General features: G+C 45.2%; 1 protein-coding gene across 1 annotated transcript; it reads right to left on the bottom strand.

Moving 5' to 3' along the window:
* Positions 1–18,943: 18,943 nt before the first annotated feature.
* On the bottom strand, positions 18,944–49,688 carry LOC147114079 (QRFP-like peptide receptor). Its single transcript, XM_085996185.1, has 6 exons — positions 49,257–49,688; positions 38,408–38,581; positions 29,752–29,985; positions 28,034–28,243; positions 24,390–24,597; positions 18,944–19,047 (listed from the first exon to the last, which is right to left on the bottom strand). The coding sequence occupies exons 1-6, from the start codon at positions 49,563–49,565 to the stop codon at positions 18,944–18,946; spliced, it is 1,239 nt and encodes a 412-aa protein (XP_085852311.1). The 5' UTR covers positions 49,566–49,688.
* Positions 49,689–72,089: the final 22,401 nt, after the last annotated feature.

Raw genomic sequence — 72,089 nt, 5'->3', positions numbered from 1 at the left:
AACACTAATACCCAGTGTAGAATGAAACTAATAACCAGTGTAGAGAGACATTAATACCCAGTGTAGAGAGACAATAATCCCCAGTGTAGAGACACTAATACCCAGTGTAGAAACACATTAATACCCACTGTCGAGAGACATTAATGCCGAATGTAGAGAGACACTAATACCCAGTGTAGAAACACTAATACCCAATGTAGAGTGACACTAGTACCCAGTGTAGAGACCCTAATACCCAGTGTAGGGAGATACTATTAGCCAGTGTAGAGATACAATAATACCCCGTGCAGAGAGATACTAATACCCAGTGTGGAGAGACACTAATACCTGTAATTATCAGTAACATGTCATTCTAGAATGGTACACTAGGTGGAGCTTTAGAGCTGTACGTATATAAGAGTAGGCTACCCACAAGGCAGTAGTCAAGATGGATGCCTGCATGGATGCTGTACATAGTCCACATAGCTGAATAAATGACTAAGCACAAGCTAGCTGTTCATAATGAAAACGTCTAGTTATTAATGAACATAACATTGTAGCAGGATTGGTAAAATCTGCTGAATATTGTGAAACGCGACATGGAGAATTTGAAGCCACCGGAGGATTTGAAACTCATGGGGAATGTCGACTGCAATTGGCGGAATTTCAAACAACAATTCAAACTACATTGCTGCCATTGGATTTGGTACGATGCCAGACGCAAGGAAAACAGCGTTATTGCTCACGGTTGCAGGCCCACAGGCGATAGAGGTATTTAATACTTTTGTATTTGATCAAGAGCAGGACAGAAAAAAATTAGACGATGTGCTAAAGAAATTTGATACACATTGTTCTCCCAAAAAGAATGAAACCTATGAGAGATACGTGTTCTGTTCACGGACACAGCAGCAAAATGAGACTTTTGATAGCTTTGTGACCGATCTGAAACTGAAAGCACAGACATGAACAAGAATGGATGAACCTCAAAACAGTGCTGACAACCACACCTGTACTCACCTTCTTTGACCCAACAAAGAGAATCAAAGTGTCAACGGATGCATCAAAAGATGGCCTAGGCGCGGTCTTGCTACAAGCAGAGGGTGAAGATTAGAAGCCTGTTGCCTATGCCTCCAGGTCTATGACTGATTCTGAGTGTCGATACGCCCAGATTGAAAAGGAATGTCTAGGCTTGGTAGTTGGACTAGAAAAGTTCCATGGCTACATATATGGACTTCCCACCTGCACAGTTGAGACAGGCCAGTGCCCACTGGTTGCCATCATAAAAAAAAATCTGAATGAGATGTCTCCAAGGATACAACGACTCATGATGAAGCTGCAAAGATATGACTTTGAACTGATCTACACACCAGGCAAACGCATAGTGTTAGCAGATGCACTATCCCGAGCACCCACAATGAGTCATGTGAGCTCTACTGAAGAAGACGTGGATGTTCATGTGAGTATGGTCACTGCTGCGCTGCCCGTGTCAGACACAAAATCAAAGCAAATAGCAGAAGAAAGAGTAAAAGATCCAGTATTACAAACAGTAATAGAGAACATTCATCATGGTTGGCCAATAGGTACATGTCCAAAGTACTATCACATAAGGTCAGAATTGAGTGTCGCAAGTGGACTATTACTAAAACAGAACAGAATAGTCATTCCACAGGCTCTACGTCAAGACATGCTCAAAAGGATTCATGAGGGACACCTTGGAATTGAAAAATGCAAAAGGAGAGCAAGAGACACTGTTTATTGGCCTGGCATAAATAAGGACATTGAGAACCTACTGGAAATACTCAGCAGGCCAGGCAGCATCCATGGAGAGAGAAACAGAGTTAACATTTCAGGTCTGGGACCCTTCATCAGAACTGGAAAAAGCTGGAGATGTAACAGATATTAAGCAGGTGCAGAGACGGGGGGGGGGGGGCGGGGTTAGGAGGAGAGGAAGAAATAGAAAGAACATCCTGTACTTTTGTAAGAGGCAGGAAAGATAAAATGTTGCAAATGGGAATGGCAAAAATCATACTGCATGAAAAATGGGGGCAGGGATAATTATCTGAAATTGTTGAACTCAATGTTGAGTCCGGCAGGCTGCAAAGTGCCCAATCGAAAGATGAGGTGCTGTTCCTCAAGCTTACGTTGAGCTTCATTGGAACAATGCAATAGCCCGAGGACAGAGAGATCAGAGTGGGAGTGAAGCGGTGAATTAAAGTGGCAGGCGACCGGAAGCTCAGGGTCACCCTTACGGGCTGAACGGAGGTGTTCCGCAAAGCGGTCGCCCAATCTGCGTTTGGTATCCCCAATGTAGAGGAGACCGCATCGTGAGCAGCGATTACAGTATATTGAATTGCAAGAAGTACAAGTAAATTGCTGTTTCACCTGGAAGGGGTGTTTGGGGCCCTGGACAGTGGGAAGGGAGGAGGTAAAAGGGCATGTGTTGCATCTCCTGCGCTTGCACGGGAAGTTGCCAGGTGAAGGAGAAGGACTGTTGGGGGTGATTGAGGAGTGGACCAGGGTGTCGCGGAGGGAGCGGTCCCTTCGGAATGCTGAAAGGTGAGGTGAGGGGAAGATGTGTTTGGTGGTGGGATCACATTGGAGGTGGCGGAAATGGCGGAGGATGATCCGTTGAATGTGGAGGCTGGTGGGGTGAAAGGTGAGGACAAAGGGAGCATCCGCAGTATTTTGCTATTATATTAGTGTTTGGTTCACTGCCACCTCTCTTCTAGGAATGCCTACCTTGAAGAAGTTCTGCTCTTCTCTCCGACGGGAGTTCCGTTTATCTATTCAACCTTGTTCATCTTCATTGCTTTCAGTTTCCCTTCTCGTTTTTGACCAGGTAGCTGCCAAGACTCGGTTTCATAGCCACATCTCTTTCCTCAGTAACTGTCTCCGGTTCAGAGTTATTCCATGTGGATTCCAATTAAACTTCCACCCTTCATGTTTCGGATCCACCCAAGATTACAAATATCTCCTCGATATTCATCGTTCTTTGAACTACTGCTCTCGCCGCATCTTGAGATCCACGCTCAACGCCATGCGCCGCCACATGAACAACCTCGACCTCTCTCTTCAGCAGCACCGACGCACTCTATTTCAATGCTGTCTGGGTCCACAGTTCCATTTCATCCTTCGACTCATCCGAGGCTTCAACAAAAAACTTTTTTTCTTCCTTTCTGATGTCAAGGATCGCAAGCTCCATCAACTCGTGGACACCAACGCCCCCCCCAGAACCTTGTTCCCCGTTACTTTCCTCTGATCCGATCCCTTCTTCAAATCTCACCCCCTGCCGCGTTTTCACTATCCCCTCTGACCTTCCCCCCTCTGACCCCGAACGATCAGTCCTCAGCAAAGGCCTGAGCTTCATCCCCTTATGCCCCCATCTGAATGAATTTCGAGCTCGGCACGATGCTGAGCTCTTCTTCCGTCGCCTTCGTCTCCGTGCCCACTTCTCTGGCCAGGAGTCTTCCCCCCACACGGCTGATCCTTTCTCCCACTTTCTAAATTCTCGTTCTACTTGGACCCCTCCCTCTGGCCTCTTACCCTCTCTAGATCTTATCATTGCTAACTGCCGACGTGACATCGGCCGCCTCCATTTCTCTGCTCCCCTCACTCACTCCAACCTACCTCCCTCTGAACTTGCAGCACTCCATTCTCTCTGATCCAACCCTAACATTATCATTAAACCTGCTGATAAGGGTGGTGCTGTTGTTGTTTGGCGAACCGACCTCTACCATGCGGAAGCTGAACGCCAACTCTCCAACACTTCCTCCTACCTCCGCCTGGACCATGACCCCACTAGCAAACATCAAGCCATTGTTTCCAAGTGTGTCACTGACCTCATCTCCTCTGGAGATCTTCCCTCCATGGCCACCAACCTCATAGTCCCCCAACCCCGCACAGCCCGCTTCTACCTCCTTCCCAAGATCCACAAACAGGACTGCCCTGGTAGACCCATCGTTTCAGCCTGTTCTTGCCCCACGGAACTTATCTCTTCCTATCTCGACTCTATTTTTTCTCCCCTTGTCCAATCTCTTCCTACCTACATTCGTGACTCTTCCGACGCCCTCCGTCACTTTAACAGTTTCCAGTTTCCTGGCCCCAACTGTCTCCTTTTCACTATGGACGTCCAATCCCTCTACACCTCTATCCCCCACCAGGATGGCCTTCAGGCGCTCCGTTTCTTCCTTGAACAGAGGCCCAACCAGTCCCCATCCACCACCACCCTCCTCCGCCTGTCTGAACTTGTTCTCACTTTGAACAACTTCTCCTTTGACTCCACTCACTTCCTCCAAATTAAAGGTGTTGCTATGGGAACCCACATGGGCCCTAGCTATGCCTGCCTGTTCATGGGATATGTGGAACATTCTTTGTTCCAGTCCTACTCAGGTCCTTTCCCTCACCTCTTTTTCCGGTACATCGATGACTGTATTGGTGCTGTTTCCTGCTCTCGCCCTGAACTAGATAAGTTCATTCACTTTACTTCCAATTTCCACCCTTCCCTCACCTTCACATGGTCCATCTCCGACTCTTCCCTTCCCTTCCTTGACTTCTCCGTCTCCATTTCTGGCGATCGGCTTTCAACAAACATCCACTACAAACCCACCGACTCCCACAGCTACCTGGACTACACTTCCTCCCACCCCGCTTCCTGTAAGGACTCTATTCCATTCTCCCAGTTTCTCCATCTCCGCCGCGTCTGTTCTGACGATGCCACCTTCCATACTAGTGCTTCCGACATATCTTCCTTTTTCCTCAATCGAGGACTCCCCTCTACCGTGGTTGACACGGCCCTTGACCGTGTCCGTTCTATTTCCCGCACTTCTGCTCTCACCCCTGCCCCTCCCTCCCAGAACCACAATAGGGTTCCCCTTGTCCTCACCTTTCACCCCACCAGCCTCCACATTCAACGGATCATCCTCCGCCATTTCCGCCACCTCCAACGTGATCCCACCACCAAACACATCTTCCCCTCACCTCACCTTTCAGCATTCCGAAGGGACCGCTCCCTCCGCGACACCCTGGTCCACTCCTCAATCACCCCCAACAGCCCTTCTCCTTCACCTGGCACCTTCCCGTGCAAGCGCAGGAGATGCAACACATGCCCTTTTACCTCCTCCCTTCCCACTGTCCAGGGCCCCAAACACCCCTTCCAGGTGAAACAGCGATTTACTTGTACTTCTTGCAATTTAATATACTGTATTCGCTGCTCACGATGTGGTCTCCTCTACGTTGGGGAGACCTAACGCAGATTGGGCGACCGCTTTGCGGAACACCGCCGTTCAGTCCGTAAGGGTGACCCTGAGCTTCCGGTCGCCTGCCACTTTAATTCACCGATTCACTCCCACTCTGATCTCTCTGTCCTCGGGCTATTGCATTGTTCCAATGAAGCTCAACGTAAGCTTGAGGAACAGCACCTCATCTTTCGATTGGGCACTTTGCAGCCTGCCGGACTCAACATTGAGTTCAACAATTTCAGATAATTATCCCTGCCCCCATTTTTCATGCAGTATGATTTTTGCCATTCCCATTTGCAACATTTTATCTTTCCTGCCTCTTACAAAAGTACAGGATATTCTTTCTATTTCTTCCTCTCCTCCTAACCCCCCCACCCCTGTCTCTGCACCTGCTTAATATCTGTTACATCTCCAGCTTTATCCAGTTCTGATGAAGGGTCCCAGACCTGAAACGTTAACTCTGTTTCTCTCTCCACGGATGCTGCCTGGCCTGCTGAGTATTTCCAGCATTTTCTGTTGTTATTTCAGATTTCCAGCATCCGCAGTATTTTGCTATGACATTGAGAACCTGATAGGCAAATGTGAGACATGTCAGAAACACCAAAACAAACAAGCAAAGGAACCAATGACAGTAGCTGACATACCAACAGCACCATGGCAAAAGGTTGGTATGGACCTCTTTCATTTGAAAGTTAAAGACTATCTAATAGTGATTGACTACTATTCTAATTATCCTGAGATGGCGCTGCTCTCAAGCACATCAGCAAGCAGTGTTATAATGCATGCTAAATCCATCTTCGCCAGACATGGAATTCCCAGGATTGCCGTTAGCGACAATGGTCCGTGCTTCAAGTGTAAGGAGTGGCAACAGTTTGCAGCACAGTATGACTTTCAGCACATCAGATCCAGTCCTTTGTATGCTCAGTCAAATGGTAAGGCAGAAAAAGGCATTCAAGTTCTCAAACAGCTACTGAAGAAAGCAACAGAGAGCAAGTCTGATCCTTATCTCGCCCTGCTGAGCTACTGAGCCTCACCTTTAGTCTCTGGTTCTTCACCTGCTGAACTCCTAATGGGTCGCAAGTTGCATACCACGCTACCCTGCTCTGCAAGAGAAAAGCAGAGTAAGGAACTGAGACAGAGACTTCAACTGTTAAAGCTGAAACAGAAATCACACTATGACAAGTCATCCAAAACTCTGAAACCATTGACAAGGGATGATGTTGTCAGGATTGAGGATCCAGATGCATGGAACAGGAAAGCTACAGTTCTTGAGGAAGTAGGACCAAGGTCATACACTGTCAGAACTGAGGAAGGACAGATTCTCAGGAGGAACCGCCGTTCCCTCCTAAAAACACAAGAAACTATCCAAGAGCAAATCGATGACAATGCCGCAACTGAATCTTGTCACTCACCACCAGAACAATCTAACACAAACACACATACAGGCTCTCATGAAAACACATCAGACTTACCCGTGCTGAGAAGATCCACACGTGAAGTAAAGAAGCCTGATAGACTTAATCTTTGAGTATAAAGTAAAGCATTGAAAATGTGTTGACTGTTGTGAAAATGTTTATGATTATAGAGCACTAACAAAAGTGTTATTGACATCATCTTTATCGTTTTTCTTGAAAGTTGATTGATATTGGGCCAGAAATACGTGAACGGGGCTTGCCGCGCGTGCAAGCCCCGTATATGCACTTACCCGACGCTCCTGCCGATCACCTCCAGGGACACCTGGAATTGGTGTTTCAAAAAGAAGAATCCCAGGCAGCGTATGACGTCACGCCGCCCAGGAGTGCAGCCAGCGCGAAGCCTGGAGCGTGCAGTGCAAGTGAGACACGCCCCTTAAGGTCTCATTGTAGTAGGACACGCCCCCAATCTCTCCAAGCAGCTGCAGAGGACTTTGTAGTTACACAGCTGCAGGGAAAGTAAGTTATCTGCTATTTTATGAATGTTTTGTGAACTTTTATAAAATTTTAAAAACGTTTACATTATTTTGAAGAATCTGAAGTAGTTTTAAACAGAATTAAAGCAATTTAAAGACTTTTAAAAGCCCTAAAAGAATTTTTTTAATTCCATGTATTTATTTAGCAATGTCATCGTCATACGTGTCTTCACACTGTTCCCTTTGGGGAACTGTATGAAGTGGTGGAAGGATTTATGGCCATGATTAACGCTCATTCCGTGACCGTAACCATCTTTGAACCAGCCATTAGGGCGGTTAGTCCTATGGCGGGAGGGTTTTACAGGCTCCCATAAGCTATACAAGGAGGGGGGGCCACCCACACCCACGGACGCAAATATCCCACTGGATGTCAACCCAGAATTTAGAGCCGGAGCTCCGACTCCACTTGCCGGGACTGTCTGGAGCGGGGTTCGAAACCCTACCCTGATCTGGCCCAGCGGCGGGGATCCTACCGCTATGCCAAAGGCCCAATCCGATTAGCAACGTGAAATGGCTGGAATGAGCACAGTTCACGGCATTAAAAGAACTCACAATTGAACTGATGATGACCTCAGCAATCTCCTCAAGGAGGTGGAGGCGCAGCGCCTGCTCATCATTGGTAATGAGAAGTCAAAGGCGCCGCAAAAAGGGCAGATGATAGCTTGGTCTTTCAAGTGGCAGCATAGGGCTCCAGTCACAGGGAGGGAAAAGGCACAGGAAACGTATGGGTGTCACCTTTTGTGCGGAGTGGGCCTTTTCCGTAGCAGTAAGCATCCCCGCCGCTGGGCCAGAAGGAGTAGGGTTTCGAACCCCACTCCAGACAGTCCCGGCAAGTGGAGTCGGAGCTCCAACTATAAATTCTGGGTGGACATCCAGCGGGATACTTGCGTCCGTGGGTGTGGGTGGCCCCCCCCCCGTCAGATGGGTTGTGGGAGCCCGTAAAACCCTCACGCCATAGGACTAACCACCCTAATGGCTGGTTCAAAGATGGTTACGGTCACGGAATGAGCGTTAATCATGGCCATAAATCCTTCCACCACTTCATACAGTTCCCGAAAGGGAATAGTGTGAGGATATGTACGACGATGACCTCTTGCGCAATGCACCTCCTTGGACCCTCAGTCGCAGATGCGAGGGGGCAAATCGTGCAATTGTTAAATTTTTCATTTTTTTTTACATGTAAAATGTTGGCCCAGTAATTCCCTTCCAAATGCGCGAGTACGGTCGGGGTACTTACGCGTCTGGCTGCAGGAAATGCCAGTTTTCAGCATGCACAGCGCATGTGGGGAAAACCGGCATTTCCTGTCCTCTGAACGAAGGGGTTCAGAGGCAAAACGCGTGCGCAGTAAAATTCGCCGCTTTCATTCATGATTTCAGTGAGGTCAAGTCCTTACAACTTACACATGAAAAAAGCATGGGTACAGTTGCTCCAGAGGCTGCGGAGGAAGATATTTCTTATCGTGGAGCTTCTGAAAGTATGTATGTCTGTATATATTCCTTTGCGTGTTATGTATATATTCCTTTACTTATGTGTATGAATGTATTATTTAATTATGACTTTCAGGGAAAGTAACTTATTGGAAAATCATAATTAAAAACATACATTCATACACATTAGTAAAGGAATATAAAACATACATACATATACGTAAAAGAATATATGCGGACATACATACATAATTACTTATTACTGATGAAAAGTTTGTTTCTTAAAAGTGCTGGAAATGTTACATTACTCATTTTAGAACACTCATTTTCACATTCCATTCACACAGCCACAATTGCTCCTTCTACCTACCGTTCTGAAAACCCGTTTAAAAAAAAAAATTTAAACTTTAAAACTTACTTAAAATTTCTTGAAATAACTTCCCTCCCTTTCCCAAACAAAAATATTGCCTTTCAGAAGCTCCACGATAAAATATATCTTCCTCCGCAGCCTTGGAACAACTTTACACCTGCTTTTTTCAAGTGTAACTTGTAAGGACTTACCCTCACTGAATCCATGAATGAAATCTACGAAGTTCACTGCGCAAGCGCTGCCTGTGCAGTCGCACGCGCTGTGCCTATGAACCCCTTCGTTCCGAGGTCTGGAAATGCCGGCGTTCCCCGCATGCGCTGTTCATGCTGAACGCCGGCATTTCCAACGGCCAGATGCGTGAGTACCCCGACCGTACTCACGCCTTTGGTCACGAATTTCTGGCCCATTGATTTTGTTTAACCTCAAAGAAAGGGGGATGTAATGATCAGTAACATGTCATTTTGAATGGTACACTAGGTGGAGCTGTAGAGCTGTATGTATATAAGAGCAGGTTACCCACAAGGCAGTAGTCAAGATGGATGCCTGCATGGATGCTGCATATAGTCCACATGGCTGAATAAATGACTAAGCACAAGCTAGCTGTTCATACTGAAAACGTCTAGTTATTAATGAACATAACAATACCTAGTGCAGAGGCACTAATACCCAGTGTAGGGAGACACTAATACCCAGTGTAGAGAGACACTAATACCCAGTGTAGAGAGACACTATTACCCAGTGTAGAGAGAAAAAAATGCCCAGTGCATAGAGACACTAATACCAATGTAGAGAGACACTAATGCCCAGTGTAGAGAGACCCTAATGCCCAGTGTAGAGAGACAATAATACCCAGTGTAGGGAGACACTAATACCCAGTGAAGGGAGACACTAATACCCAGTGTAGAGAGACACTAATACCCAGTGTAGAGAGAAACTAATACCCAGTGTAGAGAGAAAAAAATGCCCAGTGCATAGAGACACTAATACCAATGTAGAGAGACACTAATGCCCAGTGTAGAGAGACGCTAATGCCCAGTGTAGAGAGACACTAATATCCAGTGCAGGGAGACACTAATACCCAGTGAAGGGAGACACTAATATCCAGTGTAGAGAGACACTAATGCCCAGTGCAGAGAGACCCTAATGCCCAGTGTAGAGAGACAATAATACCCAGTGTAGGGAGACACTAATACCCAGTGAAGGGAGACACTAATGCCCAGTGTAGTGAGACTCTAATACTCAGTGCAGAGAGACTCTAATACGCAGAGTAGAGAAACACTAATACGCAGTGTAGAGAGGAACTAATACACAGTTTTGAGACACTAATGCCCAGTGTAGAGACAGTAGTACGCAGTGTAGTGAGACCCTAATACCCAGTGCAGAGAGACACAAATACCCAGCGTAGAGAGACACTAATACCCAGTGTATAGAGACACTAATACCCAGTGTAGAGAGACATTAACAGCTAGTGTAGAGACACTAATACCCAGTGTAGAGAGACACAAAAACCCAGTGTGGAGACAAAAATATCCAGTGTAGAGAGATACTAATACCCAGTGTAGAGACACTAATAGCTAATGAATAGCCACTTATACCCAGTGTAGAGAGACACTAATACCCAGTGTAGAGAGACATTAATACCGAGTGTAGAGAGACACTAAGACCCAGTGTAGAGAGACACTAATACCCAGTGTAGTGAGACATAAATACGTAGTGTAGAGGGACACAAATACCCAGTGTAGAGAGACAATAATACCCAATGTAGAGAGACACTAATACCCAGTGTAAAGACACTAATACCCAGTGTAGAGAGACACTATTACCCAGTGTAGAGAGACACAAATACCCAGTGTAGAGAGACAATAATACCCAATGTAGAGAGACACTAATACCCAGTGTAGAGAGACACTAATACCCAGTGTAGTGAGACATAAATACGCAGTGTAGAGAGACACAAATACCCAGTGTAGAGAGACAATAATACCAATGTAGAGAGACACTAATACCCAGTGTAGAGAGACACTAATACCCAGTGTAGTGAGACATAAATACGCAGTGTAGAGAGACACAAATACCCAGTGTAGAGAGACAATAATACCCAATGTAGAGAGACACTAATACCCAGTGTAAAGACACTAATACCCAGTGTAGAGAGACACTATTACCCAGTGTAGATAGACACGAAGACCCAGTGTAGAGAGACACTAATACCCAGTGCAGAGAGGCAGTAATAGCCAATGTGGAGTGACCCTAATACCCAGTGTAGAGCCACTAATACCCAGTGTCTAGAGACACTAATACCCAGTGTAGAGAGTCACAAATACCCAGTGTTGAGACTATAATACCCAGTGTATAGACAGTAATACCCAATGCAGAGAAACAATAATACCCAGTGTAGGGAGTCACTAATACCCAGTGTTGAGACACTAATACCCAGTGTAGAGAGAGTAATACCCAGTGTAGGGAGACACTAATACCCAGTGTAGAGAGACACTAATATCCAGTGTAGAGAGACATTAACACCCAGTGTAGAGAGACAGTAATACCCAATGCATAGAGGCACTAATACCCAGTGTTGAGACACTAATACCCAGTGTAGAGAGAGTAATACCCAGTTTAGGGAGACAGTAATACCCAGTGTAGAGACATTAATACCCAGTTTAGTGAGACAATAATACCCAGTGTAGAGAGACACTAATACCCAGTGTAGAGAGACCCAATACCCAGTGTAGAGAGACAATAATACCCAGTGTAGGGAGACAATAATACCCAGTGAAGAGAGACACTAATGCTCAGTGTAGAGAGACACTAATACCCAGTGCAGAGACACTAATACCCAGTGTAGAGAGACACTGATACCAGTGTAGAGAGACACTAATACCCAGTGTAGAGAGACACTAATACCCAGTGTAGAGCGACACTAATACCCAGTGTATGGAGACACTAAAACCCAGTGTAGGGAGACATTAATAACCGGTGAAGAGAGACACTAATACCCAGTGTGAAGACACTGATGCCCAGTGTAGAGACACTAATACCCAGTGTAGAGACTCTAATACCCAGTGTAGTGAGACAATAATACCCAGTGTAGAGAGACACTAACACCTAGTGTAGAGACACTAATACCTAGTGTAGAGAGACACTAAAACCCAGTGTAGAGAGACGCTAATACCGAGTGTAGAGAAACACTAAGACCCAGTGTAGAGAGACACTATATACCCAGTGTAGAGAGACACTAATACACAATATATTGAGACACTAATACCCAGTGTAGAGAGACACTAATACCCAGTGTAGAGAGACACAAATACCCAGTGTAGAGAGACACAAATACCCAGTGTAGAGAGACAATAATACCCAATGTAGAGAGACACTAGTACCCAGTGTAGAGAGACACTATTACCCAGTGTAGAGAGACACAAAGACCCAGTGTAGAGAGACACTAATACCCAGTGTAGAGAGACACTAATACCCAGTGTAGATAGAGTCTAATACCCAGTGTAGAGAGACACTAATACCCAGTGTAGAGAGGCAGTAATAGCCAGTGAAGAGTGACCCTAATACCCAGTGAAGAGCCACTAATACCCAGTGTATAGAGACACTAATACCCAGTGTAGAGAGTCACAAATACCCAGTGTTGAGACAATAATACCCAGTGTAGAGAGAGTAATACCCAGTGTTGAGAGATACTAATTCCCAGTGTAGAGAGACACTAATACCCAGCGTAGAGACACAAATACCCAGTGTAGGGAGACACTAATACCCAGAGTAGAGAGACACTAATGCCCAGTGTAGTGAGACACTAATACCCAGAGTAGAGAGACACTAATACCCAGTGTAGTGAGACACTAATACTCAGTGTAGAGAGACACTAATACCCAGTGTAGTGAGACACTAATACTCAGTGTAGAGAGACACTAATACCCAGTGTAGAGAGACACTAATACCCAGTGTAGAGAGACACTAATACCCAGTGTAGAGAGGCACTAATACCCAGTGTTGAGACACTAATACCCAGTGTAGAGAGAGTAATACCCAGTGTAGGGAGACAGTAAGACCCAGTGTAGAGAGACATTAATACCCAGTTTAGTGAGACAATAATACCCAGTGTAGAGAGACACTAATACCCAGTGTAGAGAGACCCTAATACCCAGTGAAGAGAGGCACTAATGCCCAGTGTTGAGAGACACTAATACCCAGTGCAGAGACACTAATACCCAGTGTAGAGAGACACTAATAAGAACATAAGAACATAAGAAATAGGAGCAGGAGTAGGCCAATCGGCCCCTCGAGCCTGCTCTGCCATTCAATAAGATCATGGCTGATCTGATCCTAACCGCCAATCTACTATCACAGAACCATCTCCTGAATCTAACAGAATTAGACACACGAAATAGGAGCAGGTTCAGGCTACACGGCCCCTGGGCCCGCTCCGCTACCCACAGGGCCATGACCGATCCGAACCTAGACTCATATCCAAATTCCTGCCCGCTCCCCATAACCCTTAATTCCCTTTACTTCTAGGAAACTGTCTATTTCTGTTTTAAATTTATGTAATGATGTAGCTTCTACAGCTTTTTGGGGCAGAATTTCCATGGACCTACCACCCTCTGAGTGAAGTAGTTCCTCCTCATCTCAGTTTTGAAAGAGCAGCCCCTTATTCTAAGGCTATGCCCCCTAGTTCTAGTTTCACCCATCATTGGGAACATCTTCCCCGCATCCACCCAATCCAACCCCTTCACAATCTTATATGTTTCAATAAGATCGCCTCTCATTCTTCTGAAGTCCAATGAGTAGAGTCCCAATCTACTCAACCTCTCCTCATATGTCCATCCCCTCATCCCTGGGATTAACCGAGTGAACCTTCTTTGTACTGACTCGAGAGCAAGTATGTCCTTTCTTAAGTATGGACACCAAAACTGTATGCAGTATTCCAGGTGCGGTCTCACCAATACCTTGTACAACTGACGCAATACCTCCCTATTTTTATATTCTATCCCCCTAGCAATGAAAGCCAACATTCCATTGGCCTTCTTAATCACTTGCTGCACCTGCATACTAACCTTTTGAGTTTCGTGCACCAGGACCCCCAGATCCCTTTGTACTTCAGTACTTTCCAGTTTCTTGCCATTAAGATAATAACTTGCTCTACGATTTTTCCTGCCAAAGTGCATAACCTCACACTTTCCAGTATTGTATTCCATCTGCCAAATCTCTGCCCACTTACTTAGCCTGTCGATGTCCCCTTGCAGGTTTGTTATGTCCTCCTCACTCACTACTTTCCCTCCCATCTTAGTATCATCTGCAAACTTTGATATGTTACACTCGGTCCCCACCTCCAAATCGTTAATATAGATTGTAAAGAGTTGGGGACCCAGCACTGACCCCTGCGGAACACCACTAGTTACTAATTGCCAGTCTGAGAATGAACCATTTATCCCAACTCTCTGCCTTCTGTTAGATAGCCAATCCTCTATCCATGCCAGAATATTACCCCCAATCCCGTGATTTTTTATCTTAAGCAATAATATTTTGTGTGGCACCTTGTCAAATGCCTTTTGGAAGTCTAAATACACTGGCCTAGAAATTCAGTGCCCTTAGCGCCGATTTTGCGGCGCTAGAGGGCCTAGCGCTGCGATTGGCGCCGGCGCCTAAATTGCCTGGGGCCCTTCCGCCACGGTAGACCAGTAGCGCTGCGCCGGCACCGATGACGTCATCGGTGTGCGCAGCGTCCCGGTTGCCATGCCGACGGGCCCCAGCGCCGAAATTCAGTTGCGGCCGCCTCGCCCGTGGCAGCCGCAACTAAGACTCTGGCAACAGAGTCCAACATGTTTTTGCGCCGGCGCATTAAAGGCCCCGCGGTGGCCGGCCGCTTTCCCGCCGGCCGCCTGGCCGCAGCTCCCTCCCCGGACTTCCCCCCCCCACCCCCCCCCCCGGAACAGAAGCAAGCCCGGCACTTGTCCGAGGTGCCGGGCTCATTTTTAAAAAGATTTTCGCGGGCCGCGGCCGGGTGCAGGCAGCTCCTCCTTAAGGGAAGGAGGAGGCCTGCACTTCCCGAACCTGCCGCACCGCAGCGGGCGCCGCAGCGCCGGAATAGCGCTGAAATTCAGCGCGTTGCGCCAGTTTTCAGGCGCAAACAGCTCTCAGCAGCGCCGGCAGCCGTTTGGGCACAGAACTATTGAATTTTGGGCCCGACCAGCGCGACTTAGCTCCGGCACTAACTTCCGGCGCTAAAGCCCTGGCTGTGCCAGAACTCAATTTCTAGGCCACTACGTCCACTGGTTCCCCTTTATCCACCCTATACGTTATTTCCTCAAAGAACTCCAGCAAATTTGTCAAACATGACTTCCCCTTCATAAAACCATGCTGACTTTGTCCTATTAAATTATGATTATCCAAATGTCCTGTTTCTCCTTAATAATGGACTCCAAAATTTTACCTACCACAGATGTTAGGCTAACCGGTCTATAGTTTCCAGCCTTCTGTCTACTGCCCTTTTTAAATAAGGGTGTTACATTAGCAGTTTTCCAGTCTGCCGGGACCTTTGCCGAGTCCAGGGAGTTTTGGAAAATTATTACCAATGCATCCACAATCCCTACCGCCACTTCCCTCAAGACCCTAGGATGTAAGCCATCAGGTCCAGGTGATTTATCTGCCTTGAGTCCCATTATTTTACCGAGTACCACTTCCTTAGTGATTTTGATCGTGTTTAGCTCCTCACCCCCTTTAGCCCCCTGTTTGTCCAGTGTTGGGATATTCTTAGTGTCTTCTACTGTAAAGACTGATGTAAAATATTCATTCAGTGTTTTTGCCATCTCCATATTTCCCACCATTAATTTCCCGGTCTCATCCTCTAAGGGACCAACATTTACTTTAGCCACCCTTTTTCTTTTTATATAACTATAAAAACTCTTACTATCTGTTTTTATATTTTTTGCTAATTTACTTTCATAATCTATCTTCCCTTTCTTAATCAATCTTTTTGTTATTTTTTGCTGTCTTTTAAAGTTTTCCCAATCCTCTATCCTCCCACTAGATTTGGCTACCTTATATGCCCTTGTTTTTAGTCGAATACTATCCTTAATTTCTTTACTTAGCCACGGATGGCTGTCTTTTCTTTTACACCCTTTTCTTCTCAGTGGAATATATTTTTTTTGGAAGTTGTTAAATAACTCCTTAAATGTACACCACTGATCATGTATCGTCTTACCCTTTAATCCCCAGTGTAGAGCGACACTAATACCCAGTGTAGGGAGACACTAATACCCAGTGTAGAGAGACACTAAAACCCAGTGTAGAGAGACACTAATACCCAGTGTAAAGACTCTAATACCCAGTGTAGAGAGACACTAATCCCCAGTGTAGAGAGACACTAATACCCAGTGTAGGGAGACAGTACTACCCAGTGTAGAGACATTAATACTCAGTTTAAAGACACTAATACCCAGTGTAGAGAAACACTAAAACCCAGTGTAGAGAGACACTAATACCCAGTGTAGAGAGACACTAATACCCAGTGTAGAGAGACACTAATACCCAGTGTAGAGTCACTAATACCCAGTGTAGAGAGACCCTAATACCCAGTGTAGAGACACTAATACCCAGTGTAGAGAGACACTAATACCCAGTGTAGAGAGACACTAATACCCAGTGTAGAGACACTAATACCCAGTGTAGAGACACTAATACCCAGTGTAGAGACACTAATACCCAGTGTAGAGAGACACTAATACCCAGTGTAGAGAGACACTAATACCCAGTGTAGAGACACTAATACCCAGTGTAGAGAGGCACTAAAACACAGTGTCAGATGGGCACTTATACTCAGTGCAGAATTATTTTGAGATTGACGTCGCTCCAAACTGGCATGCCTGGTAATGGGAAATTGACATCAAGTTTTTGCATGACAAACTTGATAATCTGAGCCAGGAAATGATGATTAACCAATCCAGCCTGCCTCAATCGTGGGACTTGTAAGGTAGATAACAACAACTTGCATTTATATAATACCTTTAACATAGTAAAATATTCGAAGGCACTTCACAGGATCGTTAACAGACAAAATTTGATAGCGAGCCACATAAGGAGCTGTTAGATCAGGGGACAAAAGGCTTGGTCAAAGAGGTAGGTTTTTACAGAGCTTCTTGGAGGAGAGATAGAGGCAGAGAGTTTTAGTAAGGGAATTCCAGGTTTGGGGTCTGGACAGCTGAAGGCACATTCACCAATGGTGAGGCAAACGATATTGTGGATGTTCAAGAGGCCAGAATTGGAGGAACGCACATTTCTTGGAGGTTTGTAGAGCAGGAGGAGATTACAGAAATGGAGAGGAGCGAGGTAATGGAGGGATTTGAACACAATGATGAGAATTTTAAATTTGAAACATTCCTGGACCAGGAGTCAATGTAGGTTAGTGAGCTTAGGGGAGATGGGAGAATGGGATGGTGCAAGTTAGGAAATGGGCAGCAGAGTTTTGGATGAGTCCATTCCACTTAGCTCCACATTTCTTTCCAAACTTAGTCAACGTACTGGACAAACATCAAGAAGCTTATCAATAGTCTGTGCTGATAGGCTGTTTAGTTTTAATTGGTTAAACTCTAGTAGTACCTCTATTCACATTTTAACATATCTGAGCCTCGGTTCTTGCCAACTGACACATAATAGTATCTCTCAACATAAATAGGTTTAGCTCACCTTTACAGTGAGGCTGGCATCAACAAATAACCAATTAAAAAAGAAGAAAAGACACAACTTTGAAGAAAAAAAGTGAAAAGATTAAATGGGGAGGGAAAATAAAATAAATGCAGAAATAGTGTTCTTCAAATAATTACAAGGCAGAGTCATACAGTATCAGAAATAACAACAGAAAACACTGGAAAAGCTCAGCAGGCCAGGCAGCATCCGTGGAGAGAGAAACAGATGGATGGAGGTCAAAAGGTCTTCGGCCTGAAACGTTAACTCTATTTCTCTCTCCACGGATGCTGCCTGGCCTGCTGAGTTTTTCCAGCGTTTTCTGTTGTTATTTCAGATTTCCAGCATCTGCAGTATTTTGCTATTATACAGTATCAGGCCTTGTGCCCAGTACATTGCAAGCACACAGATCCTGGGACCGTACAACAGAAAATAAAATCTCTGTTAAAGCAAGAAAAGGGAAGAAAAGAGAGAAACCAACGGGCTTAAGTTTATTTTCTAGTACAACTAATTTACATTTTATGGCAAAATTACTTGATCAATTAGTGCAATTTCTGTAAATATGGGCCAGCTGTCACAAGAAGAACACCAACAATTAAATGATGCTATAAATAACCCAAATTATTTACAGCTGCAAGGAGATATCTTGGCACCACAAATACTAATTTTATTCTAAAACATCTCATTTCTATTCAGCAGGATGCCTGTGCTTGTAAGATACAATTTTTGGCTCTTCTTAATGTTTTTTTGACTAATTAGACTGACATGAATTCAAATTATGAGTATAAATGCTTGAACGCTGTGAAATCTCTTCTGTTTTGAATACAGCTGTGTAAATTAGTGATAGGCTATTACTTCATGATGCAATATTTTGATAACAAGTTGATCTGTCCTGTACTTGGTGAGTAATAGTACAAAAGCAAAACAATGGTTGGTTAGCTGTCACAGTGTTCTTTATCTCAGGGATTTAGGCTAGAATCTGCAGTAGACTGAGTGGACTTCCAACCCAGTTACCTGAGATAAATTCAAAAAGATTTTGATTCAAGAGGTGAAAGGATAGTGATTTAAATGACTGTATCATGTTAAAGTAAGGGATAATCAAAATCATCAGTTTCACCTCCTTCCACACAAAAGCATAGAGACATAAACCTTGGAATAATAGCAGGCCTGCTATGAATCACAGAGGTCAGATTGTTTTTCTAGTGTAGAGGGAATGCGGATCGCTGCACTTGAAGCGTAGTGGACTATTCCGACAGCCCAAAATGTGATATTTTTGCTTGTTCCTACTGTGCCTCATCTGCCATTATCATCATCGCAAGTGATAAATTCTCTGCGTTCAAGTGCAATCAGTTCATAGTGCGTAAATACCAAACACATAGATTCTTTACCACTGAGAGCTAAATTAAGTAGGAAAGCAATGGTCGCGTGTTATGTTGAAAAATCTATCTTGCAATTTGTCCTGTATATGCCAGTGCTGCGCTTCAGCTGAGGGCACTTGAGAAGTAATAATTCAGCAGGTTTTCCATCTTGCTGCTTTGATTTCTTTATAGAATAGTGAGGTTTTATTTTTCAAAATCACGGTAAGGTAAACAGAAAACAGTTTACATGATAATGCCCCTCTCTGGCGCCTTAGTCCCAAATTAGTTCAAAAAGGAATTTAAGTTACTTACTTGTAACTGCTGATCATTTGCCATGTTAAACAAAACACAAATGCCAGCTTAATATTTGCACAGAGTATTATTTGAGATGGAGTGGGTTAACCATTCATTTTGGGTTTTTTTTCTACGTTACTTTTTGGCACATTTTCATTGAAACAGTGAGCAGAAACAGACTTGAAGGAGTTTCTAGGCTAGACAGTACGTGCATGCATGTATGTTTGAAATGACCACTTGACAATACACAAGGTCACTGATCACTCCGCTGCTCATTTTAACTGAGCACCTTTACAAGGTCAAGGTCAGCTGCAGCTCCCAGCCAGTTCCGCTGATGCTGTCTGTACTCACTATTTAAATTAAAATATTTCAAAAGTAAAAGGAAACTTCTGGTGGAACATAACTCCAGGTGTAATTCTTCTTCCTGGGTTTCTCACCTTTGACAGTAGTGTCATAGAAATTGCAGCAGGTTGGATTATTTATGTAGCTAAGAAACAGTGGCCTAGAAATTGGGTTGTGGGTTCGCCAGGGCTGTAGCGCCAGAAATTTTGCGCCAGCGTTAATGCGGCAGCGCCCGACGAAAATTCGGTTGCGCCGGGCCCAGACGGCAGCGGGCGCTAAAGGAGGGTTTTAGCGCCTCAAAACGGGCGTTCAATTGGGTTTTCCGGTGCTAATCCCCCGCTGCGGCACCCGATGCGGTGCGGCAGGCTGGGGAACTGCAGGCCTCCTCCTTCTGTTAAGGAGGAGCTGCCTGCAGCCGACAACTGACCGGCGGATTCCTCCGACATCTGAGCCCGGCACCTCGGGGAAGTGCCGGGCTCGCAGCACACACACATCAGGGCCGCGGGGGGGGTGATGCAGGAGTCCGGGAAGGGAGGTGCGGGCAGGCGGCCGCCGGGAACGCGGCCGGCCGCCGCTCCACCTTATGCGCCGGCGCAAAGGCTTGTAAGAACCCTTTCCACAATCGTTGGTTGCGCCTGCCACGGGTGAGGCGGGCGCAACTGAATTTGGGCTTGGGGCCGGGTTACCACGGCAACCGGGACGCTGCGCACACCGATGACGTCATCGGTGCTGGCGCAGCGCTACCGGCTAACGCCGATGGTAAGGCCCAAGTCAATTTCAGAAACGGCTATAATTCCAGCGCAATGCCCTCCAGCGCCACTAATTGGGCGCTAACCCCACTCAATTTCTAGGCCAGTCAGTTTAATATTCCTTAAAATAGAAAAATATTTGTTTCCAAAGTTATTTATTAAAGGTTAGCTTAGTTCTTAGAGTTATAACCTTTTATTATTTTGTCCACTTGAGTTAAGTATAAGATTACTGTAAATATGTATCTATATTATATGACTGTTTTTGTGTGTTAATCTTTTGTAAAATAAATATGTTTAACATTTTAAACTTAAAACAAAGCCAGATGCGATGCTCCATTGCTTTTGAAGATTGGAATTACATCTTTTAAGGTAGAAGACAAGACCACTGCTGAAAAGCAATTACTAAATAGGATTTTCTGTTTGTTTCCCAGGCACGTTACCAAAAGTTCGCCGAGATCTCAAAGCAAGAATAGACACTATCAAAGTCATGGGAGTTGGGATTCCCATGAGAGTGATCTAAGATATGAGACCAAAATAATCTAGGGTAAGAAGTTTAGAAAAGGCCAAAAAAATGTAAGAACTAGTCAAATGTGCTTTGGAAAGGGTGCAGAGAAAGCAACAAGAATGATCCCCAGTGTAAAGGGGATGATCAATCAAACATGGTGGTATGGCAGTTGTGTTTGTGAAACTGGTGGCTCTAAGATCTGGATTTGTATGAAAATCGTCCTTCTAATATTATATTGCCTCTTCAAAATCCATCATAGTTTAGTGAAAGTGATCATGCTAAGATTCCCTTTTATCAATCCTATTAGAATCATATCATCATAGAATGATACAGTGCAGAAGGAGGCCATTCAGCCCACCGTGCCTATGCTGGCTCTTTCAAAGAGCTATCTAATTATTCCTTCTCCCCTGCTCTTTCCCCATAACCCTTCAAATGTTTCCCCTTCAAGTATTTATCCAATTCCCTTTTGAAAGTTGCTATTGAATCTGCTTCCACTACCCTTTCAGGCAGCGCATTCCACAGCAACTCACTCTAAATAAATTTGACGGTGACAAGACAAGTTGAGAAGGCTATTAAAAAGGCATATGGAATCCTTGGCTTTAGAAATAGAGACATTGATGGGAATTTTAACCCCAAAAAAAGGTGGGTTGGGATTGGGTGGGAGGTTAAAGAGTTAAAAATCTGAATCTCGACCCCCAACCCGCCTCCAACTCACCCACTTGCAGTTTTAATGGAGGCGGGACAGGGAGTGGGCACCAACACTCTCTCAGGAGGCGGGTTGGCACTTTAAATATTATAATAAGGCTGCATGACTCATGGTGATCCACCATTTTAAATTTAACTGTGGGTGGATTTCCCTGGCCTTGGGGAACCTGCCAGCTAAAGGGAGTTGAGGCCTGCTGGATCCAGGAGGTATTCAATGTTACGCTTACCATTAATAAAGCACTGGTTAGGCCCCAGCTGGAGTATTTTGGCCAATTCTGGGCACCACACTTTAGGAAAGATGTCAAGCAATGTTCCCCGTAATTTTTTTTTGGGCTGCGCGGCCCATTCAAAAGTCCACGCGTGTGCGTTTTTTTTTCAATTTAAAAGGGGAACATTGATGTCAAGGCCTTGGAGAGTATGCAGGGGAGATTTACTACAATGGTACCAGGGACAAAAGACTTCAGTTATGTGGAGCAACTAGAGAAACTGGGGTTGTTCTGCTTACAGCAGAGAAGATTAAGGGGAGATTTGAAAGAGGTGTTCAAAATCTTGATGGGTTTTAATAGAATAGATAAGGAGAAACTGTTTCCAGTGGCAGAAGGATAGGTAACCAGAGGACACAGACTTAAGGTAATCCGCAAAAGAGCCAGAGGCTAAAACATTTTTATGCAGCAAGTTGTTATGCCTGAAAGGGTGGTGGAAGCAGATTCAATAATATAATCAAAAAGGAATTGGATGAATACTTTAGGGGAAAATTCTCTGGGCTATGGGGAAAGAGCAGGGGAGTGGGACTAATTGGAGAGCTCTTTCAAAGACCCGGAATAGGCATGATGGGTCGAATGGTCTCCTTCTGTGCTGTATCATTCTATGATTCTCCTCATCTTGCTTCTGATTCTTTTACCGATTAACTTAAATCTGTGTCCTCTGGTTACCGACCCTCTTGCCAGTGGTAACAGTTTCTCCCTATTTACGTGAAGCGACTACATAAACTGGGATTCCAATTCTGGGCTCCGCACTTTAGGAAGGAAGTGAAGGCCTTAGAGAGGGTGCAGAAAAGATTTACAAAAATGGTTCCAGGGATGAAGGACTTCAGTTATGCGAATAGACTGGAGAAGCTGGTGTTGTTCTCGCTAGAGCAGAGAACAACCATTCACCACTACTCTCTGCTTTTCGTCCCTTTTCCAATATTGCATCCACGCTGTCACTGCCACTTTAATCCCATGGCTTCAATTTTGTTAACTAATCTCTCTATTACTTCATCAAAGAACTCAATCAGTTTTGTTGTTACAATGTTTATAATAACATTTCTGTCAATTTATGTTAAAAATGTGCATGTAGGTGACAGCATGATAGCATAACGTGTTTATTTTCCCTTTACCATTGGTGTGCAGAAGTGATGTGTATTAATTAGTTTGAAGTTCCCCACACGATGAGCTCATGATCCTCAGGTGTGCTATCAGGGAGAGGTACTAAGCAGGGTTTCCCCGTATGGAGAGAGGAAACCTTCAAGGGTCAGTCAACTCAGCCTGCTTTCATGCATGCCCAAGCAACCAATTACAGAATAACATTGGCAGAGGCCTGGGAGTAGGTAAGCTGCCTGCCCTCTCAGGAAATGATGCGTAGTCCAGAATGAGCTAAAGAAATAAATAAAATAGGCTGAAGGTAATAAATAAAAACAAGAGGACAAGAAATCAATGCAATATAATAAATGAAACAATTGAAGAGAAAACATAACAAAACCATTTTAAAATCTCATTTGTTTGGACAAGATTTATGCTCAACAGGATGAAGTTCATTATTGTTGGATAACAGAACACTTTTCTATCTTTCCCTGCTCAAGTACAGCTGTGATAGTTTTTTGCTAGAGCAATCCAAAATAATCTCACCTTCTGATTCAGGCGAAAGACCTACCACTGAGCTAAAACTAACACCTTTTACTTTTTATAGGCTTATAAAAATCCTAACTATTTTGTTTTATATTATCTGTTAATCTTTTCTCAAGCTCCCTTTTAGCCATTCTAATCTCATTTTTCATCTTCCAACTACACTTTCTATACTCCTCATGATGATCTTTAGTATTCTTAATTCTAACATTATAATAGTCTTATTAGTCTCTCTATGGATCCACAGAACTCTTCTTTGATGCACCCCTTTTACCTTATAGGAATTATTTATTTTGTACTCCATGCAGCTTATCACAGAATCACAGAATCACAGAAACCCCACAGTGCAGATAGAGGCCATTTCGGCCCATCGAGCCTGCACCGACACATATCCCACCCGATCCCTGTAACCCCCACACCAACACATATCCCACCCTATCCCCACGTATTTAATCCCCCTAACACTAAGGGTCAATTTATCATAGCCAATCAACCTAACTCGCACATCTTTGAAGATTTTCCATGGCTGATTTGTCAACCTGTTTGATAACTTTTCTGTCCAGTTAATTTGGCCTTTGTTTTTTTTCCAGTTCGGTGCCCTTATCTTTGGTCCTTCATTATCCTTTTCTATTCTTATATTGCACCTAACTATGTTGTGGTCACTATTTCCCAATTGTTCTTCTACTCTCACATCTGTTATTTGCCCTATTAATTTCCCAGGACTAAAGCAATGCTTCTTTCCTTGTTGGACTAGAAACATACTGATCTAGGAAGCAGTCCTGGATACATTCTAAACTGCATTCCCCTCCTTGACATTGTGCATTTCCTTTGACCACATGCAAAACAAAACATCAGATTTCTTCCAACACACAAGGATAAAGTGCTTCTTTTTGCATTACCTACCATGAATTTGGACTGTTCGGGGCGTGGTGACAACAGATTGTTTCCTGGAAACAAGGGATCTACAGCTTTCTATTGAACTTAAACGCACACTGATGGTGTTCTCTTTCCTAAAGATGTCAGAGTCACTGTGGGTTGAGAGGTTATCTCCATTAATGTGAGGGCAGCACCTGGATGGATTGAAACGAATGCACAATCGTTGCAGGTCAGCCTGTGGACAAACAGAATTCCACTGTTATATTAAACCCTGTATATGATATAGAGAACTAACAGATTCTGTATATGTTATCTCGACTAATAATTTCTACTTACATTGTAGGTAATTGGAGACCTGGCCCTGAAATTTCAGTGGGAAGAAAGGGTGGAATTTGGGCTGGTTGCTCGGTGGAATGGATTTCAAATCTAGCAGGTTTCTGCCCCATTCCCCTGCAACCCAAATTCCAATTGGGGTGAGGAGCCAGGTGAATCTGCCTGCCCTGCTCTCCTCTTCTGTCTGTTGCCTCATTGCCCCTCCTTAAACTTCTACCCTATAGCTCAACCCAGTTTACTGTCCTTTTCCCTCATCTCATCCACTCCCACATGACTCAGCCCGGTCTCACTCCTCTCTTTCTTTCATTATAAACCTGCAGTCTCCTCCAACTCTCATCATGATCCTGGTTGCTTTCTACTTCTTCCCAATGGTGGTCTCTTGTCACCTCTGCTTCTCTTCCCCTGCCCATACTCTTACCCCAGCCAGACTGTATTGTAGATTGTCAAAGACAGACAAATATGGAAACAGGTATTTAAGAAACGCGCACATTTCTTTAATATCACCACAGGTGATGGTTATAAACTGAAACTCAATCAGGCCAATTTTCCTGGGCAGGATCTGTTTTGGGACACAGTGACTGCAGAGCATTGGAAGTGTACTTTGCGCCAGGTGTGCCTGGATTTTCTGGTTGCCCTCATTACAATGAAGAAGGTGGACTTTGAATGCTATTGGAGGCACTCTAGTGGGTTCAGGTAAAGGCAGATTGTGAGGAATTCAGGCTTTAAAGGCATCAGCGGCATTAAAGAGGCAAGTAAAGAAAGGACTTGCATTTATAAAGTGACTTTCATGACCTCAGGATATCCCAATGAGCTTCATAGCCAACCCTTTAACCTTCTCTGCTCTAGGGAGAATATCCTCCCTCTTTTCTTCCCTCAGCGCTCTGCACTGAGCAGCTCCTCATTTATCTCAAAGCTCAAGGAACAGCATCTCATCTTTCTATGAGGCACTTTAAAACCTTTCAGACTCAACATCGAGTTCACTAATTTCAGATCCTAACCACTGCTCCTATTTTTTCAGAGAGCAGGTGCTGGTAATGATGCTGCTGTAACCATTTACACCTCCTCTAGACCCATCTTTTGTTTCTTTACTTGTCCCATTACACCCCCTTTTGCCTTGCACCATCATCCCTTTTGTCATTTAATCTCTCCTGCCTCCCACAGACCTTCCCTTTTGTTCTTTCCTCCCCTCCCCCCTTTCCCTGTCTCTGTACTTGCTTAAAACCACAGAGGCTGCCTGACCTGTTGAGTATTTTCAGCATTTTCTGTTTATATTTCAGATTTCCAGCATCCACAGTATTTTGCCTTTGAACTCCTCATCCATGGTGATTTCCTGTCATCCTGTAACCTAAACTTTCCTACCCATATTCACGGGTACCCTGCGACATCTCACGTGGCCTCTCTACTCCCATCGTCTTGATCAGAGACAAGACCATTTCCAACCACTTCTTTGTATCCCTCACCACCCACATCCCCATAGCCCCTTCCAAACCCATTTCCTTCTGTATCTGCCCCAGAAAATACTCTCCCTGAAGTCACTCACAGCTGCACTTTCAAACTTCCCTGTATCGCCTTTGGCCCTCCATTCACCACATTACATCTGCAGATGTTGATCTGCTCAACCATTCCCTCAGGCCCATCGTTTATGCCCTTGTCCCAATAAAACCTGACATAAGAAAACTACTAGGCACTTGGTCTAAGTGTTAAACAAAGCTTTAATCAACTGTTTTACAACATGGAGGTCTAGTTGTGTCCTTCACTAGTTCCTGTTAAGAATGTCCTGCGCAAGCTGGGCCCGTGCCCGAGTATTTATATTCTCCCTGGACAGCGCCACCCGTAGGCCGCTCAGTATTATTTCATAAGTCTTTCTTTCATGAATGACCGATTCATGTCAAAACCTTTACTCTCTCCCGGCCTAGTTGTTCCCCGGGTACAGCCTCCATCTTCGCTCCACCCCAAAGGGCGCAGACTTGAGTATATTCTTTTACAACTGGTTCAACCACCCATCGCGAGATGTGGCTAGACCACATCAAGCACTATCGGGCCTTGCTCTCCTCTGTCCCCTATTCCTCCCAAGTATGTTACATTTACCATATCTTATGTCTCAAATTACTAATATTCTGTATCCCAAAATATTATTTTCTGAAAGAAATCTATCTAAGTTGTATTTGAATGAATCAACACTTTCTGCTTCCACCATTTCCTTAGGGAGCCTGTTCTGTAGATTTACCTCTTGCTCACTGAAATAATACTTCCATGGATTAGTTAAGGATGAGCAGCCACGTTTCCTGTGCGTAGCAAAGAAAGAAAAGAGAACTTGCATTTCTATAGCGCCTTTCACGACCTCAGGATGACCCAAAGTGCTTTACAGCCAACAAAGTACTTTTGAAGTGTAGTCACTGTTGTAATGTAGGAAACGTGGCAGCCAATTTGTGCACAGCAAGATCCCACAAACAGCAATGAGATAAATAACCAGATAATGGCCTAGAAATTCGGGTCTCCACGGGTGAGTACACATGGGGTACTCACCCGTAAGCCCAATGGAAGTGCCGGTTTCCTGCATGCACTGCGCATGCGCGGGAAACCAGCACTTCCGTTCCCCTGAAAGAAGGGGTTCAGAGGCCGACCGCGTGCGCAGGAGAGGCTGCGCGTGCATCGAACTTACAGTTTTTTTGCAGGTTTTCCCGGGAGGGTAAGTCTCCAGATGTTACACATTTAAAAGCAGGCGTAAGGCCTGCTTTTTACAAGGTAAGTGGTGAATTAATTAAAATTAAAACATTTTTTCTACAGGTTTATTATTTTTAAATACTTTAAAGAAAGGTAAGTTTATTTTTAGCCCCATTAGAAAATAAAGTTATTTTTTTCAAAAATTTAAATTATTGTTTAAAATAGTTATTTAATGTAATTTATAGTTTATTTAAAAAATGTGATTTAAAAAAAATGTATTTGTAGATTTAGTGATGTTTTGGGGCCCGTAGTATTTTTAAGTTTTAACAGCACTTCCTGTCAAACTTTTGAATGGAGCATTCCTTGCTCTGATTGGCTCCCCATGGCCCACGTGATCCCAGGGGATGCATCGAACTAACTGCGCCCCTGGGATATGCAAGCACTGCGCGCCGGCAGCTGGAGCAGGCCCAGGATCGGAATTCCACGCGGGCCCACAGCTCAACAGCCGGCGCGCAAGGTAAGTGCAGGTCGGGGGCTTGCACCCGCGGGAAGACCCCGACTCGAATTTCTGGGCCAATCTGTTTGTGATGATGGTTGAGGGATAAATATTAACCCTGTTTTTCAGGTACTATTTGGTGCTAAACCCAGGCAAATTACCACGAATGTCAACATACCCTGAAATTGTCATTGTAGAATCCATAAATAAGTGGGTTCCAGAAGCTGTGTGACATGGCCAGGTAGTGGGAGAAGAAATAAAGGGCAGTGATGTCCACAGGATCACTCGGCAGCACAGCTGGATTGAACTCATACGTAACACTGAAGATGTGAAATGGTAGCCAGCAAAGAGCGAAAACAGCCACAATGATAAACAGCATCTTGATTACCTGAAAGAAGTTATATAGATTTTAATAGTTTGTTATTTTAATCCTATTTTACTCGCCTTTAATAGCAAAACAATCAGCTCAACTTCTTCATATTAATTATAACCTTTTATTTTAGCACCATTCTTCTTTGGCCGGGAATTTCCTTAGAGCTGCTCCCACTCTGCTACTGTCAGTGTTCTTGCTCAGGCCAACATCCCCAGCATCGAAGCTCTGACCACGCTCAATCAGCTCCGATGGACAGGTCACATTTTCTGCATGCCCGATACGCGACTCCCAAAACAAGCGCTCTACTCGGAGCTCCGGCACGGCAAGAGAGCCCCAGGTGGGCAGAGGAAACGCTTCAAGGACACCCTCCAAGCCTCCTTGAAAAAGTGCAACATCCCCACCGACGCCTGGGAATCCCTGGCCCAAGACCGCACAAAGTGGAGGAGAAGCATCCGGGAAGGCGCCGAACACCTCGAGTCTCTTCGCCGGGAGCAAGCGGAAGCCAAGCGCAGGCAGCGCAAGGAGCGCACGTCAACCCAAGCACCCCACCCACCCGCCCCTTCAACCACCGTCTGCCCCACCTGTGACAGAGACTGTAGGTCCCGCATTGGACTCATCAGTCACATGCGAGCTCATTTTTAATGTGGAAGCAAGTCATCCTCGGTTCCGAGGGACTGCCTAAGAGAAGAGAAGAGACTGTGGTGGAAAACCCATGCATGCATATAAACAAGGTTTCTGCTGTACTTCCATTAAAGTTATGGTGGAGAAGCAGGAGCAGCTCTGAGGAAATTCCTGGCCTTAGTTCCTAACTGCAGTTAGAATTTACGTCTGGTGACAGCAGCAAATTTCTTTCAGCTAGTGGACAATTTTCCTGTTTCTGTAAGTGTCATCAATAGGATCCTATGCCCAGGGCTTGGGATGGACTGCAGTAGCGCTGATGGGAGTTAGTCAACTGTCAGAACGAACTCCCATCAGTGCTAATATGAGAAAGATCATTTAGTACATCCAGCTTGATTTAATTATACTGACCAAAATCACTGAAAACAGAAGCCCTTGCAGATTTTCCCACTCTGCAGCACCTACCAGGAGGCCAATTATAGGACCCCACTGCTGCCCCAGCTAAGACCAGCTCAACCACCAGGGACTGAATCTGGGACCTTTCTAGTCTGTATGACTTAGGACCACACCTTCCAATACATTTACTCACCCATTAGGGAAAGGGCAACATTCATTCTTGATCCAACCACCATGGCAGAGTGCTGCAAAGGTTTGAATACCACCAACTCAAACATAACTTAGCTTTTCATCTATTTTCTTTGGGAATTTCAGCAGTGGGAACATCAAAACAGGGAAAGTGCCTCTACAGTAAGAAAACCAACTGCTGGACAACTGCATTACAAGGTTAACAGCAGTGCAGAGATGCATTATTTTTTTTCTAATTTACAGTATCTAAGTTTGCATTCAGACACACGAAGTGATTGGACATCATCCATCTCCCTGGGTTATTACTTCGATGTCGTTACCTTCCGTTTTGATTTGTCTTGCTGAGCTTCTCTGTTTCTGTCCATGTTTCCTGGTGGCCTCCGATCCCACAGCCTTATACCCACATTCCAGTAGGTTATGGTGAGGATGAATAAGGGCAGCATGTAAGTGAAAAGCAGCAGGAAGAGTGTATAGATCTTCTGGTAAGTATTGCTAGGCCAACCAGTTTCCAAACAGATCATTTCAGATTCGCTGTCCGGATTCATGTACTTGACCTGGCTCACAAAACATAACACATTTTAAAACTTACTTCAGACAATATTTGATAACAAAAACTAATTATACCATGCAATTAAGTTATTTACGCCCATAACTCCTGAATTTGCCCATAGCACAAGTAACCAGTCTAGCAATGGAGATGCAGAGCTTCAGCAATTTAAGGTCACAATGTTTTCCAGTGGCTGGGGAAAATTAGGGAAAATGTAGAGGTCCAGAGAAAGGCTCAAGTAATAAAATTTCCTAAAACCTGTGGGATGAAGATCAATGGAAGCATCACAGGAGCAGTTATCACTCTTGACAAAATCATTACCAAATAGAAATGACATCCTGTTTTCAACTTATGGTGCATTCCTACTACATGTGGAGCTGATTTTCCTGACCTTTGGCCCTGGGCAACAGGACGGAGATCTGTGACAAAGGGTCTCTGCCCCATTTACACCACCCTGTGATTTGCAGGACTTTCCCCAAGGGGCAGAGTAGGGTTTGTACTTACAATAGGTACAGGCCCAATGTGGTAATGCTAATGAGCTGGGAGGAGATGTTCCTGCATTGCAGCCCAAGGGCACCTAAACATGGGTGCCTCAGGAAACCGGCAATGGGGCTTGCGCTGGGACCCTACTGAGATTGGAGGGTCTGAGGGCGTTCTGGTAACAAACAAAGACAGGCCTGAAAGTAGGTGGCCTTTTCCTTTACTTGCAGTTTGATTTTTGGGCTCTGAGGCCAGTGTGCAGACCCAATCCTTTTTGCGCTCCCATTTCTCAGTGCAAGGCCCTGCGAGGGCAGAAGAGGCTCAGGAAAATTGGTCCCTACAAGTTATTAGCATTGACACAAAGCTGTTTCCTGCTTTGCACCAAAACTAATCTTGTGGAGTGTAAATCAGGTATGAAGACCCAAACTGACTCTGATGCAAAGCAGAATGATACTTTCTCCTCCAGAGAGTCTCAATTCACCTCTGCCCAGTGTCACGTTGGGCCCTGACTGCAGATTCAGGCTGTATTTAGCTACTGTAATAGTAATAATCCTTAATCATCCAACCAGCAACACAACAATCAATGAAAAGTGTTCAGAAAACAATTTTTTCATACAAAATGACAGAATTCTTGACGTGATGATGCAGCCTGAAACTATTGCTTGCCTGTGACATTATCATGACCAAAATGTATAGTAGTTTCTGTTGGTCTCTCTCCTCGATATCAAAGACATTGGCTCGGATTTTGCAGTCAGCAGCAAAGGAACTGCGCTCGCCGTTCACTTCGCTGACAGCTGCCCACAAAGTTTTCATGGGCTTTAGAGTGCAGACTTGCTCTAATCCGGCCTTTGATATAGCACTTGCCCTCTACAGGGCATCTGTGGCATCTGTGAGCAAGGTAAGGAACAGTGGGGCTCTTCAACCAATCAGATTGAAGAATCCTCACTGAGCCATGCAGAGTCTAAACCAGGAAGTATAAATTAGATTTAAATCATGTACAGAAAGCAAAATAAAGATTGAGAAATACTGTTGGGATTAAGAGAGAGAGAGAGATAAAGAGACAGACAGAAAAAGTTTTTAAAAATGTAATTTTTTTTTTTTTTTTAAATCTCCAACACTAATTAACCTCTGAAGGACTGAGACTCCACAGTTTCAAAAATTAAATTTTCTGGGCCAGAGAAGTTGTTTGGCGGAAATTATCATTATCACTCCATTAAAAAGTGACTTACTCCTGAATGCACCAGTCCTAACTTTTTCTGGCATCTTCAGTGGGGAACTAGTGGGCAAGTACCCCAAGTTCACACCATTGCATTTATTTCAATGGTGAGTCTATCGGTAAGCCATTTATACAGCTGACAGCTTTTTCCGGCTCCACATTAAAGTATGGGGCCTTCCTGCTGGTTACCACGAGTTCAACACTTGACGAGTGAAGCGCGGGGACGTTCAAAAACCAAGAACAGGTCCTGCAAGAAGCATAGGACTCTAATTTCAATAAATTATTTCCCCCTTTAAATGCTGTTGCCGTGCACTCCTGCCACCTGCGTAACGGTCTTTCCTGGCTGGAAATGTGCACGTGCTTCCTGCCTGCCATTTTGGGCACTCCACGGCCGAATTTATAGGCCAACATCATCAGGAGAGGAGGACATACAATTAGCTAAAAAAAAGAAGTGATATAAATAAGTTAATGTCAATGTCACTAAGTTAATGTACATTGTGAGAAATATATTTTATATGCTGTGTTGTGCATAATCATGCTTTGTTACTTGTTTATACATTTATATATACCACGATCAGTGCTGGAAACACCAATCTAACAGCCATCAACCTCCTTGAAAGATTTAATGGAAAGATGTTCATTGACTTCAGTATCAGTGGTCTCAGAGTGCAAGTCGGGCAGCTGAATGCAGTCTTCTCCTTAGCAGGCTCTTTATATCATTGAAGCACTTTCTGACATCCTGTCAGCCTGTCAGATTTATTTCCTTTGAGAGATCATCTCTATCCAATCACCCAACCTCTGCAGCTTGTTCTTGGAATTTGATATTTAGAAGATTAACGATGGGCCTGAAGATATGAGGCAATCTCCTCCAACATCAATTTGACATTCTGCTCTACAAACCAGGCAAAGGTTCTGCAAGAAGCATAGGACTCTAATTTCAATAAATTATTTCCCCCTTTAAATGCTGTTGCCGTGCACTCCTGCCACCTGCGTAACGGTCTTTCCTGGCTGGAAACTGTTTCCAGTTGTAAGTCTTTAGAGTCACTGTCAGATAACTTATAGCAGGAGTATGTATCCAAGCTTCGTGCCTTTGTGGGTTATGTAAGTGCAGATCATTAAGCCTCAAGGGTTACATTTAGGGCCATATATTCCAATCCCTACAGGTGTGTATGAGCTGTGTACACACCCGTAGGGATATCGGAAATGCCGGTTTTAGGCATGCAAAGCGCATGCGCTGAAAACCGGCTTTTCCGATCTGCCAAGAATGCTCTTGACAGATCGGACGCCTGCCCGAGAGAAGAGCCTCTGCAGGCGGATAGTTCTGCTTTCTGGAGAACCTCCGCCCGCAGAAAACCCTTAGAAATCTTACACCTGGTAAAAGCAGGCGTAAGGCCTGCTTTGACCAGCATAACATATGAAAAAAGTTTTTCAAAAATTTTACTCATTTATCATTTTAAAATACTTTTTAAAAAAGGTTAGTTTATTTTTAGCCCCGTAAAAAACTTTAATTATTGTTTTCAAAAAAATTTAATTTTTGATTAAAATATTTAATTTATTGTAATTTCAACTAATTTAAAAAATGTGATATTTTATTTAATGTTTTACTGTGTTTTTGGGGTGATCTCCATTCATATATTTGACAGGTCTATCTGTCAAGTGTATGAAGGGAGATTCCCTTTTCCCTTCTTTGATTGGCTCCCCATGGCCCACGTGATCCCAGGCACGCTTGCGAACTGCATGCGCCTCTGGGATATGTGGGCCCTGCGCATTTCGAGTTTGGAGAGGCCCAGGAGCAGAAGTGTCCGGACCTCGGGAGCCCTCCGGTAAGTGCGTAGATTTTTTCCAGATCGGAGGCCTCCGCACGCGGGAAGCCTCTGATCAGAAAATACTGCCCTTAAAGTTTAAATCCATAATTTGTATATATCTCAAGTTATTAATTCTAACAGATCTTGGCATTCATAGAATCATACTCCTTGCTCTTTCCCCATAGCTGTGTAAATTTTTCCCTTCAAATATTTATCCAATTCCCTTTTGAAAGTTACTATTGAATCTGCTTCCACCACCCTTTCAGGCAGTACATTCCCGATCACAACAACTCATAAGAACGTAAGAACATAAGAAGTAGGAGCAGGAGTAGGCCATAAGGCCCCTCGGGCCTGCTCCGCCATTCAATAGGATCATGGCTGATCCGAATCTAGAATCACGTCCACTTCCCTGCCCTCGCCCCGTAATCCCTAATTCCCTTATCTGCTAGGAAACTGTCTATCTCCGTTTTAAATTTATTTAATGTTGCAGCTTCCACAGCTCTCTGGGGTAGCAAATTCCATAGATTTACTACCCTCTGAGTGAAGAAGTTTCTCCTCATCTCAGTTTTGAAAGGGCAGCCCCTTATTCTAAGATTATGCCCCCTAGTTCTAGTCTTACCCATCAGTGGAAACATCCTCCCCGCATCCACCCGATCAAGCCCCCTCACAATCTTATATGTTTCAATAAGATCACCTCTCATTCTTCTGAACACCAATGAGTAGAGGCCCAACCTACTCAACCTTTCCTCATACGTCAACCCCCTCATCTCCGGACTCAACCGAGTGAACCTTCTCTGAACCGCCTCGAGAGCAAGTATATCTTTTCTTAAATATGGAAACCAAAACTGCACGCAGTATTCCAGGAGTGGCCTCACCAATACCCTGTATAACTGCAGCAAGACTTCCCTGTTTTTATACTCCATCCCCCTTGCAATAAAAGCCAAGATTCCATTGGCCTTCCTGATCACCTGCTGCACTTGCATACTAACTTTTTGTGTTTCATGCACCAGGACCCCCAGATCCCTTTGTACTGTAGCACTTTGCAGTTTCTTTCCATTTAAATAATAACTTGCTCTTTGATTTTTTCTGCCAAAGTGCATAACCTCACACTTTCCAATATTATATTCCATCTGCCAAATCTCTGCCCACTCACTTAGCCTGTCTATGTCCTTTTGCAGGTTTTTTATGTCCTCCTCACTCACTGCTTTCCCTCCCATCTTTGTATCGTCGGCAAACTTGGATATGTTGCACTCAGTCCCTTCCTCCAAATCGTTAATATAGATTGTAAAGAGTTGGGGTCCCAGCACTGACCCCTGCGGAACACCAGTAGTTACTGATTCCCAGCCCAAGAATGAACCATTTATCCCAACTCTTTGTTTTCTGTTAGATAGCCAATCTTCCACCCATGCCAGTATATTACCCCCAATCCCTGTTTTCTGTTAGATAGCCAATCTTCCACCCATGCCAGTATATTACCCCCAATCCCGTGATTTTTTATCTTGATCAGTAATCTTTTTTGTGGAACCGTGTCAAATGCCTTTTGGAAGTCCAAATACACTACATCCACTGGTTCCCCTTTATCCACCCTGTATGTTACATCCTCAAAGAATTCGAGCAAATTTGTCAAACATGACTTCCCCTTCATAAAACCATGCTGACTCTGTCCTATTAAATTATGTTTATCCAAATGCTCTGTTACTGTTTCCTTAATAATGGACTCCAACATTTTGCCAACCACAGATGTTAGGCTAACTGGTCTATAGTTTCCAGCTTTTTGTCTACTTCCCTTCTTAAATAAGGGTGTTACATTAGCAGTTTTCCAATCTGCCGGGACCTTTCCTGAGTCCAGGGAGTTTTGGAAAATAATCACCAATGCATCCACAATCCCTACCGCCACTTCTCTCAAGACCCTAGGATATAGGCCATCAGGTCCGGGGGATTTATTCGCCTTAAGTCCCATTATTTTACCGAGTACCATCTCCTTAGTGATTTTAATTGTGTTTAGCTCCTCCCCCCCCATTGCCCCCTGTTTGTCCAGTGTTGGGATATTTTTAGTGTCCTCTACTGTAAAGACTGATACAAAATATTTGTTCAGCGTCTTTGCCATCTCCATGTTCCCCACCACTAGTTTCCCGGTCTCATCCTCTAAGGGACCAATGTTCACTTTAGCCACCCTTTTTCTTTTTATATAGCTGTAGAAACTCTTGCTATCTGTTTTTATATTTTTTGCTGGTTTACTTTCATAATCTATCTTCCCTTTCTTAATTAATCTTTTAGTTATTGTTTGCTGGCTTTTAAATGCTTCCCAATCTTCTATCCTCCCACTAGATTTGGCTACTTTGTATGCCCTTGTTTTCAGTCGGATACTATCCTTTATTATTTTACTAAGCCACGGATGGCTGTCTTTTCTTTTACTCCCCTTTTTCCTCAGTGGAATATATTTATCTTGAAAGATGTGAAATATCTCCTTGAATGTAGACCACTGCTCTGGTACCGTCTTACACTTTAATCTGTTTTCCCAGTCCACTTTAGTCAATTCTACTCTCATACCTTCATAGTCTCCTTTATTTAAGCTCAGTACACTGGTTTGAGATCCAACTCTCTCACCCTCAAACTGAATTTGGAATTCAACCATATTACTCGCTGCTTAAAAAAATGTTTCCTCATGTCGCCTCTGGTTCGTTAACTCTGTGTTCTCTGGTTACCGACCCTTCTGCCACTGGAAACAGTTTCTCCTTATTTACGCTATCAAAACCTTTCATGATTTTGAACACCACTATCAGATCTCCTCATAAGCTTCTCCGCTCTAAGGAGAACCCCAGCTTCACCAGTCTCTCCACATAACTGAAATCCCTCATCCCTGGTACCATTCTAGTAAAACTTTTCTGCACCCTCTCTAAGGCCTTGACATCCTTCCTAAAGTGTGGTGAAATTGAATTGAATTGAATACTCCAGCTGTGACCTAACCAGTATTTTATAAAGGTTTAGCATAACTTCCTGGCTTTTGTACTCTATTCCTCTATTAATAAAGCCAAGGATCCCATATGCTTTTTTTAAACGACCTTCTCAACTTGTCCTGCCACCTTCAAAGATTTATGCACATATACCCCCAGGTCTCTCTGTTCGTGCACCCCCTTTAAAATTGTACCATTTAGTTTATATTGCCTATCATTCTTTCTACCAAAATGTATCACTTCACACTTCTCTGATTTAAATTTCATCTACCACATGTCTTCCCATTACACCAATCTGTCTATGTCTTCCTGAGGTCTGTTACTGTCCTCTTCATTTCTTACTACATTTCTGAGTTTCATATCATCAGCAAACTTTGAAATTATGCCCTGTATACCCAAGTCCAGGTCATTAATATACATCAAAAAGAGCAGTGGTCCTAATACCGACCCCTGGGGAACATCACTGTATAACCTCCCACCGGTCTGTAAAATAATTTTTCACCACTATCTGTGCTTTCTGTCCCTTTAGCTAATGTTGTATCCTTGCTGCCACTGTCCATTTAATCCCATGGGCTTTAATATTGCTAACAAGTCTATTATGTGGTACTTTGTCAAACGCCTTTTGAAAGTCCATATACGCAACATAAACTGCACTACCCTCATCATTCCTCTCCATTACTTCATCAAAGAACTCAATCAATTTAGTCAAACATGATTTGCCTTTAACAAATCTGTGCTGTCTTTCATTTATTAGCCAATGCTTTTCCAAAATTCTGCTTTAAGATTTAACTTTCAATAAAGTAACAGTGCTAAGACAGTTCTTTCTAAGAAAGACCCCCAGGCCCAATCAATGGAAATTAAAATCAGGCAGTTTTTATATTAGGTGGCTGATCTGAAAGGTTGGCTGATCTGAAAGGTTAGCTTTATGCCCTGGTGGTAAGCTGAAAATCTGTCCCATAAAGTCTAGGGCCTAATTTCCAGCTTTTTTTTCTCTTATCAGTTCTATCCCTCCCTTCTCTCCTGGAAGCATTGACTTTTCATGGGATATGGTTTCTCTGTTACCTCACACAAATGATCATTGTTTATTGTGAGCTCTGATAATAAACCTCCGATTTTAACCTGGGGTGTGTTGGGGCAAGCGTGACACTGGCTTGGCGATGGGAGGCCCGGGCCATTTTAACTGCCCAAAATGCACCTGTTAAAATGGGGGCACGTGTCCAGTGTAGATTCAGTGAGTGCCACGTTGCTTATATTTTAACTGCCTTGCACGCCCCGTTCTCATAAGGCACTGGGGGTTAAAATAGGGGCCCTAGTGTCGTCTTACTAATCAACCACAGAGGGAAGAGGCATCACACCCAGCCCAATCTGCACCCAGACATTTGTGCTTCCAGCTAGGATCTCTGAGTAGCAATTAGGAACAGGAGCTCTGGCCGATTTTCTCTTTCTGAATCCATCAGACACTTGTGGACAATTATAGCACCTGTACGCCTTGGCTGAAATCAGCAAACTCAGCACAGATTGGACCTCCATGGCTCAACTATTCACTCAATAAACATGTTTGGCCAGGTGGGGGAGCAATTTCCAGCTAGGTAAACTGATTAAACCAATCACTGACAAGGTTTCTCGATATACAGTTTAATTTACGGTTGGTAGTAAATTACCATGTCAACAGTTCAGTAGTAACTTTGCAGTTAATGCATCATTACTATTAAATTCGTCCTTTTGCATTCAAATAGCATCACTCCAAGCATATTTGTTTACCATTTAACAAACGCAAACCCTGAAATTCCTTGGCAGTTCTGCCAAAATCCCAAGGTAATTCTGATGGGCGTCTGCTGGAACCCATTGGAAAATGGCAGGAAGCTGGTTGGGACGTACCAGAGATTTTCTCGGCCCTGTATTTAGGGAATATTTAGAATGGCTTTCGAAACACAGCCAGTCATTGAATTATGGATTCACTACATTCACACTCACCCTAGATACAAGTAACTGCACAGATGCGATGCCGAACGACACCATCCAAATCACGGCAATTAATATCTTACTTCGGGACCGGCCCATGCGAGACTTCAGGGGATGGCAAACGGCATAATAACGGTCAACGCCAATGGTCATGAGGGTGTATATACTGACAGACACAGAGAGACTCTAGTGAAGAAATGGATAAGTTAAAAACTATTAAATTAAAGTTGCAGCTGAAAAGAGGATGCAATTAATTCGAATAATTAAATAACAGATTGCTGCATTTAAGGATAAATTTTGCAAAGTTCCATTCCTGGCCTGGGGCTTCCCTCAACAGGAGTGCAGATTGTAGAATCAAGTGTGGAGGTCAATGCGCCATATTGGTGGTACTCCAAACTTTCTGGTCATTAAAATTCGGGAACACCGTGAATTAGGTACACCGACTTCCATGCTCAGTCTGGGCTTGTCATGTGAGGCTCTGTGTTGGGAGCCTCTCCTTGCAAAATTTACCCCATAATATGTGCAGGACTGCTTTTATATGATATATACAGGAACAATGTACTCCACTGACACACAGTGTACAATATTATAAAATACACAAGTCGTATTATGGCTTGGTAACACAGAACGTATTATTATTTAACACACGCCAGCGAGTTGTACACCGATGCTGCTTAGTGTACTAATAGATCTCTTGTGCTGTTGTTCATTGGTTGTCCAAAACCTAGAGTGTGATTTTTGATGCTTGCTGCAGTCTTGCTGTGGCAACATTGCTTTACACACCAAGGCAAAACAACACATTTACTGAATCAATATATAACATGACTGACTTGAGGTGAAAAGCTTTCTGATATAACATGACTGACACAAGGTAAAAATATTACACAGGTTACTGATGCTTGAAGATGCAGGACCAAACAAATATAATATTTGTAATAGTTATTTACTTACCACTTTACAAAACTTGCTTAAAATGCAAAACCGTTTAATATCAGCTACCTACATGATTAACTGCTATTTGCTCAATTTCTCATAGCGTGTTTGCAGTATTTGCATCATATAAAATTACTTTATTTCTCTGTTTATTCTCCCTCCCCAAAACCTTCTTTCTTTTTCTCTGTTATTTACATGATTACAAAAGATTTATTTTTCTCACTCTTACTTTCCATTGTGGATTTTTTATTCTCTCTGAAGCTCTCACTTGCTGTAGCACTGCACCAGGGAGGGTTTTCCCATCATTGAATCCCCTGTAACCAGCCTCTTGAACAGTGGTCATTCACAATGCTCTGAGGCTGGCTGATTGACCTCATCTCCACTATCTAAACTAAGCATAAATATTTGCCTTATCAACATTTCCCTGTGGCTGCGATTCAGTCTCCCTCAGTGACATAAAAAAGCTCATCCCAAACATCTCTCAGCTTAGAATTAAAATATAGAAAACACTAAAAGACGGATATTTCTTATACAGGAAACTTTCTGATATCCGGCACTGACGGGACCGAGCTGGTGCCGTAACACCAAAAGTGCCGGACATACCAGAGTTAATGTTTAAACATAGGAACTGAGAAGCTCCATGTGAATCAACAAACCCTGTTGCTTAGCAACAGCTTCAAAACAGTCGGCTGCAGCTGCAAGCGTCTGTAGCTGAAGCTGTTGCTATAGCTACAGACCTTGTAGTGCTTGACTGGGAAAAAAAAAGCAACGAGAACTAAAAAACATATAGAAAACGGCTCCTGATTTTTGCCGTTAGATCGAGTATTCCGGACATATAACCTCCGGATAAACCAAAGTTTCCTGTATATATATATAGTTTGTTTCTACCACTCATACCTTTTCCTGATTATTATATGATACAGATTGTCATTGTACACTCTGAGGATACAGGAGCTGGGTGGAAACTAAAACTCATATGAGTCCTCTCTCTCACACACATTTATCAACGGGGCTGAAACTCCCCAGCACCCAAGGCCTTGGTGAAATGTAAAACTGTGTGTTTGAAGCAGAACTCAAGCCCCAGCCCCGAGAGACAAAGGGTAGACCTGGGCAGGGAAAATTTCTTGCAGGCATTTCTATCGTCAAATTAGTAATGTTATGGGTAAGTTTAGTGAGTTGTTTCAGAAAGTGTATTTTTATATGTATAGTATAAGTATTATTTTAGCTGTATATATTGATTTGACTGAGGAAGGAAAATGGTGGCTGCAAGCAGTTTGCTTGATTCATTTTGTGATAGTTGCTGGTTCCAGATTGCTGGATTGAAAACAAAATGGGGTAATTTGATTGGATGTTTTTATGAAACTTGCTGATTGTTGATTTATAGCCTTTTCTATCAGGCTAGTGACTGGAAGTGGATTTTGATTGCTTCGCATTTAGTCAATGGGGTATTTAAGCAAATCAGGATGTTAAATTAACATGGTGGTTTGAGCCAAATATTTTTCTTTGCCCCACATTCACTTTGAGCTGTGACGTTCATTTTGAGCTGTGACACTCTATAGATGCAAGGTATATGCTAGAATTGCTTTTTATTCATTCACAGGATGTGGACAGCCCTGGCAAGGCTAGCATTTATTGGCCATACCTAATTGCCCTTGAGAAGGTAGTGGTGAGCCGCCTTCTTGAATATAACTGAGTGGCTTGCTAGGCCATTTCAGAGGGCAGTTAAGAGTCAACCACATTGCTGTGGGTCTGAAGCCACATAAAGACCAGCAGATTTCCTTCCCTAAAGGAAATTAGTGAACCAGATGAGTTTTTAACAACAATCTGGTAGTTTCATGGTTACCGTTACTGATACTAGCTTTTTCTTCCAGATTTATTTAATTATTTGAATTTTTAATTCCCCAGCTGCCGTGGTGGGATTTGAACTCACTATCCTACTGTACCCTGTTTTGTTAGAAATTGCTTTCGCTGTGAAGCTTTACACAGCAACAATTGTGCCATAGTGGCCAATAATGTCGGGACTGCAGTATAGCGTTTATTTACTGCCTATTCCCAAAATGAAGAATGCTACTCAATTAAGAATGTGCAGTGAGAGGACTAATGTGCACAGTTTGTATGTTAGGGCAATTAAACCGGCAAAAGGAACTTTAAAGAGAAGGGTTCCATAATGCAGCTGTACATTTGTGTTTATCTTACACAAACGGAACAGACATTACTGGGGAGGCTGTGGTGAGAAAGATGGAATCTTCAGGGCAGATTCTGTGGTGCTGTGTGCTGGGGAAGCAGTTGTCCAGTGGGGGCAGAAGGAGAACAGGCTGCGTGCCCATGTCCTACTGGGCTGTAAATCAGTGCCTGCTGCATTTTTTGAGCTGAAGTGCTTGTGCCCATTTCATTACTTTGCCACACTAAGGCCCTAGATTTGACTTTTTAAATATTTAAATTAACATATGGATCAATTCTGCAGCTCTTACACTAGCTTTTAAAAAAATCTAATGCATCCATTTGGAATGGGGATAAGGGAAGCTCCATGTGTGAAGGAATTCTTAAAGGTTTTTTTTAGTCATTCAAAGAAACATAGAAACATAGAAGAGAGGAGCAGGAGTAGGCCATTCGGCCCCTCGAGCCCGCTCCACCATTTAATGAGATCATGGCTGATCATCCAAATTCAGTACCCTGTCCCTGCCTTCTCCCCATATCCCTTGATCCCTTTAGCCTTAAGAAATATATCTAACTCCTTCTTGAATATATTTAATGAATTGGCCTCCATTGCCTTCTGTGGTAGAGAATTCCACAGGTTCACCACTCTCTGGGTGAAGAAATTCCTCCTCATCTCTGTCCTAAATGGCTTACCCCTTATCCTTAGACTGTGACCCCCTGGTTCTGGACTCCCCGGCCATTGGGAACATCCTTCCTGCATCTAGTCTGTCTAGTCCTGTTAGAATGTTATAAGTTTCAATGAGATCCCCTCTCATTCTTCTAAACTCCAGTGTGTATAAGCCCAATTGACCCAATCTCTCCTCATACGTCATTCCTGCCATCCCAGGCATCAGTCTGGTGAATCTTCGCTGCACTCCCTCCATGGCAAGAACATCCTTCCTCAGATAAGGCGACCAAAACTGCACACAATACTCAAGGTGTGGTCTCACCAAGGCCCTGTACAACTGCAGCAAGACATCCTTGTTCCTGTACTCGAACCCTCTCGCTACGAAGGCCAACATACCATTTGCCTTCTTAACCACCTGCTGCACCTGCATGCTTACCTTCAGCGACTGGTGCACAAGGACACCCAGGTCTCATTGCACTTCCCCTTCTCCCAATCTATTGCCGTTCAGATAATAATTTACCTTCCTGTTTTTGCCACCAAAGTGGATGACCTCGCATTTATCCACATTATACTGCATCTGCCATGCTTCTGCCCAATCACCCAACCTGTCCAAATCATACTGGAGTTTCTCGGCATCCTCCTCACAGCACACACGCCCACCTAGCTTTGTGTCGTCTGCAAACTTGGAGATATTACATCTAGTTCCCTCATCTAGATCATTTATATATATTGTGAATAACTGGGGTCCTAGGACCGATCCCTGCGGTACCCCACTAGTCACTGCCTGCCACTCGGAAAAAGAGCCGTTTATTCCAACTCTTTGCTTCCTGTCTGCCAACCAGTTCTCTATCCAAGTCAGTACCTTGCCCCCAATCCCATGTGCCTTAACTTTACATGCTAATCTCTTCTGCGGGACCTTATCGAAAGCCTTCTGAAAGTCGTGGAAAGTGGGCATCGTTGACAAGGCCAGAATTTATTCCCCATCCATAGTTTCCCTTGCAAAAGTGGCGGTGGGCCTTCTTCTTGAATCCATGTGGAGAAGATGCTCCCACAGTGCTGTTACTTGGGGAGTTCCAGGATTTTGACTCAGCGACAATGAAGGAACAGTGATATATGTCCAAGTCAGGATGATGTGTGACTTGATGGCTGCCCTTATCCTTCTGGATGATGGGGGTTGCGGGACTGATAGGTGCTTCCAAAGAAACCTTGGCAAGTTGCTGCAGTCCATCTTGATGATAGTACACACTGCAACCACGATACGGTGGAGGGGGTGTATGTTTAGGCTAGTGCATGAAGTGCCAAACAAATGGACTGCTTTGCCCTGGATAGTATCAGGCTTCTTGAGTGCTATTGCAGCTGCTCCCATCCAGGCAAGTGGAGAGTATTCCATCACACTCTAGACTTGTACCTTGTAGGTGGTGGAGAGGTTTTGGGGAGTCAGGAGGTAGCCACTCACTGCAGAATACTCAGCCTCTGATCTAATCTCATAGCCACAGCATTTACATGGCTAGTCCAGTGAGTTTCTGGTCAATAGTGACCCTCAGGATGTTGATGGTGGGGGATTTGGTGATGGTAATACCATTGGATGTGAAGCGGATGTGGTTAGGCTCTGTCTTGTTGGAGATGGTCATTGCCTGGCACTTACGTGGCCTAAATGTTGCTTGCCACTTATCAGTCCAAACCTGGATGTTGTTGAGATCTTGCTGCATGCGGGCATGGACTTCTTCATTATCTGAGGGTTGTGAATGGAGCTGAACACTGTGCAAACATCAACTCCACTTCTGACCGTATGATAGAGGAAAAGCCATTGATGAAGCAGCTGAAGATAATTGGGCCAAGGACGCTACACTGATGAACTCCTGTAGCAATGTCCTGGGGCCGAGCTGACTGGCCTCCAATGACACAACCATCTTCTTTTGTGCCAGGTGTGACTCCAGACACTGGAGAGTTTTTCCTCTGATCCCCATTGACTTCAGTTTTACTAAAGGCTCTTTGGTGCCACACTCAATCGAATGGTGCCTTGATGTCAAGAGCAATCACTCTCACCTCAACACTAAAATTCAGCTTTTGTGTCCATGTTTGCAGCAAGGCTGTAATGAGGTCTGGAGCCAAGTGGTCCACATGGAACCCAAACTCAGCACTAATGAGTAAGTGCTGCTGATAACTCTTTCCATCACTATGCTGATGATTGAGAGTAGGCTGATAGGGCAATAGTTGGCTGGGTTGGATTTGTCCTGATTATTGTGGACAGGACACACCTGGGCAATTTTGCACATTGTTGGGTAGATGCTAGCAGTGTAGCTGTACTGGAACAGATTAGCTAGGAGCTCAGCTAGTTCTGGAGCACTGGTCTAGTATAACAGCTGAGATGTTGTCGGGTCCCATAGCTTTTTCTGTGTCTAGTGCACTCAGCCATTTATTAAGAACATAAGAAATAAGAGCAGGAGTAGGCCATACGGCCCCTCGAGCCTGCTCTGCCATTCAATAAGATTATGGCTGATCATCGAACTCAACTCCACTTTCCCACCCGATCTCCATATCCCTTGATTTCCCTAGAGACCAAAAATCTATCGATCTCAGCCTTGAATATACTCAAAGATGCATCATTCACAGCCCTCTGGGGCAGAGAATTCCAAAGATTCACAACCCTCTGAGTGAAGAAATCCTCCTCATCTCAGTCTTAAATGGCCTACCCCTTATCCTGAGACTATGCCCCCTAGTTCTAGACACTCCAGCCAGGAGTCACATGGAATCAAATGGGCATTTGTGCTGGTGGGGACCTCAGGAGGAGGCCAAGACGGATCATCCACTCGGCACTTCTGGGTGAAGATAGTTGCAAACGCTTCAGTCTTGTATTTTGCACTCCTGCTAGGCTCCACCATCATTGCAGATGGGGATGTTCATGAAGCCTCCTCGTCCTGTAGTTGCTTAATTGTCCACCACCATTCATGACGGATGTGGCAGGGCTGCAGAGCTTTGACCTGATCTGTTGGTTATGGGATCGCTTAGCCCTGTCTATAGCGTGTTGCTTTTGCGGTTCAGCATACTTGTAGTCCTGTATTGTCAATTCACCAGGTTGGCACCTCATTTTCAGGTATGCCTGATGCTGCTTCCAGCATGCGGTTTTACACTCCTCATTGAACCAGGGTTGGTTAATCTGGCTTGATAAATTGATGGAGAAGTGGGGGATATGCTGGGCCAGTGCTACAAGCATTGTGTGTTTTTTTGTTGTTACAATGCTTACAGTAGCTTTTTAACACACTCTTGTTTTATTGGCGAATTTTATCCATTTTCTGAAATTTTTAATGATATGTATAATGCATGGGTGAGCAGAAAATGTGGAACAGGTTGACAGGCAATATTTTGTGCCATCTTTCCCAGGCCCTACAGGTTGTGCTCATAGTCTTGAGCTAGGGTGCCTCCTGGCAACTGTCAGAACTTGTGTAGATCTTGCATTGACTATTCTCTTAACTTTGTTGCAAAGTCCAAAACTGGGTAGCGTGTGGGGTCGTAGCTTGAGTTGTGAGGTTTGCTTTGCTTCTGATGAAAATTTGTCAAATATCTTAAAAACCCCAGTAACTAATGCGTTCCCATCATGAGATACAGAAGGAAGTGGGGGGAAAGTATTTTGAAAACTGTACTACTGGTGTTTAATTTGTATATTATAATTTTCTGGAAAGCCCACTCAAGAATTGGAGTGGTCCAAAATGGGACAAGTGGCAGACCTACTTTTAGCTATTGTCTTTACAGAAGGATATTTCATTATTTTCACTTTCATTCTCTGCAGAGTGATTCCCTTCCGAGAGCTGAATGCAAACAACGGAGGATCTTTTGAAATGCACTCCCTTTATCCTATTATTTATTGCAAAGGTATTCCCTCGGCTCACAGGGGAGATGCTGTTTTTTATTAGCTAGACAAGCTTTCCAATCACTGGTGAACCACTTGGATGAATCATACTGTATATATTATGCTGTATAAAAGACAGGCCACATATGACAATCCTTTGCTTTCCAGCCAAAACACCTGAAAAACATCTATAATGCACATAAGATGCCCTGTCAGTCACTACCAATCCCCAGAATGCAGGAAATTTGATTTTAATGCACACTGACTGTCCTTTTATGCTATGGGAATGGAAGACTGGGAGGTAGCGAGAGACATACAGCCCTAAAGAATTCTGAATTGACAGGAGAGTAGGATGGTACTATGAGCAGGTGGGTGTGTTCTTCAGAGTGAGCTTCACTACTGTGCACCACAAGGACTTGCAAATAAGATATTCCCCATCTTTCAACCATCAGTCAGTGGGCTCAAGTTTCTAGTTTTACATCTTTGTATAGACAATACTTCTTTAAGATTGTCAACTGAGACAGGTGTATGCACAAAGTAAAATTCACATTGGGCTTAACGTTACTAGACTCTATATTGTTTTTGTAGCTCCAACTCCTATTTTTTATCAATTTCTTGTTGGAATAAGTATCATTATCCCAAATTCTGCTCCCATGTCAGTCACTGCAGACTGCTGGAACGCTGAGTATGATTGTGTGGAAATGGGAATTAGCATAGCTGGTACTTTTAGGCAACTCAACTTTATGCTGAAATCTGATGCTGTAGTCAGTCCTGTTCATGGAGAGAGAAAATCTGAATTACAAAAACAGAGATAATAGAAGAGATGAGAAGTGGAGGGAGTGCAAATTATACAAGGAAACATATATTTTTTATGTCTGTTTTGTGGGGAGACGAATGAAAAGATGGAGTGTTCTTTTTATGTACTAACAATTTTTTTGTATCTACTCATACAGTTGAGCATTGTGGATGGCCCCTAAGTTTATCATGTTGTCATTTTTGTTAGGCACAAGTGACCTATTCTTTTCTGTTAATTTTCAAATTATTATTTAAACATAATCTGAGGAACAGGTTAATACCAAACGACAGAGCCCAACGGTATATGGGATTTAAATAGCCTCATTAATACAGGGCAATGGTTGGAAGGAGTTACTGAGCATTGCAGGGTCTGGAACAGGATTAATTTCAATAGAGATACAGCCATTAATCTATGTGAGAAATTATTAAACCCTGACAGAGAAGCAGTTGGATTAACATACAGTCACGAATGTAGAGGGCTCTAACTTTGATTAAGCTAGCTCTCTTGACGTGTAAACAAAATTACACTAACCATGATTTTTTCCCCACAATGTTATCCTTTCTCTCCCAGAAACACTGAGGCCTATAAATCTGGCCATGCAGCACCTGTTTTTCAGGGGCAAACTGGTCTATTTAGCCCCCAATATGGTAGGCAGGAAGCATGCACAGGTTTCCAGTTGGAAGTGCGCAGCCCACCATATTGGGAAAGGAGCAAAAATCGTCGTACAGTGGCCACGCCTAAAACAGGCTTTAGTGCCTTTGCATAAGCAAATAAGTGGCCTAATGCCGTTTGAGGGCCCCACTGCAAGATTGGTTAGGCCTGAGGCAACCGGCAACAGTGGGAAAACTTGACAAGGTAAGTTTACGAAATACACTTACCTGAATGTGGAGCCAGGAGGAGCAAGAGTGCAGCTCCCAACTCCACATTTAAAGAATATGGGCTGCCGCCACTCTTCCACCCCGCTCCCCAGCAATCACCGCTCTCTGATACCCCCCGACTCGGCTTCTGATCTTCCTCTTCATCTTCCGTTTCCTCCCCCAGTTTCCAATCTCACTCCCCAGCCTCCATTTCTGTGATGCTAGCTGCGGCCCAATGATTGTTGATTCTTCGCAGGCTGGCTATTCGCGCCACACCGGATCCATTGAAATAGATCCAATATCAAGGGCACCTTATGCCTCACCAGTCAGGTGCATGGTACCCTGCACCCCGCGTGCCCAAAAATGGGCGTGCCTGAATTTCTACCCTTGAGTGATGCTGGGGTACGGTTTCGTGGGCAATGACAGCCTTCCAATAACTCCTCCAAGTGACCATTCTTCATGTGCAAGTATAGACAGTGATTATTGCATTTATGGATATGTCTGGCATTGTAGAGGTTTGCAACCCAACTGAAACCATGAAAGATTTCCTTCCCATTTTCCCTAGACTAGGGGTGCCGAGGCTATTTGTAGCACGCCCAACTGTATCTGTGTGAGATCTGCTAATTCAGCATAGACCACGGATTATACCTTTCTGGTCTGTATGGTTCAGTGCTACACCACATGGGGCACTTATCCATTGAACCATTAGGGAGCTTTTGTATAAAAGTCCTGTTGCCAATTTTTTTATGTGCTTTATGGAAACCACCTCATTTAGTAAGGATATTAAATGACCTGTACATCATTTGCTGATGTGGCATATTGGGTTAATTGGAGCTGACATGATAGAAATTTATAACTGGAAGGATAAGAACCATAAAAGATTGCCCAATTAAAAAAATAATATATAGATATGTATCTATATATATCTATATCTATATCTTTTGGTTCACTGCCACCTCTCTTCTAGGGTTCTGATGAAGGGTCCCAGACCTGAAACGTTAACTCTGTTTCTCTCTCCACGGATGCTGCCTGGCCTGCTGAGTATTTCCAGCATTTTCTGTTGTTATTTCAGATTTCCAGCATCCGCAGTATTTTGCTATTACATCTATATCTTTTTACTTTGTTTTGGGGCCAGGAGAGGGATGAGGAAACTCCAACCATATGGATTCTTGAAATTGGAGAATTTTGTTGGGCTTGATTTCTTTTAGTGTCTTGAATGTTATCTTTTATTAGTTTAAAAATTCAAGTTGAACAAGGAATTATTGTAAAATTTTCAAATCCACCCTTCATAGCAACGCATGAAAACAGCTCTGGCAGAGACCACGGGTATTTGGCAGAGGCCATGGGTAATGGCACTGTGCACCATTAGTTTAACACTTTTGGCAAACCTTGTTTTGTTTTTTAAAGGACAATACAATAACATGTTCAGTGTGCCACTTATATGTGATGACATCATAACAAAAATGACACACAGGTCTTGTGGCTCTCCCACTTCCCTAAACAAAATATTGCTTATGATACTTTTATGAAGACCATGCAGCTTTAAACAAGTATTAAAGGAGTTCTTGAAAGTAGAGTTTAATATTTTTGGACAAAATACTTACTTGTGCAAAACGCACCAGAGGGCAGAGCAATTCCCCAAAAAGCCACTTTTGAAGGAGGGCCTCTGTAAATGTGAGGGGGATACAGAAAATGGCCATAGTCAGGTCAGCCACAGCGAGGTTGATGAGAAACACTGTGATATCCGTTCTGGTTCTGCAGCCCATGGTCAGCACCCAAATGACCAGCATGTTCCCACTCAGTGACAGAACGGTAGCTGAGGCGTACATGATGATGATGACGTAATGGGCTGCCTCTGGGATTATTAAATGTGTCTCATTTTTCATGGTCTGCGAGATGTTGTACAGCTCCATGCTGGTGTCGGTGGAGTTAGGTTTATTTATGGGATCCCACCAAAGCAGTTTCTTCTTTTTTCTTCCCCAAGGTTTCTGAAATTAGATTGTCATCTGATTATCAGTATAGTATCTGTGAAAATCAGGGTAAAGTGACTCACAAAGGAACCAAATCTATAAATATATCTTGTTACCTTGATTTTTGCTATTAGAAGCAGTCACAACAACAGTTGAAAGTGGCACGTATATCATCATCATAGAATATAAAACAAGTCAAAGGCTTTCAGCCCATCATACCTAGTCTCTTCTCAGGCTGTTTATAATTTTCCCTATAATGGACCCTACTCCATCTACTCAGGGAGGTGATCAACCAGTTAAACCTTCCAACAAAGTAAACTTCTGTGAAATTTCTGCCTGACTCAAACTGTAGTGAGCAATTGCTTTCCACAGCAGAATCATCCAAGGTCTAAGATTATGTGATTCATCATGGTCCTTGGAGTATTTAATCATCTCTGTCTATTCCTATCCTTATAACCTTCAAACCAGTTCTTAAGCAAGTATCTATCAGCTCCCCTTTGAAGGAGCTATTTGGTGCAGTAAATCTCAAGTCTCACTTCAGCTTTGCTCATTTTGTATCCTTCTGTACTCAGTCCACGTAAAACTGTTTCCATCCATTTTATCCAAACCTCCCCTTGTTCTCAACAGCTGTCTCCCATTGCTTCTGGATTATCCTTTCTCCTGTGAAAGCAAGTTCAGTTCTTTGAGTCTCTTTTCATAACTGGCAGTTCATTATCCTGGAATGACCCCAACACGCCCACTTCCGGTTTTAACGGAGGCGGGTCGGGGGGCGGGCACCAACTCGCTCTCAGGAAACGGGTCAGTCAGTAAAATCTTTTAAGGAGGGTGTAAAGGGTGTAAAGATAAACCCAGCAACTACAGTCCAGTCAGATTAACCTCGGTAGTGGGAAGCTTTTAGAAACAGTAATCAGGGACAAAAATAACACTCACTTGGATAGGTGTGGATTAATTAAGAAAAGCCAGCACGGATTTGTTAAAGGCAAATCATGTTTGACCAATTTGATTGAGTTTTTTGATGTGGTAACAGAGAGGGTTGATGAGGGTAATGCGGTTGACGTGGTGTACATGGATTTCCAAAAGGCGTTTGACAAAGTTCCACATAATAGGCTTGCCAGCAAAGTTGAAGCCCATGGAATAAAAGGGACAGTGACAGCATGGATACGAAATTGGCTAAGTGATAGGAAACAGAGAGTAGTGGTGAACAGTTGTTTTTCGGACTGGAGGATGGTATACAGTGGTGTTCCGCAGGGGTAGGTTCTAGGACCAGTGCTTTTCTTGATATATATTAATGACTTGGATGTGGGTGTACAGGGCAAAATTTCAAAATTTGCAGATGACACAAAACTTGGAAGTATAGTGAACAGTGAGGAGGTTAGTGATAGACTTCAAAAAGATATAGACAGGCTGGTGGAATGGGCGGACACGTGGCAGATTAAATTTAACGCAGAAAAGTGTGAAGTGATACATTTTAGTAGAAAGAATGGGGAGAGGACATATAAACTAAAGGGTACAATCTTAAAGGGGGTGCAGAAACAGAGAGACCTGGAGGTATATGTGCCCAAATCGTTGAAGGTGGCAGGGCAGGTTGAGAAAGCGGTTGAAAAGGCTTACGGGATCCTGGGCTTCTTAAATAGAGGTATGGGGCTGGATTTTCATTGAGGAGGTGGGACTACAACTTTCGGGGTTGTAGTCCCGCCTCCATCGAGTTCTAGCCAACCCACGCAATTTTGACTTGATTGACCTTGTTAAGCCCACCCAGCGGGCTCAGCAGGTCAATTAAGGGCCACCCGGCAACAGGTGACGTCACAGATTGAAATTTCATCTGTCAAGACCTTTTGACAGATGAAATATCAGTGTTTCACAGCTGTTTGAAGCTGTCAAACACTGACAATCTGTACTCCAGGTTAATTCCTTCCTCTCAGGATGATTTAGAGATCTCCCCGGAACAGAAAGCAGAGGCTGCAGATTTTGACAGCTGGCGGCCATTCTGCTTTCTGTGCCGGTGAGATGAGGGACTCTCGAGACCTGAAGGAAGGAAGGCTGTAAAGGTAAGTAAAGGTTAGTAGAACTTCTTTAAACACTTTACACAGACCAAACACACTTACCTCTGCAATCATGCACCCATCACTCACCTGAACACCGGACATCTCGACCCCTCCAAGCCCTTCATCCCGATGGCTCGCCTCGCTAACTTGGCGTGGTTTGGAGCCGTCGGGAATCCTACATTTCAACAATGAAAATAGGGATTAGTTAATTAGCACTAATCCCCTTCCCGCCTCGGGGAGGCAGGTCCCAGTGCGGGGCGGGTACCCGCCTCCTTTGAAACTGGCATGGAGGTGGGTTGGGGGCGGGATGGGGTCGGGACCTCCGATTTCGGGATTTTAAACCCCCACCCGACTCCACGGCCCAATGAAAATCCAGCCCATAGAGTATAAAAGTGTGGAAATTATGATGAACCTGTATAAAACACTGGTTCGGCCCCAACTGGAGTACTGTGTCCAATTCTGGGCACCACACTTTAGGAAGTATGTGAAGGCCTTAGAGAAGGTGCAGAAAAGATTTACGAGAATGATTCCAGGGATGAGGGACTTCAGTTACGTTGATAGACTGGAAAAGTTGGGGTTGTTCTCCTTGGAGCAGAGAAGATTGAGAGGAGATTTGATAGAGGTGTTCAAAATCGTGAGGGGTCTGGACAGAATATATAGAGAGAAACTGTTCCCATTGGCAGAGGGGTCGAGAACCAGAGGACACAGATTCAAGGTGATTGGCAAAAGAACCAAAGGCGATGTAAGAAAAACTTTTTTACGCAGCGAGTGATTAAGATCTGGAATGCACTTCCTGAAAGGGTGGTGGAGGCAGACTCAATCTTATCTTTCAAAAGGGAATTGGATAAGTATCTGAAGGAAAAAAACTTGCAGGGCTATGGGGAAAGGGCGGGGGAGTGGGACTAGCTGAGAGTCAGCATGGGCTCGATGGGCCGAATGGCCTTCTTCCGTGCTGTAACCATTCCATGATTCTATAAAGGAGGGTGCATGTCTCCATTTTAACTCTATTTTTATTTTGTACGCATGCAGGCCATGATTTATGGGCCTCTGGAATCTCAACAGGTAAAAGAAGGTGAGAAGGGCAAGATGCCATTACTGCACTGCTTGTGGGCCAAGAGGAGCAGGAACGTTTCCCCCAGGCCCAACAAGCTTACCTCCACACAATTGGACCCCGCGATCGGCCGCTGCCCCTGCTCCGTGATCGATTGACCCCCTTCACGATGACCGATTCACTCCCCATCTAAGATTCGCCCCAATGTCCTGCGATGTCTAATTTTCTCCCACAATATCCGATTCTCCCCCACCTCATGATGTCTGATTCCTCCTCGCGATGTCCAATTCCTCCCGTGATGTCCAAATCCGCCACCCCCCCCCCCCCACCCTGCGATGTCCGATTCGCGGCCACACCCCCATGATGTCCGAATTACCCAACATCCGCTGCCCGGCTTCTTTCCCACCCAACAGGCAACCACCTGTCAGTCTGACTGGCTGTCAGGTGGGAAACCCATTAAAAATATTTAACAGACACCCTGCCGTTAAATTGGAGGATCCTTACTTCTAGGTTTTCAGTCCAGAAATCTTTTCCCCCACTCTCTTCCTGGCTCTGAGTAAATATTGGGGCCTTTAAGTTCAGCTGTATTACTTTAAGGGCAGGTGTGCTTTTGCCTGACATTTTTTAAAGCCTCAAATTTCTACTAGAAAGTAATGGCATGGAGAATTGTGCAAGGACAGAGCACCATTATTTTCTGATAGTGTAATTGAAATGTAGGGAGTGGTGGGGGTGGGAAGGAGATGGCACTGTTTGGCACCCCAGTGCACCATCTACACAGACAACAGACACAACAGCTAACATTAGGGCATCTCTTAGTGGGGGATCTGCTAGGGTTACCCATGGAGTTACGACATGATCTACGGTGGTCTGCAATTTTGGAAATCCATCCAAAGGTACTGTACAGATGTGGATACTGGACTCATTCACACTAGCCATATGCTGCTGCAGGTTGGTCGGCCGTGTCTTCAATGGCTGCAACAAACCTCTGTGAAGTCCTGGGCTTAACAAGCGAGGAGAGACATGAGCTAGCCCTTTGGTTAATCAAAGCCTCGATTTTCAAATTCTCATCCTCGTTTTCAAATCCCTACATAGCCTCGCCCCTCCCTATTTCTGTAATCTCCTCCGGCCCCATAACCCTCCGGGATATTGGCGCTCCTCTAATTCTGGCCTCTTGAACATCCCTGATTTTAACTGCTCCACCATTGGTGGCCGGGCCTTCAGCTACCAAGGCCCTAATTCCCTCCCTAAACCTCTCCACTTCTCTCTCTTTCTTTAAGATGCTCCTTAAAACCTACCTCTTTGACCAAACTTTTGGTGACCTGCCCTAATATCTCCTTATGTGGTTCGGTGTCAAATTTTGTTTTCTAATACTCCTGTGATGCACCTTGGGATGTTTTACTATGTTAAAGGCGCAATATAAATACAAGTTGTTGTTTGGACAGCACGTTCCTCACACTATCTTATAGTATTTTGAAGTTTACCATGAATGGGTTTATGCCACAGGGTTCACTTTGCACCAGCAACTTATACAGGTAAATGCTTCTGCAGTCACATCTGTAAAAAAAAAAGTTGGTACTCTGGGGATAGCACTGTTTGGATCCCAGTGCACCTCAGCACAGACAAGCAGCACGTAGCGCTTAGGAGGAGGTGACATTTAAATCCCGAACACCAAGAATCTGGCTGCAAGTATGGATGGCACCCAGTTACACCGAATCCCGGCCTTGGACAAATTTGTCATTGGGAAAATCTAGGTAAGAACACTTACCTGTACATTTGGTTTTGAAGGTAATAATGGGTGCAAACTATCTGCCTTTGGGACAAACTCATCTTGCATTCCTCCTTTGATTATCCTTCTCTTCCTCCAAATAGCATAAATATAATACCTATGGTGCTAATCTAAATTACACCAACTGAAAATGGCAGTGCCAAAACTTGTAGCCCAAACAGTCTGAAAGTAAAGTATGAGCCAAAATAAATAGCCAAAAATAACAACAATATTCTTCTGCAGCCTCCAATAATTGATTTGAAAAAAGGCAGGTGCTCTTTAAAAATGCTGACTTCCTGTAAGTAGGCATCAACCTAGCAACCCTGAATACCCTTTTTATAGGCGTGGGATGAGTGACCATCACATTCTGGCATGAATGTCAGAAATTTGTGTGTGCTCTCATGTAAATACCTTTAAACTACATTATAATATCTAATAACTGAAGCTCTTGCCTGTTCACTGTGACAGCTTCCTGCCCCCAAGTGTTCCTGCCGAGAAGTTGCTGTACATCACAAAATAGGCAGAGAACATGATTTATAATTCCAACACCTCTCCCCTTCACCTGCTAGTGGCATAAATAATTGGAAAATTTGCACTACTGGGTATGTGACCGTACCGGTGAGAAAAACTGTGTAAAACTAATTCTAACTTACAATCAGGAATGCTTGAAGCTTATCCCAGTACTTGATTAGCCTTGTTGATAATGGGTTCAAAGTTGACTGTATATGTTCAGTGAGAGGTCAATATTCACACTCAAATCATTTTCACTTTTGCTAATAGGCTGTAAGAGAGAAGACAATCGTTTAAAGAAAAATATTAATGGTAGCCTTGCTGTAAGGGAAGCATTTTATTACTACTCCAAAATAATACCTATTTATTATATAACCACATCTTCTGTTCCAATGTACACTTCTCATGTTTATCCCCATTATTAAATATTATACAGGAGGCTTTTTGCCATATATGAGAGCTGCACCATTTCTGCCAGAGAGGCTTCAATACACATTTAGTGCTGACAGCTGGAAACTGTCTATTCCAGTGGATGAACATCAGCTACCCATCATATCGAACATCTGTTTCTGTATGAAAAACCATGGTGATGAAATTGGGTGCCTTTGTGCCTCCCGTTAGTGCCCCGGGGAAGGGGGGGGCGCGCTAACGGGGCGCAAATGGCTTTGCAACTGGGCGTGGAGCTGACATCGACTCCGCCATATTCGGTGGGAGTTTTGCGGCAGCACTACAGCGTTACGTCCCGATCTCATTCGCCTGGAGATCATGACATCATCACCGTGCGCATCACCCCGGGAAAAATTCAGTACGACCATTTTGGGGCGCTAACATCATCTGGACGCTAACTTTAGCACCCTGCACTAATTAGCGCCGGCGACCGCAAAATTGAGTTTTAGCGCCCCAAGGGGGAAGTGGAGCGCTAAACCAAGTGCTCCACTTCCTTAGGGCGCTAACATCGAAGAGCAGGGTGGAGACTTCAGCAGCGCTGCACACTGGGCCGTGTAGCGCTGCCGTGTTCAAAGGCTCCTTCCCTCCCTTAAAGGGAAGGGCCATCACTGCAGTCTCTGCAATAGAAAAGGTACCCGCCTGGACCACCAAGGCAGCCACGATCCAGCGCGATCAGTCCAGCACTCAAGCAGAGTGCTGGGCTGATCGATCATGGGCAGGAACCTGCGAAAAAAACTAGAACGAAAAAGGTAAGTTTTTTTTTTACTTACCTCGGCCACCTCGTCTTTAATCATCACCCCCGAAGCAGCCGGCCGCCCGATACACACTTCCTGCAGCTGTCGGTGTTTTCGACCGGCGCTGCTGCAGGGGACGGAAGTCAATTTCAGTTCCCCCCAAAAACCCCAACACAGAGGGGTTTTACTCAGGGTACATTTTCTGAGTCCTTCCCTATGGTGACGAGCATGAGCTCAGATCGAAACATTGTGGGCACACTGCCTTTGATTTTTTTTGTCCATGGAAATCAATTTCTCTTAAAATCTACACTAATATATTCTCTCTTACTAATCAATGATATCCATCTCTATATATTTCATTCTCAAACATGTATATTATAAACAAAAAACAATTCAGCCTCTGAAGTTATGATTGATTTGTGAAGTTCTTTTTCATTAAGTCTTGACTCAGTAAGGCTTAAGCTTAGAATTGATGTGCTGTGCTTCTCAAATGCATAATGTTCAACCTTCAAGATTTGTTCTAGTATTACTTACTTGATGTTTTATTAATTATTTTCCGGTGTCAATGTGAAATTAATTGTGAGCATCAAATGTTCTCCTCTTTTCCCCAGCGTGGGTCTCTCCACATTGATTTCCAACCTTGGCTAAGAAGGTGAGCATGTACTCTGCTTCTAGACTTCCCACAAGTCCCCTTTTAGGAATTCGGCCTGGAACGGTGCTGGCCTCCATTTAGTGCTTCCTCAAAGTGACCTGATTGAGAGCAAGATTTCCTGATGTGGAGAATCATGTGAGGAAACCCTACCACTCCATGATAATATGCTTTGGTGATTTGCAAAGTACAAATGCCCCCTTATCACATTGAACTGTCATCCATGCTTAGAAAAACAGAAATTACTTGCATGTATTTTTTTCAGTGTTATTTATTCTAATTTCATGACAACCTGGCTGTTTACATGCGTGGGAAGAGATTAGAGCTGCGTGATTTCACACCCAACTGTGAAATCCCTCAGTCCAACAGAGAAAAGATCCTTCAGGCAAAAACAGGTGCTTCATTTCTTTTCACGTCATTATGTATCACACGACTCTAGTTATGTTTCTGCAGTTTTTTTACTCAATTATTGAAGATTTGCTTTACATTGACATTTTGTTTCCAAAGCTTTGACTAAGATACCTCCAGTTTGTCCTTTTCTTTTCTTATTTCTATCTATCATGTGGATTCTGATAAAAATGCTTTTTGACACATCTATGTTCTAATAAAGCATGAAACTAGGGGTTGATATGAGATGCTCGCTACCCATAGTGGTGATGTGCACCGGACAGGTGAGTCATTATGGAGACCTGAGGCCTGTGGCCTGCTGTGCATCCATTGTGTGTGGTATGGGATATTGCGGTCGGGAAAGCACTACTGACATGAGGGCTTATGCACCAAGTGTATAATATGCTCTGTAAGCCATCAAAAAAAAATCTCTGAGGCCCCTTTCCCATAATGTATTCTCGGGGCTCAATTTTGCCAAGCACGAGGAGGCGGGATTGGAGGCGTGCGAGGTGGTAAAATCGGCAAAATAGGCAGGTGGGCCTGATCCCGCCTCCATCCCGCCTCCGAGCAATTTTCCCAAATGCGTGTTTTCTGACCCCCTTTCCATCCCACCTCCAAGAGGCGCGATAGGCCCTTAAGGCCCTTAACAGCCCCTTAATTGCCTCTATTATCCCATTTTGAGAGGCCTTTCCAATTTTTAGACATTTCCCCCATCCACCATGCCTCCTCAGGAACACGCCAGTGAATCCTGGTGGCATCACAAGTGAATTGCTTACAAACAGCTGCAGCTCCACCATTAAAAAGGAGTTTTCACCAATGATCATTTGCAGGTGGCAGAACTTTGTTGTCTCAGGTCTGGGCGAGCTTTTAGCAGGCATACTCAGTGTTGTGGAAGTTTGGAGCCTAACATCCATCTCCAGTGTGGCCTCCTGGGAAACCCCTCTCCCTACCTTGACTGAGGGCTTCCTCAACTGAGGCATATACCAGAAGCATGGCGACCATTTAATTCCTTCCCTCCTGGACATCAGATTCGGTTGAAGACCAGCCGCGGCAGCAGCAGAACCATGAACAACAGCAGCAGCAACAACAGGAGCGGCAAGCTGCTGGTCACGCACCTGAAGCTGCACTGTAAGGTTCTGAAAATTCCCACATTCCCCCAAGGTTATTAATAAAAGGGACCTTGAATGGACAATTTAAAAAGGGTACCCAAAAAATGGCGTCCGCACCTCGTGACCAAAAGCCTGTAAGATTTTAAAAGCTTGGACTCTGTAGCAGAACAGGCAGTTTTGGGAAATCGAAACTTAAAATGCATTTCTGTGAAAAGGACTTTGTGTTTGAAAAGCCAGACAGCTAGGCAAACATTGAATATGCATTTTCGTCAGATCGAAACGGATCAACCCAGTTAGGCCTAAGCATAAGGCCATTAGTTTTGTCCGCATAAATAATTGGAAACAGCTTAAGGAAGCCACCAAAGCTGCACAGGCCGATTAAAATGCATTAATGACAATACAGCCCGGACATCGGGGCCATTAGGTGCGACAAACGGCCATCTAAAGTCAGTTAGTTTAGATTGGTATAACCATTTAAAACAGCCCGCCGAAAGTCAAACAATAGACTGACCTGATTTGGCGTGCAGATAAGGGTTTCTCAATGGAAGTATAATTATAGGCCCATTGGTAGCCACGTTGCTTCGCTTGCTCTTCTCTTTTGGCGCTCCTTCTGCCACTTCATCTGGCCTGCTAGTGCTGGCTGCACTTGCCACCTAGCCACTGCCCGTGGCTTTTCCCCTAATCCATCAGGGACGCCGGCGCAGCACCAGACGAACGCGGGCAGACCAGACCAGGCCGGGCCAGGCGATGAGATGAGACGAGACGAGATGAGATGAGATGAAATCAGACGAAATGATTTCGAAGAAGATTGAAGAGCGCTTCGAATAATCGGGCCTTCAATCCAGCCGACCTTCGACTATCTTCATGCAATATTCAACCGCCGCCCGAGGAAGAAGAACCATCATCCCTGCGAGGTAAAGTACCCAAGCAAAGACTTTAATCTCGGGGTACTTTACCGGGACAATGCTCTTGCCGCGCCCTGAGACCACGTGACGACGGCAAGCTCCAGAGAGCGCAAAGAGCGGACCCCAAAACCCCACAACCGTTATAATTCAGCAGATTTTGACTTGGTGAGCATGAATTCCTGGCCCCTCACAGATTAATCTAGTTAGGCATTATAGGTGGGATAAGGGTTAAGGGATTTTGTTAATGTATGGTTTTCCCTCGATGTGCCGTGTGTTCCCCATTCCCATTTGAGTATATTCTTTTGATAAACTTGTGACTACCTAGTGACTTTTTCCAGTATTATAATTCTTACTTCTGTGTTAATAAAATCCATCTTGGTTTTCTCACATCCAAACCACTTGTCTACTCGTTTTTCTGTATCGCCGCCCGTACCTAAGTCCGATGTCGAGAACTCAGGGGTGTAGGAGCGATTCAAACCAATCACAGGCAGTCAGGGGCATAAATGACTGGGCACATGCCACCCCCCTACAGAAAATGGCGACCGCAGCAGGACACCGGCAACAGGGTTGCGATACAGTAGACAATGGTTCAGGTGAGCAAACCATGATGGAGGAAAGGATTTCTGATTATGTGTTTAGCAAGGTGAATATCACTTAGAAGTGGATCACCACTCTGTTAAGGGCTGGGCGTCCGGTAGATACAGCAGCTAAGTGGACAGAGGGAAAGGAACACAAGAAGCCCTTAGAGAAGGCAGTCTGGCTGATGTGTTTCAAAAACCAGGTCCAGCTTTTGGACAGGCTCGTTGCAGCACAGGCAGCCGAGTTAAAGGAGTCAGCCCTGGAGATCCAGGATAAGGCTCTAGCAGGGGAGAAGTTATTGGTAGCATTGCAGGCCTTGAATCAGGAGAGAGTGTATTTAATGGGAGAACACAAGGCCCAGTTGGAATACCTACGGTGCCAAGTCACCGAAGCCAAGGGAAATGAGTTAAGGTTGCGGGAGAAGAACACCCGCTTGGCAAGGCAGGTTAGGGAACAGAAAGAGAAAGTGCAGGAGGTAAAGGCAGCTTACAAGCTAGCGAGCGAACAGGGGTTTGAGGAGGCAGACCACGGCCCTTGTAAAGAGCGGATAGAAAATCTGAGCCTGGCCCTTAGGAAGGCAAAATGCATGGTATGCCTCATAAGCCCAAAGGCAGGTCAGGTGGATTTCATGGGGAACGAGGGGAGGACAGTTCCAACATCACCAGTAGTGCCCAGGGATGACCCAGTTGAGTGACAGGAGGTCTCACAACCACCACCCGTAGCGCCAAGCTTCAGCGAGGTCTAGCAGCAAAGTGGGTTGGAGCCAGAGGTGGGAGCGGAGGTGGAGCAACCCCCACCAGAGAGGTCGGAGCCGGGACCGATGTGCCCAACACGGCATCAGAGGTTCAGCCCACCCGCCAATGGCGACGATGAGGGACCCCTCCAAAACCAGTTCGTATTACCCTATAGCACCCAACAGCTTAGGGCTATGGTCAACCATATCCCGAAGCTGTCTGAAAAGGGAGACCCCTCGATCCACTTCAGGGACATAGAGCAGGCAGCCAGTGTCAACAACTGCAATGGCGCTGAGCAGGCCAAGATGCTGCTATTCTCCCTGGAGAGTAGTCTCCTCCAATCCCTTTCTGACGAGTGTAAGGGGCAGAGCGGGTATGAGGAGCTCAGAGATGCGGCTCTGGAGGCCATGGGGATGAATGAGGGAAGTCCTTTCTCCCGTGTGGAGAAGACGGTCCAGCTCGCAGAGGAAACCCCGCAGGCTTTCGCGGACCGGTTATGGCCGGTGTACCGGAGGGCCTGTCCGGGGGCGCCGAACCGGGTGTTCCTGAACGGGATCCCCTGGCCCATTGGCTCCGCTGCCTGGTGGCGAACAGCTTGCCACAGGTCCGGGCCAAGGCAGAAGTCTGGTTCGACCACAAGGACCCCCAGACCACCTAACTTACGGTGATCAAACAGTTGACTCTAGCCTATAAGAACGGTAGGGGAACCGATGCACACCTACCAAAGGAGAAGGTGCATGAGGTAAAGCCCGGACCGGGTAGGAAAGTGTGGCATCAGGAAGGGAATAACCCCCCCAACACAAAGACGAATTGTTATGGGTGTGGGAAGGATGGTCATTGGCAGAAGGAGTGCAAAAACCCTTGGAAAGACAACAAGGGAAAGAATTCCATGGCCCCAGCCCAAAAGACGGAGTCAGGAATCCCTCCCGCCGCAGTCGAGTCATTTTTGGATGCCATGAGGTCCATATTGACTGGCCAAGGGAGAGTAGCAGCCACTACAGGTGCGCTGACCCCATCAGCTCCATCGAATCCACGGCCCTGACTAGAACCAGCGCAGCCTATCGACCTGTGTCCCCTTGAAAACGATGAGGGGAGCAGGCCCTGTGTTAAGATGCGGGTGGAGACGGTGCAGGGGAGATGATCGGTAAACACTGGAGCTTCCAGCACGGTGGTCCATTTGGAAGACCTGACCGATTCACCCAGGTCTAACAAGGTCCCATTTCGCCCAATGGGAGTCACAGGGAATGAGCAGGCTGGGGAAATGGCCAAACTTTTGGCCGTAGTTTTAGGATCCCTCCCTACCACGTGGGAGGATAACCAAAGGACCAACGAGGTGGCCGAGTAGAGGGTTAGGGAAGGAGAGTCTTGGGACCCTGATTGGACAGGTCCGGTAGCCGCAGTCCGGGACAAGGGAGGCACACAGGGGGTAGCTTTGGCCCCGGACCTAAAGCAGGTCCAAGCCCAGGATCCCGTCTGTAAGGCCGTCCCCGCTAAGGAAAGAGAATGGGGAGTCCCTAGAAGGCCCGTTCGGGGCAGCGGACGAGGTTTTAAAACAGGCTGCTGGTTACATTAATCAGTGCAAACTGTTTAAACCTGAAAGGGGAAAACAGCCAGTTGGGGTAAAGTCTGAGGATAAAAATCCTCAGCCTGCAGCAGGAGCGAGTTCACAGACTGCACAGGCAGGCGCTGTGGCTTGCTTAAAGGGAGGGGCCATCCCGCCCATCGATTGGGACACTCCCCCACTCTTCTGGGCTCCAGATGAGGAGGGACCTGAGGATGACGACCCTGCCCCTAACCCAGATGTAGAGGAGGAGGGACCTGAGGGCGAAGACCCCGCCCCGGACCCAGTTTTGGGACCTGGGGGCAGAGACTCTCAGCCTGTAGCAACAGGCTGCGAAGAGTTACCTGCCCCTAGCCCAGGTTCGGGAGAGGTCAAGTCTAAGGGCGAAGATCCCCAGCCAGTGGCAGTGGTAAGCCCACAGGCCGCACCGGAGGGGACAGCAGTTCAGGTTAAAGGCCCATCGGCCAAGAAAACCCCACCCGCCAAAGTCCCTAGAAGGTCCCTACAGATGCCCCAACCCAGAAAGCCATGGTCACCAACTCCCCAGCTAAAAGGGACAGCCTCCCGAGTCAGTGGGAAGTCAAAGGACAGAGGTCCTCAGCTAGCCACCATGGGCAGCAAGGGACCAACAGTGCAGGACGGTGCGGCCACGCCGGAGGAAGCGGTGTGCCGCAGTCCAACCAGGAATTAGCCTGGCTGCCCGGAGACGGGCGGCGGATGTACATAGTTTAGGTAACATAAGGTTATTGTTAAGTTTAAGCATTTAGCTTAAGTTCGGGTGTTTTAGCTTAAGTTAAGTAAGGTGATGGGTAGTTTTAGATAAGTCATAATCTGCTCAGAGTGTATATTTTGTGTCGAGGCCGCAAGGCTCAACTATACTTCACTCAAGCCAGAGAATCTCTTGGGGATCTGGCTGTATGTTTTTGTATCTGTTGCAGAAAGACTGTCGGGATGGAGGGGATCATAATCCTACTCGACCTGATGGGACTGAGCCTGGGAAAGAGGGGCGACGTGGAAGACTCCCACATCTACGGGTGCTCGGGAGATAGAGCACCTATAGCGACCGACGGAAGCGGTGAACGGGATGCAGAGGAGACCGCCGTCTATGTCCACGAGGGAAGGTGGCCAGGATGGCTGGGGTCCAATTTGTCTCAGTACTCCAGCCAAACTGGATTCACGTACGGGGAGGCCTCCCTCCTGTGCCCCAGGGTACGGGTCGTTACCACAATGTAGGGGTTCGCAAAAATCCCCTCAGTCCCCGAAGATCGGGAAATATTAATCTACATCGTGGAAATTGCCTCTGGGTTGGACAATGTTTTAAACATACCCAGAATCGAGGGGGGCTGCGTTGAGTTGGGCAGCACGTGGCCAACACTGGAATCGAGGAACTTTGTGGAAATATTCGCACACTTTAAGACAGCACATTTTATTTAAAAAATGTACTCTTGAGTTTTGAACTGTGTAAATTGCAAAGGGATAAAAATGTCTGTCAGAAAGCATGGCCAAGGACAAAGGCGTGTATGTCTGTGCAAAGGGGAGGCAATGGCAGTCAAATTCTGTCAATCAATAAAAGGGAGTTTCCCTTCCCTTCAGAGACAATCGATGTTTGTTTACAGGAAACTGCTACCTTGTTGACATAAGGGATTAAATCACTTGAGGCTGCCGTTTCGAGTGACCACAATGAATGGGTTTCTGTTTACATAGTAATACAGCCCAATTCAAAACCCATCAGGGTGAATGGAGATGGTTCGAAGGCTCAGCCCAGACTTTTGAAAGGGACACTCAAACTGAGGAAGGGAACAGTTTAAACTGAATGGGTTTGAATCACCCATTCCAGACAATGGGAGCAGTTTGGCCACTGGGAAATAGCCTGTTTGAATCAGCCAATCATGGCCTTTCTCTTGTGTATTCAAACTTTTTGGCGCGAATTTGCACACAGACCTTTTCAGCGCCAAAACAGCAGGAGCTCCCAGGATATAAAGATAGCTTCTCAGAAGCATATCTCTCTCTTATTTTCCTTGGACTGCAGGTGAGCTCTTCTCTCTCTTTGGACCACAGGTGAGCAGGTTTCTGACTCCTCAGCAAGGCAATCTAGTAAGGAGTTAGAGGGGTGGTAATTTAAGGGAAATTGCTAAGATTGTAAGACTTACATTGTAGCCATTTATCCCTCATTTTTGCCGTCTGCCTTCCCCTGTTAAGCAATTTTACTTTGATCGAGTGGTGTAGTTTATTTAGTTAATAAAGTTTGACTTTCTTACATCCAGATCATTTGTCCATTTTTAATATATCATTAATTATAAGTTCCTCCAGTCAGAACTGAAAGGGTGGGTTTAGCGATTCGAAACCGCTGTTTGGGATTGGTCAGAGTGCAGCAGCAAAAAGCTGCTTGACCAGGTAAATTACCGTAAACCAGGTAAAGGAAGGTAAATTACCGTAAATCAGGTAAAAGATGCCCCCCTACAACAAGGGTCAGTGTCACCATAGGAAAACGTATATGTTTAACATGCAAGGGACACATTCCTTTGGATAGGTGGTGGTGGCTCAGGAAACTGAGCAAAGATATGACAAACCCCGCCGTCGAGTGGGAACGGTTGGGGAACAATACCCACCGGACGATTACAGGGACTCACGGAGGATTAAGTGTGTGTTGGGACAAGTGGTGGGAACCGGACCAAGGGATTTACATCTGTATGTGGGGGTCAGAGAGAGTCTGCCCCGTGGGCATATCCATCGTTTTTCACCGGCAGTGGCGAGACGCCGGGAAGGGAATGAAGTGGGATGCCAGCCGGAAGGTGTGCGCAGTCCCATACTCCCCGATCCCAGTCAATGCCACTGAGCTTGGAACCCGCCCTCGAAAGCCTCTGCCCACGGCACCGGCAGTGAGGTTACCCAGGGAAGGGTGACCCACCACCACCAAGGGACCAGGGAATGGGCTGGTACTAGTACCTACCGATCAGGTGCTGTACCGGGGGTACACTACGCGGTAGCCTCCGCGATTTTAAATCTCACCGAGGTACATTTACCGGAGTGGTGTCCCAAAGAAACAGAGCAGCTATACCAGGCCCTATTAAAGGACATGTTCAGGAAGTTTTATGAGTTCGATTTCGCCAATGTTGACAAAACCGAACTGTACACCACACACTGCGAGTTTTTGGGTAATGCAGGGAGACAAAGAAGGGGAGTATGGAATGATGTTTTTACTGCGATTAATACTGGGTCCTCTGTCATCAACAGTTTGGATGACATAGAGCTGCAGACCCAGATAAACGGTTTAAAATCACAGTTAAGAAAGATATTACTGGATGAGAACAAGGTAGTGGGCTCAGAGTTGCATGAGGACCAGGCCATGACGGTCCATTTAAAGGAGATTATAGCGGAGTTGGAGAAGCACGCAAAGACGGTAAATACCCTCATAAGGGAGAACAGAAATGCTTCTGACCAGGCTGCGCAGAACGAGGTGTGCGTGCTATATGGGACATAGTTGCTGGGCGAGGGTCGCAGTAACCTGGAGGATTTAAAACAGGGTTTAGTCCCCTCCTGGATCAGCAACAAACACCTTGCAGACCTCCATCCATTTGAGAATGCATTAAACCCGTGCCAACTCTGGCTAGCCTCCGAAGCCTACCCAGTCCCAGTGGATTGTGGGCGGTCCAACCACACGATCATTGGAGTAGTAGTTAGGATGCCGGTCATGGGTAGGGCAGCCCGACCCGCACCGGTATACAGGGTAGAGAACATTGGAGTCATTCAAGGGGGTGCACACATTCATTTCACAGTTTTCCCACCTTACGTCATAAAGTGGGAGCACGCTATGACAGGTACTGACCTCTCAGGGTGCCGGAGCCAGGGAGCACACATAATCCTGTGTCCCCAGCACTTGAATGCCTATTCAAAACCACAGTGCGGGTTCAGAGCTGCTGGCGCGAAACCTATAAATTGTACCATGGAGGCAATGGCACAAGGCCATGTTCCCCCGCAGGTAGCATATATAGGTGGGACATATTGGGGTAGATTTTCCCGAACCTGTCGGAAAGAAGGCGGGACTTCCCCTTTCAGGTTTTTGACCCGCCTACTTTGACGTCCGGCCAATCTGCGTGATTTTCCCTTGATTGACCTTGTTGAGCCTGCCCAGCGGGCTCAGCAGGCCAATTAAGGGCCACCTGGCAACAGGTGACGTCACAGACTGCAATTTCATCTGTCACGAGTTCTTGACAGATGAAATATCAGTGTCTCACAGCTGTTTGAAGCTTTGAAACACTGACACTCTGAGTTCTGACATAAGTCCTTCTACACAGACTCAGTTAGAACTCTTACCAGCACTCAAAGCTGAAGGCTGTCACTTTTGACAGATCGCAGCTGTTTAGCTTTAAGTGCCGGGTGAGTGATGCAGCTCCCAACGTCTACAGGAAGAAAGGCTGTTAAAGTAAATACAGGTAAGTAAAAGTTCTTTACACACTTTAGACACACCAAACACACTTACCTTTACACTCATGCACCCATCACTCACCTGAGCACTGACATCGTGACCCCTCCAACTCCTTCAACCCAACGGCCCGCCGCTCCAACCTGGCATGGTTTGGAGCCGTCAGGAAACCCACACTTCCCATTCCATGAAATTTTAGTGTACATAAGCATACATAGAATAATTACAGTCTTTTACACACATTCAAGCATGGAGGAGGTCCAACACCCCTGCACCGCTTGGTACACATACATCTTTATCAACAACGCATCGCAAAAATTAGGTTAAAATCTGCCTGTTAACTACCTGTTAACAGGCAGTTAATTGGCACTAATCCCTTCCCGCCTGGTTTCGACAGGTCCCAGTGCAGGGCAGGTACCCGCCGCCCCTGAAACTTACATGGGGCAGGGTTTTGGGCGGGATGGTGTCGGGACCCCCAAATTCAGGATTTCCCCCCCCCCCACACATGCCTGAAACCCCGCCTGACGGCTCCCTGAAAATCTAGCTCATTGTGTCACCACAGGCGCGTCCCACTACCAGCATGGACAGCATAGCTGGTGTCCAGTTAGTGACAGCAGTTTCTGTTTTAAACCCGAGGCAGAAGTTCAAGTGGCCCAGGAGCAAATTGTCCCCATTCCTGAACCCTCCACTGTTCCCCTCACTGCAAAGGAGAATTTTACCAACCTGCAGAAATATGTAGCGCATTTTGACTATGAAATTCCCCCTCTCCCTGAACACCTTACCAAAATACTCAAAGCCGTTATAGTTTCACAGAAACATTTTTACACTCTACAGCAGAAAACAGTAGAGATAGGGGCTAAGATATTGGATATTGTGATTCCACCCTAGTGGGACATTTTCAATAACATAGAGGTCCCTTCATGGATCAGACTGGCTTCCCACATTCTCGTGGTTTGTCAGTTAGGGATAGTGTTGTATCTAGTCTGCATCCAATGCAAGGGAAAAGGTCAGATGCTAGAATTCCAAAACCAGAGGATCTAGAAGGAACATTATGTGAAGGTGGAGGGAGATACGCCTGTTTGAGTTTTTTCCTTGTATTTTGGATTAAAGATTGTGGTTTTTTTTTGTGTTTGTTGTTTTTAATAAAGATTTTTGCGATGCGTTGTTAATAAAGATGTATGTGTACCAAGTGGTGCAGGGGTGTTGGACCCCTCCATGCTTGGATGTGTGTAAAAGACGAATTATTCTATGTATGCTTATGTACACTAAAATTTCACGGAATGGGAAGTGCATGTGTCGTGGGATCATAGATAGGTAATTACAGGGGAAGGTTGACTATGGAGGGTCGGCAATTTTGCTCACCTTTTAAGGATGATACTTCAAGCAAGTTTTAGTATCACAGCAGGGAGTGTAAGGTTCTCAAAATTCCCACATTCCCCCAAGGTTATTAATAAAATGGATCTTGAATGGATAATTTAAAAAGGGTACCCAAAAGATGGCGTCTGCACCTCGTGACCAAAAGCCTGTAAGATTTTAAAAACTTGGACTCTGTAGCAGAACAGGCAGTTTTGGGAAATCGAAACTTAAAATGCATTTCTGTGAAAAGGACTGTGTGTTTGAAAAGCCAGACAGCTAGGCAAACATTGAATATGCATTTTTGTCAGATCGAAACAGATCAACCCAGTTAGGCCTAAGCATAAGGCCATTAGTTTTGTCCGCATAAATAATTGGAAACAGCTTAAGGAAGCCACCAAAGCTGCACAGGCCGATTAAAATGCATTAATGACAATACAGCCCGGACATCGGGGCCATTAGGTGCGATAAACGGCCATCTAAAGTCAGTTAGTTTAGATTGGTATAATCATTTAAAACAGCCCGCCGAAAGTCAAACAATAGACTGACCTGATTTGGCGTGCAGATAAGAGTTTCTCAATGGGAGTATAATTATAGGCCCATTGATAGCCACGCTGCTTCGCTTGCTCTTCTCTTTTGGCGCTCCTTCTGCTGCTTCATCTGGCCTGCTAGCGCTGGCTGTGCTTGCCACCTAGCCACTGCTCATGGCTTTTCCCCTAATCCATCAGGGACGCCGGCGCAGTACCAGATGAACGCGGGCAGACCAGGCCGGGCCAGGCGACGAGATGAGATGAAATCAGACAAGATGATTTCGAAGAAGATTGAAGAACGCTTCGAATAATCGGGCCTACAATCCAGCCGACCTTCGACTATCTTCATGCAATATTCAACCGCCGCCCGAGGAAGAAGAACCATCATCCCTGCAAGGTAAAGTACCCAAGCAAAGACTTTAATCTCGGGGTACTTTACTGGGACAATGCCCACGTTGAGACCACGTGACGACGGCAAGCTCCAGAGATCGCAAAGAGCGAACCCCAAAACCCCAGAATCGTTATAACTCAGCAGATTTTGACTTGGTGAGCATGAATTCCTGGCCCCTCACAGCTTAATCTAGTTAGGCATTATAGGTGGGATATGGGTTAAGGGATTTTGTTAATGTATGTTGTTCCCTCGATGTGCCGTGTGTTCCCCATTCCCATTTGAGTATATTCTTTTGATAAGCTTGTGACTACCTAGTGACTTTTTCCAGTATTTGTAATTCTTACTTCTGTTTTAATAAAATCCATCTTGGTTTTCTCACATCCAAACCACTTGTCTACTCGTTTTTCTGTATTGCCGCCTGTACCTAAGTCCGGTGTCGAGAACCCGGGGGTGTGGGAGCGATTCGAACCGCTCACAGGCAGTCAGGGGCATAACTGACTGGGCACACGCCACCCCCTACAGCACAGGCCAGAAGGCGCCAGCGCGCGACAACATTGGTGCCTGGGTTGCAAGGGACGCACTCATCTTGGCCAGATTTGGTGAGCCTGCATAATCAAACACTTTTGTCTCGCACCTTCTTACCAGAGCATCCACAATGGACAAGAACCTGCGGATTCCTATCACTCTGACCACCATACTAACAATTGCAAGGCGCCCTAAGCCCTCAATCTGAGAGTCCCATTTGCGAAATGACACAGGCCACAACTTCAACAGTTTGCCATCAAATCTGTTTATAATACAATGACAATGATGGCTGGTCCGAATACATTACATCACAGCACCCAAGTGCTTTATCTTCCTCTTACGTGCGCTCCTATGTGGTGCTTCCCCTGTGGCTTCAGCAGATGTGAAGACCCCTTGCTCATTTTCTTGCTGCTCCTGTCTCGATGCCGTTGGCGGCCATCCTCTGAGGTTGCGTACCTGTGCGGGCTCGCCAACAGTCTGCTGCTCCTGCAGCTGTGCAGGGGCTGAGACGCCCATCTCAGTTGGGTGAGGACTCTGGTGGGGCTCTGACTGAGGGCTCTGCAGTGGCATGGTCATGAGAGCGCTTGGAAGAGGAGCCCCCACTTCCTTGTTCTCTGCCACCAACATCCCTCTCATGGGTCAGCCCCACTTCAGAGCTAGCCAGTAGTCCTACTCCAGAGGACTTCCATGAAGGTCTGGTTTGTATGCTCAATAGCTGACCATCGCTCCTGAAGAGATGTCATTCTAATCTGAACAATGACCATGTTTTCCATACCCTGGCGACTAAGCTCCTCCATGGCCATAGTCATCCTCTCCTCTACCGTAGCCATCCTCTCCTCTACGGTAGCCAGCTTTACAACAGAGTTAGCCATCCTTTCCACGTAGGTTGCCATCCTTTCCGCGGTGATACGTTTATGAGCCAATGCCTCCACAAAGGCTCTGCTCATGTTAGCGATGGACTCCTCCATTCGCTCCACAATCGCAACGACCCTGGAGACAAAACCTCCCAGAGACTCCTGCGCCTGATACTGGAGTTCCAGCAGCGCTCTCCTTCTGGATGGACCCAAAGGCACAGGGTCGACATGCAGCTGAGCCGAGCTGGTGGAGTCCTGCGCCCTCCGACGAGGACTCTCCACTGCTGACCCTGTCTCCACCATCTGCTGATGCTCACTTGTGAGCTGTGATACACCAGGTGCCAACACTACTCTATTTCGGGAAGGTCCCACTGAGGTGTGAGTGTCTGCGCTGGTGCTGGGTGCGCTGAATTCTGCTGACGGAGCGCCCTCAGAGGTTGCAGCTTCCTCTGAGGAGTCTGGAAGCTCAGGCTCTTCCTTCTGGACAGTGGGGGCGGGGGCTTTCAATGGTCCTGTGGGGAGTAAAGGAAAGGGTTAGAGATGTGAGGTCAAGGTTACATGCACATTGAATAGTGCAGATGATCAGAAGTCAATCTGTTAGAGCTTCAGATTCATTATCAGTGACTCATGCAATGTCAATGAGAGAGATGCCAAACTGTTCTGTCACCAGCTTGCTGTGATGCGGCAATTTGTCCGTCCCCCACTTGGGTATCGTCCTCGATCCCAGCGATTTCCAGGGCGGCCTCCTCCGCAGTGGTGAGCTGGGCTACTGAGGGTGGCCCTCCTCCTGTCAAGGCTCTTTTCCTCTTATTATGGGCTCTCTTTTCCTGCAATGAGAGACACAAGTGGAGTTTGAGTGAGAATGAAGGAGTGAGTGTAGAGAATCCATAGCATAGATGCTTAGAAGGAGACAAAGGGCCCGCCCTGTGTGTTGTAAGTTGTTGTTGTCATTGCATCGCAGTGATAGGGAGTGTGAGGGCTGCATGGTTGAATAGTTAAGTGAATGTGACCATAGAGAGAGAGGGAATGGGTAAGGGTGCAGGGATGTGTCAAGTGGGATATGGAGGAAGAGGTTGGCAAAGCAGAGTGCTGGTGAGGAGAGGCGACGGGGATCAGATTGAGGGTGATGGGAAAGTCACACTCACTTTTCCTGTGCGGAGAATGTCATGAAACCTCTTCTTGCATTGCAGCCAGGTTCTGCGGCTCATTGAAATGGAGTTCACCTCCTCGGCCACTTGCAGCCACACAGCTTTTGTCTGCTGGGGTGCCTTTTTTCTCTCTGAGGAAGGGAACAGTAGCTCCTTATTACATCTGGCTCCATGCACCAGAGCTTGGAGGGAGGGCTCATCAAAACGAGGTGCACACTTTTGCTTGATCGTTGAGATTGTCGGGAGATCAACTCCTTCATACAATTTGCAAAGCGTTTGCAGTCTCCAGAAGAAGCAAGGCTGCTTGCAGGCCTTAAATCCAGCAGCACTGATGACATCATCGGAGGAGACTTTCGGTATGAAAAGACTCATTGGGCCAGTGGTTCCCGCACGCAGGAAATCAATTGGCCAATTAGGGCAAAATCCCACTTTTTTAACACTTCACTTGGGAGTCGGGGTCCTGACACGATTTCCACCTGACACGACCCAGCCCGCCCACACTGACAAAATCCAGCCCTCAGAATCTGAAAACATTGCTGGGGCTCAGCACCCATATAAAACAGGTGCCCCTTCATTCATGTCGGTATTTGTTCTGCCAGGTAGTTATATTAAATGGCTGCATTTTGTCCTGGTGTCCTTAGGTTTCAGAACTACCCTTAAAACTGCACCCCATCTGTGGGTGTTAGCTGAGGGAACTGTAATTAAGCGCTGCCTAAATTAGATCTTTCGGTCGCCTGCTGGTCGTCTCTGTCAATCTGCTGGCCTGG

The sequence above is a fragment of the Somniosus microcephalus genome, chromosome 8 (genome assembly GCF_052327205.1).
Source record: "Somniosus microcephalus isolate GS21.2 chromosome 8, FLI_Smic_1.0, whole genome shotgun sequence".
NCBI classification, from domain to species: domain Eukaryota; kingdom Metazoa; phylum Chordata; class Chondrichthyes; order Squaliformes; family Somniosidae; genus Somniosus; species Somniosus microcephalus.
This window is presented reverse-complemented; position numbering and strand designations above follow the sequence as displayed.

What these genes read in the sequence shown, in the direction of transcription:
- LOC147114079 (XM_085996185.1), bottom strand. Translation starts at nt 49,565, where the DNA reads ATGGAGCTGTACAACATCTCGCAGACCATGAAAAATGAGACACATTTA. An exon ending in CTCTGGTGCGTTTTGCACAA is followed by an intron (nt 38,582 to 49,256) that starts GTAAGTATTTTG and finishes TTTCTTCACTAG; the next exon opens with AGTCTCTCTGTGTCTGTCAG. An exon ending in CCGAACAGTCCAAATTCATG is followed by an intron (nt 19,048 to 24,389) that starts GTAGGTAATGCA and finishes TACTTAATTTAG; the next exon opens with CTCTCAGTGGTAAAGAATCT.